This window comes from Aulostomus chinensis, chromosome 14 (assembly GCF_037954235.1).
Source record: "Aulostomus chinensis isolate RoL2024-O1b breed Wild chromosome 14, RoL_Achi_v1.0, whole genome shotgun sequence".
NCBI lineage: Eukaryota > Metazoa > Chordata > Actinopteri > Syngnathiformes > Aulostomidae > Aulostomus > Aulostomus chinensis.
The window spans coordinates 10,536,079-10,608,167 of record NC_141333.1 but is presented as its reverse complement, the minus strand read 5'-3'; the positions used below and the strand labels follow the sequence as shown (position 1 = coordinate 10,608,167).

At 41.2% G+C, this 72,089-nt stretch overlaps 1 long non-coding RNA gene across 3 annotated transcripts; it reads right to left on the bottom strand.

Moving 5' to 3' along the window:
* Positions 1-13,439: 13,439 nt before the first annotated feature.
* Positions 13,440-58,919, bottom strand: LOC147249708 (uncharacterized). Of its 3 annotated transcripts, none has more exons than XR_015119237.1 (8): positions 58,887-58,919; positions 55,341-55,468; positions 31,264-31,378; positions 30,246-30,357; positions 23,652-23,724; positions 22,363-22,462; positions 22,218-22,266; positions 13,440-13,708 (listed from the first exon to the last, which is right to left on the bottom strand). It is a non-coding gene; the product is annotated as an uncharacterized LOC147249708 (long non-coding RNA). The 3 variants fall into 3 exon arrangements; XR_015119239.1 differs by having other exon boundaries at positions 58,749-58,905; XR_015119238.1 differs by lacking the exon at positions 23,652-23,724.
* Between the last annotated feature and the right edge of the window lie 13,170 nt (positions 58,920-72,089).

The window sequence follows — 72,089 nt, the reverse complement described above, 5'->3', positions numbered from 1 at the left end:
ACACTGGAAGCAATGTGAAAGCAGAGAAAGACTAAGAGCAGGAAGATGAGGTCATGGCTCCCCCTATAGGGCAGAAGGTGCAATGCAAACTGTGTAGAACTGGAAGTGCCGACGGGAGCCTCTCTTCTCTCCCTGCACTGCCCCCTCATAGGAACGTCTGAAGTCTTATCTGCCAGTGGTTGGTCCTGACAACATTGAATGAACTTAAATCTTAGCAAGCAAGACATTTTTACACAACTACCTACAGAGAAACCTTAATTTTCTCCACATTTTCAGCCCTAGCAAAGATGCCTACAATGGGAGTAAATGAGGGAAGACTTATCCTAGGGAAGCAAATGTTTGTTTGATCCTCCGTCAGTAGGAATCTGGCTGCTGAGGGGAAAGTTCCAAGGCTGTAGAGCATGTGGGAAGGAGATCAGAGTCTGCTTCAGGCTTCAGATGTTGGCCTAACTAGAAGTAATGATCTCACCCCCACCCTCCCCCACCCCCCCCACCTGCCCCAACTGCCTTAGATTAGTCACTGTGTACGTTCAATTTATAAATGCTGGCTCTAGCTGCCAGACACAAACCACACTGGTAAATAATGTTATGTTTGGGATATTATTTGTGTGATATTATTTATGGACATCAGTGTGAACGATCAAAATGTCTAGACTGTTTAATCACATGAGTGGCCCCTGAGTTAATTGCAATCAATCACTCATTCATCTGATCACAAGCTACTTTAAGGGATATTTATCTTTTGATCACCATTGAAGTAGAAGGATATGCTGGCTTTATGTACATATGTCTACCGAGAAAATAACCAAATATTAAATATTGTCCCACGACCTTAAAATACTGCTCCCTGCAAATAATTGCATTGAAACTCAAACCACATCTGCTAATGCAAAGCAGGATTTCTCAATATTTCCCAACTTGTGTTTATAAAATTTTATATCAAATAATTTTTGGAGCAAAAAAACAAAACAAAAATAAAACTAAGTACAAGTAACACACTCCACTCCCCCTGAATGTGTCTCTGTCAACCACTGATATGATACAGAGCACTTTGAGCGTGAAACAGGGAGTCAAACACACACACAAAAAAGCATCTGATCGATTTTCAAAGTAAAACACCTGACAGACTCTGGATCATATATCACATCACTCCATAAACATGATGGCTGCTGGGAACTGAAGCGCTTGGAGGAGGCTACCCATGGATGAAGAGAGGAAACTGACTCAACACAACAACTGAGTACAAGGGCAAAAACCATCAGATAATCAAAGGATTACGCAGCATTTATATTATGACAGAGGGACAAATATCAAAGGGGAAAGTAACCAAATGAGCAGACAAAACACTGCCTTTGAACCCTCCCAGTGGGATGAAGCCACAAGGAAGACGGAACAAAACCGCGTCACAGCCGGAAAGTGGCCCAGTTCTTCTTTGTGCCTATGACAGGGGCCTTCCCTGAGCTCCTTGTAAAGATGAGAGGAATTTGAACCTCATGTCGGATATCGAAGCTTGGTGCTTTTATCTTAGCCTAAGCCAGGTACCCCTGGTTCCTCCTGTCCAACAAAATAGGGTCAAGAGGTTAGGTAGTTTGCCATCAAGTCTCGCCCCCCTGTCTTTATCCTTTCACCCACTGCCTCCATTTACAATTCAGGAAAAGGGGATCAAGGCATTGTGCCTGCTTCATCACCTCCATGCCTTTAAAACTTTATCATGTCTCAAATAACAGCCCAAGGGGAAAGCATTTTAGTCCCAGTCAGGTGTGTGCTGCCTGTGCAGAATCATAAAAGACTATAGGAAGAGCCGGGGTAGGGTGGGGTGGGGTGTATACCTCCAGCCAGCACCTTATGGAGCTTGGCAGGCTTTAGATTTTGCAGTTATGATAACTCAAGCAAGAAATTATCTCAAGGATCCTGTGTGATAAACTTGTCAAATCCTAGTTTTTAAGAGTGCAACCATTCTTCTCAAATTTTATATTTCTTTCAAATGTTAGCAATAAAAGGATTAAAGACAGTCCAATAAAAAAGAAAGTCTCCAAACCCAAAGCCGATAGAATTAAAAGAAGTGGCAAACTGAGATATTAATCTGAACACAAGAACAATCAAATATCCCAAAATTCAGCTAGACAGCAAAGCTCCTTGGAGGGCTTGACAGGGTTTTACTGAGTGTCTGACTAACAGATAGTGACATTACGGGATGTAAATGAAAACTCTGCAATTTCTGGGACCTATAAGAAGTACAGCGAATTTGTGAAGAAAACAGAAATAGGGACAGACAAGATGCCAAAGTCCGATTAAGATCAACCACTCGCTTGTTCTCCCACCAGAAAGGAACGATTCCAAGGTTGTTTCATCAATACATGAGACAGATAGTGAGGAGCGTTTCCTATGAGGGGAGCAGAATTTACAGTTCTTATGCTTCATCAGTGTGCTGCAGGGGTGGCTGTAAATCTGCAGATTGATCAAACTGTAGAGCCAAAGGGATCCAAACGCCTTATCTCCCAGTAAGGGCTCTGCAAAGTCGAAGACCCGCTGTTGGTATGAGTGATGGCAGCAGCTATCTGGCTTCTGCTCGGAAACCTTCAACTTACAAACACAATTACACACACACAGCGTGGACATATAACATCATCTTTCTTTTTTCCAAACACACACACACAGACACTCGTACACATACCACCCTCAAATACACTTAAGGAAAACAAGATGGAATGTGAGACTGATAAGGCGGTTTGTGCATTTGGAGGAGAGAGGTCTTCCCTCATTCTCTTCTTCCCTGCAGCACACTGCTACTTCATAAACAACCTTTGCAGGTAAACAATAACCTCATTCTGGTCAAATTCACCCCCCCCCCCAACCCCCACCAAGCATGTGTGCCAAAAAAACTAAACCATTCACTCAAGCATGTATGTTGCTAAGGGAGGATTACCTTTATTGGACATGTAGTGCCTGAAGGCTGAAGATACAGGAGACCTGATGTACCTGCTCGAGAGGGCACCTCTCTTGTTAAAGCAGCCTTTGCCTTAAGTTGCATACAAGGATACAAGGTAGTGATCCCACATGGAGGATGTGATGGTGGGAGGGAGGGGGGAGGGGGGGGGGGCACAGGCTCTGAGAAAAGAGAAGCTGCAGTTTGCTAACCCCACGGCTACGCTACATCGCTGCTTCTTTCTCCTCCTCGCTAGTGTGAAGGTGTTGTATTTGAAGTGTGAGGCTGGCTGCTTAGCTGGCAAAGACCCCCAAAAATAGCTCCAAAAAAGAATAGACGTTAGAAACGGATGGCTTCTATTTTTGGATAATGGGGTACGTTTGGAGCATGTGTGCATGGTGTGTGTGTGTGTGTGTGTGTGTGTGTGTGTGTGTGTGTGTGTGTGTGTGCTCGCGATGAGGACAGAGAGAGGGAGAAAGAGAGTGAGAGAGGTGAGAACATACAGGGAAAAGGAGTGTGACCAGCAAATTATTTATACATTTTCTCCTCAAGTCTGCCTTCAGGTTTTTGACAACTTTCTGTAAACTCTTGGAACACTGAGTTTTGTAGTAATTGATTCAGTATTTTCACCCCTTACCACCACCAGTATGACACCAGTGGACATTCTTTGAAGTAATAATCTCCTTCATGATATTGTTTCCTTGAGCACAAGAGGCTCAGATGCTCCTAATCATAGTCGTATAATATCTTCAACAAGCTTTTTCAATTAATGTTAGACTAATCCAGTAATCGTTCCACTTGATCTTAATTAATTTTGTACTATAATTTCCTCTTATCATGCAATGGGGATCTTTTTTATATGGAAAAGAAAAAAGTTTCCTTGTTGTAGATAAGTAGGAAAGGTAGGATGTGATGTAACAGAAGGTACTTCACACTGACACCATGAAAAAGCGTACATGCACCTAAATATTATGCGTTTACAGTAGGAAGCCAATAGCTTTTTACCAAAAGATCTAGTTGCAAACATGCCTTTATTTACAATTTAACTTTGTATCTTTGACCTAAATGTTGCTCATTATTATTGAACTTCCTCCAGAATGGCTCACCCACTGATACTCCAAATAGAATAAAAGCTTCTCCTGGTGATTAAGGTTTTGATTCGAGTTAGAAAGTATGAATATTGTGTTAATGAATATTCAAAGTTGTAAAAACTGTGCATCTTGTCACATTCACTTGCTGTCATAGGAATATTTAACACTTTCTGTCCATGAATAGCATCGTATGGACACCCACTGTGGTCCTCATTCGCAACATTTTCTCCAAATCAGCGTGTTCCGACTGGGCAAGGCACTTCTCCTTTTCTTTTCTTTCCCTTGTGGTCATGAGGTGACCGTAACTCTTTCCAGATGCTTCGCTGTTAAGAAATGGAGCAGTTGAATCGGGCGAGAGAGGAATAGTGAGCGCAGAGAAGGAAAGCAAGAGAAAGAGGATGAGCTCACTTTTCATTTGTGTTGCCTATAAATAAAGAACACATGCTGGCTGTAGCTGTATGATTCTCTTTTCTATATATCTGCATTACTATAAATCAGCCATGCCAACGTCTGCACTGATACATGTACATCCTCAGCACACACAAAGACAGACAGAGAGAGAGAGAGAGAGAGAGAGAGAGAGAGCGCAACAGTAGGAGTGACTGGAAATGGAGAGGAGAAAGCCCAGGCCTGTATTCTGATGGATAAGATACTTCAACATCCATGTTGCTTTACAGTCCCATCTCTCTCAAAGGTTACCTGCCAGGACACTGTCAACTCCCACAATTCATATTCCTCTCCAGACAGATTCTGCTGCCTCTCAAATCTGTTTCCTGGACAATGAGGAGACATGCTGGGCTTTTGTTTTGTTTAAATATGATTGTGATTATAGCTGAGATAAATATGTGTATCACCTACATAAAGGAAAATTTTCTAAGATATGACATATATATTTTTAAACTTTCTCTGGACCCCCCATCCTGAAGTTGTGACGCACAAACGTCTAAAAGTTTGGTCCAACTACTGGGTCAAGGGAGGGAATCGTGTCTGAAAAAAAAAAGTGACATAGTCCAGAAAATATTGAGAGGAGGAGGGAAATGGTTTCAAGTTGGCTCCAGTAAAGATTTGTAGACACATTTACACGCGTGTTTGTTGTAATCTTTGGCTTGATTCAAAATGAATACACAACGCTCGTGTCGTCTCATCTGATCGTCTTGTTTTCAAAAGAATATCATTTGTTACAGCAGAAGCTGTTACCAATAAGTGTTTGTTGGCAGGACATAGAAGGATAAAAAAGACGTGAAATAACAGAAAAATAAATCGAAGGACAAGTAAAGGGTTTGTGTTATGACTGATGGCTTTCTGGGGTGTGTGCCTGCGTCAATTGGCACCATATTACTGTTATGGTTTTTAACATCTTTGGACCTGTTATTTTGTCACACCACACTACTTTAGTTCCTCTATTTTAGTGTCTGTCTCTGTCTGGTTGGTGGGGTTAAACTGTCTTGTTACTGTTCTCAAGAAAAGAAGAAAACACCTTGGATTCATTTACAAGATGTGAGCAGGGAGACAGACGGTTAAATTTTTGAAAAATATTGATACAGATTATGGAAAAATACCACTTTAGGATTGAATTTAACAATGAGCACAGTCTTACTGATTTGCACTGTTAAAAAAGAAAAAGTGCACTCCGTGAGGACAATGGAGGTGTGGAGTGTGTAGACGATATCTCATTCCAAAGCTGGAATTACAGAGCAACTAGTGCCAAGACACGCAGACACGCAATGTTGTTGTCATTGTTCAGCTGTGGGAAAGACTTTTTCATTACCTCTCACACACACTATTTTATACTACTGACAGCTGGTGCACTTGCAGGTAAAAGTTACTTCTATCCAGTAAAGTTAGAAAGTAGTTTCTTGGAAATTAAGCTGTGCTGTACTTTGATGTGGGGTGCTATGACAAAGTAGAAACTAAAAATGATAAATGTTAAGAAAACTGTGTAAAACACTTCTGAAACAGATAACAAGCATGGCTCCAAAAAACACATCTCCTGATGACAAATGAAGAAACGGCTCAACAAATGTGACAGAAGGAGCGCTTAACTTGTGAAATGAGGGGGAGTTTGAAACTATTTGATGAAAAAAGTTGGTCTTAAGACGTCAAAATACAAGTGTTCAGGAGAAGAATAGAGAGATAAAGGTGCTTGATTCAAGGGGTCACTCAGGGATAACCACAGATTTCTTTTTGTAATGTATATTGTTTTATGTACTGTATTTATATTTATATATATATATATATATATATATATATATATATATATATATATTATCAGAGCAATAAAAAAACGGAATGCTGTTTAGTGTATTCTGAAGGTACACTTCAATCGAAGTTACTGCCACAGTCAAAGTATTACGACTGGTGAAAATTGTACGCTACATTGCCAACATGTATATACAGGGTGACATCATGACTGAAATATAAACAAAATTTTAACTTATTCTTGCTGGTGATTATATTTTTAATTAAACAGGTCAAACCACAAAGGAAATATATATGCTAACTTATTCGGAAAAGCAAAATAATTTGATTCCAGTTTGACTTTACCGTGCCACGCTGCCTGAAACAAAATATTAATGATTGCATGCACATTCTACAAATATAAGGAACTATGAGTGCACTCTAAGAAGCAGTTTTTTTTTCCTGCTAACAGACGAACGGCACATAATACATAAAAAGTAAAGGTCTGAATCGTGTGTCCTGAGCTTTTAATATTAAAGTTTGTAATAATCTTAGGTATACGATATGCATGTGTGTTCTTTTCTGCCTTTATCGTCATTGTCGAGCTTTATTCAAAGGCCATTGTGCGCCTCTTGTAGTCCTCTGGCTTCCGTGTGGTCATGTGCAAGATCACAGAGGCTGATGTGTGGGAGTTTTGCCTCTGAAGAGCAAATGAGTTGGATGTGTGAAAGGCGCGGGGGCTTTGATCACAACAGAGGATGAATGTAGCAGAAAAGCTGTCAGACTCTACAGGGGGCGCTGTGGATGTGCTCCCAGTGGCTGCTGAACAGTTAAAGGGCGTTGAATCAAAGGGGATCAGTCTAACACTTGTGCTCCCAGTCATCGCTAATTACTCATCCCAGACTCAGTTAGGCGAACGGTAAATGCTTTTGCAGAGGGAGGCAGAAAGATAAGATCATAAACAACTTCATAAGTACAACTTCAACTCTAGAAGTAGCCAAATATGATTTCAGTTTTTATTTTATTTTCAAGTGACTAAACCAGCCCTGCGATGGCCCTGGCGACCTGTCCAGGGTGTACCCCGCCTCTCGCTTGTAGCCGCTGGGATAGGCTCCAGCCCCCCCGCGACCCTTAATAGGAATAAGCAGAAGAAAATGGATGGATGGACGGATGGATGGGTGACTAAACATTTAAAACAACTTTTTATTCAACTGAAACTGTTGAACGTGGTCATTTAGTGTGTTATTTGAATGATTCAAATATTTTAGTGCACAGTAACTGAATTCTACAAACAATATTGTGACATCAATATGCAGAGCAACTGCCCCCTACTAGTTATAAACCTGCTACTGCAATTGAACTTTACTATTGGCTGATTTTAGAACTCCAAGGGCAGAAATAATCTCACAGCTATGACAGGAACTTTTAGACTTGAAGGGGCAAGCGAAGATGAGAAACTAGGACTGGCAGAACTATGCGGTGTCCTCAGGTAGAAGCTGCTAACCCTCCGCCAAGCAGAATGGCATAGGAGGCGGGCTAAGGACAGAAGAGAAGGAGAAATTTCCAATCTCCACCCTGGAAGGGTTTGAGAGGAGGGTCAGCAGTCATCTTCGATGTTGGTTGGGCTTACCTAGAAGTCTAAGCGCATCACCCTCCACACCAACAAGAACAAGCTGATGCTCCCAATCAACAGCCTTACTGAGGAGGTCATGGTCAACAGAGCAAGGGAAGTGTTCCAGTAGAGGGAAACCAAGGACCAAAAGGTATCTCAAGCTGGCATTGAGGTAGGAACTGACAGAAAGTGGAGGGCACATGTGACTGTGGACCAGGCTGAATCACGGCTGTGTCACAGAACTCATAGGATCTGTCACGACTGGCCGGGCATGACTTGGACTTCCAACAACCCACAACAAAAAGCTTGAGGGCAAGGAAAGGCAAGACTGGGTCCAACACAAAGTGAGGGCTGGGGTTGAAGAGCTGCATGCCAGCAAGTGAGTGGGATTGAGGCAACAGGGCGCATGGACCAGAAAGGAAGAAGCTGTGGACAGAAAGATCTCATGGCCCGAGTTATGGAGGGCTGAACCCAACTGCATCAAATTCCTCCTTCAGTCTGTCTAGGATGTCCTACCCAGTCCATCGAACCTCTTCTGTTGGGGCAAGGTTGAAACTCCAGCATCCTCAGCAGCTGCCCTAAAGCACTTGGTGATGGCCGCTACCACTGGCGCCATGGCCGGGTGCTTGAAGCGGTTGCTGAGGCTATCACCACTGCCATCGACCAGAGCAAGCACTTACAACCACCAAGGCGCGAAATCTCATTCTTACGAGCCAGTAAACCTCCCACCTCCCCCAGTTCCCTCCTGGGAACAGCGAAGGACTGACAGCTAAGGGTGGACCTGGGAAAGCAATTGAAATTCCTTGAAAACGTCGTGTAAACCAGCCTTAGACCAGACATCGTCCTACTCTCAGAGACACCCAAGCAGGCCGTCTTGTTGGAGCTAACAGTGCCCTGAGGAAGAAAGAGAAAAGCACAAAGCTGGCACGCATGAGGAGAGCCATCAGTACAGCTTCTGAGGCTGCAGAGAGAGCCTCATGAAGGCTGTAGATCCAGAGGGACAAGCAATGGGGGAATGCTTTTTGTACACAGGCCAGGAACTGGTCACTCCTTGTCGGGTTCCCTTGGCAAGGGTGTCTGAAGTTGAAAGACCTGAAACCCCCTGTTATCCCAGGTACGATCACTGATGATGTGTCCAAGAAAGTTCATCACAAGATGTATCAAACAACCAGTACACATCCACTGTACACACATCTCCTCAGCTCCTCTCTGTTTGCATTTGGCAAAACTACGTTGGTGTTGGTGGTGTTCCGACATGTGTTCACCAGAGTGTTTTCCTTTTCTTTTTCCTGAGGCAAGTGAAAGTTTTAACCTGCAATGCCACACACAGCAGTGGTGAGAGAGCTGAAAAATGTTCAACTTTGGATAGAACACATCACTTTTTCAACCAAGCAAAGAAATGCTGGGACAAATGCCATAAACCATCGTGTTCTACATCTAAGATGGAGGGGTCACAAAACCAATCTCATGAACCCCTAACAGACCAGTGGGTCCCTCTTCTCTTCCTTCCTCCCTCATCTTCCCTCCGTCTTTATTTTATCCACAGTAAGAAGGAAAGGAAGTGCTCTAACTTGTGCTGAGATTTTTAACTTCTGCGGGTATTCATAGCAACTAAAGTGTCTCAGCTGAACAAACGCTGCGCCTGCAAATCGCTGGCATATGCTGCCAGCTGGGCGCTGTCAGAACGCCTGCCGTTTTCAGCTGACAAAAAAAAAAAAAAAAATCAAAGCTTAGGTGGTCACATGCCCTTAGGCCTGGACTAAAGAGTGTTAGTTACTTTTTAAACTTCTATCTGTAAATGTGTGCTGAGTAAATGTTCTAATACAGTCAGTCCCACTAGCTGCAGGCCTTGATTAACTACTCATTGGAATGGACTGGCAAAATGCCTCCAGAAAGAATCGACCCTGGGGGACATTTTTAATCTAACACGAGCTTTTGGATTAAGCAAATCTATGATAAAGCAAATTTATGGCTGAGCCAAATCTCTGCACTCCTCTCTGACCCTCACCCCTGCGTATGAAACAAAGTGACATTTGAAAGAGAGCAGAGAAGGAGAATGTGCAGATGAAGGGAGGTGCTGGCAGCGAGAGAGCAGGGAGGTAGCCACAGAGCCATCTGGCCGGAGGAGACAGATTTCACTGAATTTTTCTCTCAGGAAATCGCATAAATACCTTCAACGCAGACAAGATGAAAAAGTGAAACCTGCTATGTATTAGTCCCGCATTAAACAAATGTCATCTATTTTTGTCTTTTCTCTCCACTAAAGGAGGTCAGTCCTAGTCTGAAGGGCTACTGAAATTTACCAAGATCTTGACCAAAACTTTCACAAGTATACTTAAGAAATGCATTCGAGTGGTTGGACCCTTTGTCTCTTGTATCTAAAATGGTGCATCAAGGCTTTAGAGGGAGATAAACTGTGAATATTGTGATTTGCGGGAGCATCAGCTGCACACAAAGACACAACAATAAGATGCAAACATGACCTTAGGCTGCTCTGTCACTCACCTTCTACTCTTTTGACATATTCAAATAATCTTTCACTGACATTGATCTCATTTCTAAAATCCCTCAGATGAACCTGACAGGGGCTAGTTAGGATTTTGCGCGAGACTGAAGTCGTTGTTTGGGTTTTGTTTTTTTTTCCATTTCTGTCACTGATCCATAAAAAGTGAAACACTGAAGCAAGCATTGTAAATACTGTCGTCACCATCTAACATATCGATCATACTCTGAAGTTTTATGTTTCATGAGCTTAATCACACATACAAAGTCTATATTCAAAGGAATCCCACCATTTAAGATATTATTGACTTCCTTCTGTAAAGTTCAAGAATAATTACAATGGTGGGTACATGCAGGAGATGTGACCACACTCGCTCCAGCTGTTTTACTGTGAAATTTTGTTTGCCGGTGTTATAAAAGTTTTATCTTAAGTCGGGAATGTTAGATTTCTTGATTTGATAAATGTTTCATGTTTGTACCAAGAAGCTCAAGCTGAATGTCAACATTTCCACATAACAAGCCTTCAAAATGCTCCAGCTGTATGTGCATTACAATTCATTTCTTTCCAAGTGTCCTCGGATATTTTTGTCTCTGAGTCTTATCTTTTTTCTTTTTTTTTTCCATGTTTGCCCTTGTGCCTTGTTGCTTGTGGCTGTTTTCTGAATTAGCATAAACTGCTGAGGTACTCTGCAAATGCCCCAGATTTGTTTGCAGGCTATCCAGAGCCATGATCCGCTTCAGTCTGTGGGACACCATGGAAATGGACCACTCTCGCTGCACCATTTTGTCATCTTTCTAAAAAAGTTGAGAATTCAAATTCAAGCCAAACTTTACTTTACAATGAAAGCGCGTCTATGAGGACACTGTCTAAGGTAATGACTTTTGTCATGGTCGAGACAGGGGGAAAATCAAATGTTTTGTTGAAAGAAACACACAATCCAGGGTTTCGATTGTGTTTTTGACCTTGGAATTAGTGTGTGTGTGTGTGTGTGTGTGTGTGTGTGTGTGTGTGTGTGTGTGTAAGTGTGTATTTACTTAACACTCTTCTTCCATCCCAACAACTTGTTCAAGGCTTATCAGGAGGATAAAAATGGTGTCAGTTTTGTGTTTTCTAGCAAACACAAAAAGCTGTCAAGAGAACAGCAGCTGACTCTTGACCTTGGAATCAGGGTGTATGAAAAAAATACATCTCATTCATCTCAACCTGTTTTTTGTTTTTGTTTTTTTAGAGCTTTTAACTTCATCTCGTGTTTTTTCAAGCAAGTGGAACTGTAAAGTAAGACAAACCTCTATGGAGAAATGTTTACATGTTTACTTTTCAGCTCAATGCAGATATGCAACACTAGTGTATTCCAGCAATGTCAGAGGTAGGCGTGCACTGTTGGCAAACAAACATCCATGAGAGGATAAGCAGTGAACACACATGCACATGCAGGAGGGTAATCTGAGAGTTGACCTGGGTGAGCACTGCTCGCCTAGATAAAGGAGATTATCCACACTGTGGTGAGCTGGAGCCTTGGTTCACTGTGTGTGTGTGTGTGCATATGTGTGTGTGTGTGTGTGTGTGTGTGTGTGTGTGTATCTGAGTATATTCACACACACATGTTCATTCCTGACATATCGCTATGCTCATATGTGCTTTTTTCTGCAGTATGTTGTGTAACGGCATTCAAAGCAACAGATGAGGTATTATCAGGATTTTCCATGTGGGATTTTCAGCTGGGTAGCTGAGAAATAAGTCTCTTTCAACCTTTGACCTCTGGGACCAAAGGCAACTGGTTATGGATACTGGTCCCAGCAGAGGTTTAATGGACAGACCGGTCCTAGCTTGGCATCAATGAACCTGAGATTAAAGTCAAGGGTATCTTTTGGGAACTGCTGAAGCTTTAAAATAAATTACCAGCATCTGCACTGGTGTGTTGATTTAATTTCACGGTGCTTATCGTAATGATATTATCATTAACATCAATGCAAAAATACAAAGAAACCAATAAATCAGGATATTTGTAATTTACATATAATTTCCTCTTTTATGCAAAGCTACAGTAGAGAATTTCTGTGTGTATTGCTCATTAAACTGCCAATCACACTACATGAAGAATTTAGTTATTATTCATGTGTGTAACATGCACAAAAGTATATTAAAAAAAAAGAAATTTAAATGAATTAAGCCTATTAATTAAAACAACTGGACTGTCAGCTCACTCGGTAGAAACCCAGAGTTGTCATAGCAACCAATTAAGCAGAGCTTGCACGATTCATTATATAAACAGCAGCTCGACACATCTGCCCTAATAGGATTACTCGGCCTAATCTACTTGTTGAAATCAGTCATGTTTTGTAAAATAAAATATGTAAAGATATTTTTTTTGGACAATAAATCCTGTAAACAGTTTTAAACAGAATGGTGTGATATAAGAATTCCAATTAACAGCAGCCTCATAAACAAAAGTCTAGTAAGTCTTGACACATCCACTTAAACTCTGAGGTATGCTGAACCAAGAATAAATATTTTTTTTGGGGGGGGGGGTGGTTAAGCAATGGCACACCCTCTGGAGGTCTTCCGGCTACGCCGACGTGTGGAGGGAAGACTCTGCAGCAGAATACGTGGAGCGTAGAGGAGTAACTTAAATGAGTCAAGGGCTTTATTAGGAAGACTCTCAGATTGATTTCCTGTCAGCGAGCATCCATGCTGATAAGATCGATGTAGACAGGATGGGAGGTGGAGATGGAGGAAGCAGAAGAAGGGAGTGAGAGATCTTTCCATCTTTGGAATTGTCTCTCATCGCCTTCAGGCCCAGACAGGCTGATCAGCAAACGGAGCAGAGCTGTCCTCTTCTTAAGTAATTACTGGGAAGTCTCTATCCATATTTGATGAAGACCCAAGCTACAATTAAGATGAGCCTTCTGTGGGGGCTTGTGGAAATGTGATTGATAGTTCCCAACACAGTGAGGCTGATGGGTGGCGGGTCAGTGAACTGGCGGCTTCCTCTGCAGAACACCCTTTAACCCCTGCCTGTGGTTGGTGAGTCCCCGTAGGGAGCTGAATATGGATGGTCTACATCTGCTTGTTAATGAATTAAAAGAGCAATTTAGTTCTCCTTGGTTCCCAGAGGAGTGGATTTCATCTCCTTAACGATTGGCCTCCGTGAACCCGGCTCAGCGTTGCAGCATTTTTATCATAAGTTATACCATCAGGGATGCTTATTAGCAATGACTTGAACTGAAGGTTTGAGCAGGTGCAGAGAGGAAAATGCCTGAGGTTAGAATTTGCCTAATTGTTCATATGAAGCTACCGACTTACTGCGCAAGACTAAATTGGGATGCTATCATTGGCCTCTGCCCCTTGAATTGTTGGTATGTTTTCATTGTCTTTTATCCATGTTGCTTGAAGTTCCCCTGCAGGTAAAAAAAAAAAAAAAGAAGTTTTTTTTCCCTTGTTCCTATGAGATTCACTCTACAGAACCACGTTCATGCAGTTTGACAGCAGAAGCTGTTTTCGCATTTATCGATGAAAGAGTTAGGAAAAAAATTCTGCGCTTATCAAAAATGTGATTTATTTAACAAAGCGGTCTCACTACGAGCATAACTTGTGACATCAAAAAAATATTTTGGAGGCCAATTCTGGTTTAATAGAGGAATGATTTTTCAGGGAAATGCAGTTAAAGTCTTTTTTTTTTAGCCTAAAAAATGTCAGAAACACATTACGAGCATTAAGAGTAAGTTTGAATACTTTATTCGGTATGTGGTGGAGACCTTTGAGTCATTTTGTAAATCACTAAAATGCATCACTTGGTTGCCGCCACGTAACTCCTGGAAGATACAAGTACTCGTGGCCAACAGATCAACTTCCAACAATACTCATATGGTTTTGACATCCAATATAAAATTATAATATAAAAGAATATGTCCGGCCCACATCATATTTAGGGTTTTTTTTTCCCCCTCTTGTATGTTGAAATGCATTTGGGATTTTTTTAATATTTGGGTGTTTTTTGCAGTCAAAGAAAACAGTTTAGATCCACGATTATCAGTTTTCATTTGAATTTTATACTGTTCCAAGTTCAGTGAATAACCTTTAATGCTATTAAGGCAAGAGTTGTAAAAGAGTGCTGTACGGTATACTGCCAAAAGAAAAAGAAAAGTAATGTCAATTACAGATATATAAGAGCCTTTTTCTATGAACACAGGGTTAACAACATCCAGCTTTTTGGCAGCAGTTGAAGTAAATGAAGCCTTGAAAGTTGATCCAAACATTTCCTAGCGGAGTCTCAGCTTTTACTGATGACTTAGAAGCTGTCTGTCTGTGTGTCTGTCTCTGTAAAAGCAGCGTTGGAGCAGACTCTTACTACACCCTCTTAAGCATTATTTTGATAAGACAATTTTCTGACAGCTGCGTGACGACGGCTTCGAGCAGTTTCAGAGTGTCCAAGTCAGCAAGTATCAGTTCTAACTGTAAGACTCGCTGCAGGTTTGACAGGTCGAGTGGCAGCGGGATAAATACATGGCTAAATAAGAGGAGGAGGCTTGTCTGGACCATGAAAATAGATTGAGACATTAAACTATGCAAAATTTCAATAAATTAAAAAAAAAACAGGAAAAATGTGGGTGTTCTTTAACTTTTGAGCAGTATTATACATGCACACGGCTAATCTATTATGCCGTTATAAGCACATCACTGCATATTCTGTGGTTCAGTTTTGGTGTTCCTGATGCACTCATGTCATACCACCATAGCATGAAACTTTCATGTAGTGTTATTGAGACCCACTCCACTGGTGTCAAATCAGAAACCTCATCGCTGCCGAGTATTTCACTGATGAGTCTGTATGCGGAGAAGAGGGCTTCAAATGACATTGCAGGAACTTCAGAATTCATCTTTAATAGAGATGAAAACACAAAGCTTTGGAGCGGGTAATTGGATAAAACTTCGCTGCACGTCAAGCTTCTCAGGCCTCACTTCATTTTATGATAATGATAATTGAAAGATGTGAGGAGGAAGGAGTAAATGACAAAACTGGATTAACCAAATGCCCATGCCGGGTGTTAAATTCACTCTGGTTACACTTGTGCAATAGCTGTTCGTATAGCGCCAGGCCTCTGGTTATAGCACACTGACTCGCTTACCGCCCTCTTAATCAAATTCTTCCCTCTCAATTGCATTTGCAGTGGTTTAAAATGTGTTTCTGGTCTGGCACTATTAAAACGCTCCCCCTCAGGTCAGGATACGCTCCAGCTATAGAACAAAATACCTTTACTGTTTGAGGCCAAAGGAAATTCATAAATATTGTCATGTTTATGAGCTCAAATATGATTATTTTCAATTCTACAAGCATGTTTATTTACTTGCATTATTGGTGTGCAGATCTCCCTGTGACGCTGAAACACACACGAGCGTCAGCAGAGTGACGTGACGCATGTAAACGTCCACTGCTGAACTTGTTTTTTTACTACTAAATGCAGTTTGTGCAGCAAGAGTTTCATCTAATCTTGAATCTTTGGGAAACTGAGCTGAGTAGCATTGAAAAGTTGGAGCCAAAGTTTAATATTTAAAAAAAAAAAGGAAAAACAAATCCAATTTACCACTTCATTTGAGTTGATAATTTTGAATGATTTATTTTCCAGCAAAGTTATTGTTGATGAGTAATTATTATGTTCAGAACAAGTAACATTTCTTGTATTTCTCCATCCATTTATCTCCATATAATTGCTATAACATTGTATCTTTGAAACTTTAGTTTTGGTAAAGTCCTCTAAGCTGGAGTTTGTACTGTGCTTGTCCAGAACGGAGTCATGAGATACTGTACGTCAACACTGTCGTTATTCATTAATGTGCGCTATTAAAACCTGTAATTTTGGACAAGCTGTCAAAATAGAATATGTACCGTGTACAGAAGGCTGTAAAAATATTCTTTTCTTTTTTTAAACCACCATAAAATTACACCAAAAAATATTCCCCCGCCTGTGCAGTACTGTGGTTGCTGTTTTGCAAGAATCACATTTATTAAAAAAAAAAAAAAAGTAGATTTAAATGTAAATGGACGGTACAACAACACACACAAAGCTGCGCAGCGGCGGGTCACATTGGTGGATTAAATAACCCTTGAAGCAACAACACAAGTCAACATGCGTAGTAGAAAGACATCAGATCTGTCCATGCTCTGATCGCCAGCACTGGCTGCTCTCTCCCGTTCATCAGTACAGAGACGGCTGCTGTCTTTATGTCTGGTCTCCTCTGTCTGCCATGTCATGCATGTGATGACATTAAGGGGACCCGCAGAGAGTTGCTCTTGCTAAGTGTTACTGCTTTGTTACAGCACTTGTAGGCTCACTGACCTGAACCAAAGGGTCTCGCTGGTAAGAAACCAACACATGACAGACGCCCATCGGGATTCAACCTGACCCTACCACACCACCTTTAGCACGCCACTCAAAAATCTCAGTAAATCCATTAGCTCCTGAAGTAGGACGTTGAAGATACAAGATCTACTTGAGGTTATATACCGGTGCAATGGACGTGCTCATGTTCACCGCCAGACAAACTAGCTAAGACAAGTGGGCTTGTTTACTCCAAACGGCCTGATCATCAGACTGCTTGTGTTTCTTTATGTGATCCCAGATTGAAGATTTCATTCATCACTAACGGAGCAGAAAAGAACTGTCAAGTTAGAACAGTCAAGCATATGGCAAGAGATTTTTGATCCCCTTACAGCAGCACCTGGGTGGGTGTCAACAAGACTGACGAACCCTTAATATGGATTTTTCTCACATGAGAAAAAAAAATTGCATTATGTGCACGCATGCATGTCTGAATGTGAACGTGTACATTTTGCAGTTGTCTTTTGTAAGAAACAGTCAAGGAAAACAGTCTTGAGCATCTGCACAGAGGCTCTTTGCTAAATCAATAACGAGTCCTAGTCTAGACAGTGTGTGTGTGTGTGTGTGCGTGTGTGTGTGTGCGTGTGTGTGCGTGCGTGTGTGCGTGTATGTGTGTTTTGATGCTGTGAGAGAAGCTGGTTGATTTGTCAACAGCTAATGTCCAGGACTCCACCAGGAACAAGCTGACAGATCGTGCTCTTTCTATCTGACAAAGTTTCAAAGAGACTAAGCGAGGATGTGAGGAGGAAGTAGAGCCAGGAAGGATTGGGCGGCTATAAGGGTTGAGAGCCAGAAGATTTAGAGCTCTTATATCAGCCATTATTGCTACTCCTATTCTTGAGTTCCCTAATTTCCCCCTAATGGAATCCTCACCCATCACTGAGCATACGGATCGCCTGTTAAACAGAGCCTCTCTCAACCAATCATCACAAGGCTCATAGCTGTCAACCGCCTATCAGATGTGAGGAAAATGAGAATTTCTGAGCATGATGAATCTAAAAGAGGTGTTTGGAAGAAGTTCACAAGTTAAAAAAAAAAAGTCCTCAGAGGCAACAGGGATTAAGCAAAGCATAGAAAATTAGGCTGGTTGAGATATTATCTTTAAACGGGACAAAATTAGATTGCTGTGATACCTTTGCTGCATATTAAAAAGTAATAGTGCTATTCATATCTCAGGAGCCTCGTTTTATTTAACAAATGAAGATCATGAGCTGCCAGTTAATAGGTGCAACCACAGAAGTTATAACCAGTACAAATCTGAAAACCACCGTACTGTTAAAAATTCGATTCATATGTTTCTGTTTTAGTAAAGCCATAATCCAAATCGCCCTCATCCTCTGCCTGGTTCCCAGCAGAATGAAGTAAACCTGAAATACGTATATCACCATCTTCAATATTCCTTCATTGGCAGAACCGTGACAACACGGCGAGGCCTCGCACTGAAAAAGAGGAGCAACGAACGCAAGGTGCTTGTTTACACAAAGGCCACGCCTCCTTCCTCGCTGTTTTGAAGCGTCCCAGCAGGCTCTTAACACGATTATGAATCCATAGTTAATGAGCGCGTAAAAACACGGCAGGGATTATCAACGTGTAGCAGAGGCTTCCATTGTTGGCTGCGCAGGAACACAGAGTCACTTGTTTCTGAGTAGGTTGAGACTCTTTGGGCTGTGGCCACCTCACTTTCTGTCTCTCTTCTTTTTTTCTTTTTTTTTTTTTGCTTTCCACCCTCAGTTTAGAGGCAGGAGGCCAGAGAGCTCCTGCAGTGTAACGTAATGTTAAATTAATCTGCCATGCTGTAAATCTGTTATGAAGTTTAAAAAAGCCCATACGGGACCAGTGGGGTGAAAAAGAGAGCGAGAAAGCAAAGCATCAAAGGAGAGGGAGCTGCCAGTGATAGTGGAAAAAGTCCCTTCCTCTCTCACAGATTCCGAAGTCCGGGCAATTTAGACGAGCGGTTTAATTGCTGTCAACTTCACCTGGCATGAGTCAGCTACCGTGACTCCAGACGGAGGGAAGAGAAGAAGAGAAATTACAGGGAGTGCAAAAGTGGATTCATGTGGTTGAGGGGGGAAGAAAGGAGAGAACATGGCTGGACTTTGTTGGAGAGCAGAAGACAACAGTCAGGCATTGTAGTAGTCAAAACTTTTTCAGCTAAGGACCCCCAAAATAAAGGTGCCAGGAAATTGTGCCCTCCAAAAGATGCACATATTAAACTCTGTCCACAAACAGCCACATTAATATTGATTCAAATGCTTTTTTTTTTTTTGGAGAGATACTTTTAAGAAACAAACTAGATCTATTTATTTATTTTCATTTCTGGAAATCATCTCTTAACCCACCAGGAGGCCCCTATGATCCGCAATGACTGAATGGACTCGTTCCAGTCTGAATCATGGTGGTCTTTCACAGCCACTTTGTTCAGGTGTTTACATTTAGGTGAGGATGAAGAGAAACCCTGGCAGTTTCAAAAGTTCCCAGCAAAAGGCCAAAGAATCTGCTGTTGCTCAAACATGTGGTTTAATCCCAAATCTAAATTATGAGTGTGTGTGTGTGTGTGTGTGTGTGTGTGTGTGTGTGTGTGTGTGTGTGTGTGTGTGTGTGTGTGTGTGTGTGTGTGTGTGTGTGTGTGTTCTTTGGTCGGTAATGAACCAACCAGAGAAAGCAGTTTCCGAAACCCTTTAATCGCCTCTTACAAACTAAGTGTGGCAACATGTTTTTTGTTTCTGTTGCATTCTGCAAGTATTTGGACCCTTCCCCCAGCAACTTTATCTTCACTTCTTAATTGAGCAGTTGTTTGCCAGAGACTAATCTCCAAGGCTTGTGTATACAACAGTTGTGAAAGATGCTGCAAATTAAAGACTTATCTTAATCCTCCTCGCTCTCCCTCTCCCAAAAACATTAGCCTTTCAGATCAGGACAATTCAAACTGAATGTTCTGTGTCTGTGTGAAGGGAGAGTAAAACTCCTGCATCAAACCAGAATTAGCTGCTGTTAAATACGCGTGTAAGACAATACCAGCTCCACGTCAATGTCAGGATACGTGTTCATACGCGCGTGAGCACGGTTAAGCCAAATTTGACCGCCTCCAAGTGCGCGTATGAGTGAAAACACAATAGTATCTAATGTAGCAATTTTATGCTACGCTGCAAGACCCATCAGTACCAGTGTCTCAGGTGTACTGTGGTCTCCTGACAAGCTATGAACACCTGTCTCCCCAATCCTCCCAATTAACCTGCAGACTAGCGTCCAGCTTGAGTTACATCCAACAAGGCTGGCCCATCCTTTATCCTGGCGCGTCAGCCTGTGCAATCTTTGAATCAGGGTAACCCGATCCCTGGCTGAGGGTCTGGGTAGGAGACAGGTCCGGCCAGCACTTGCCTTTTGTCTGAAGCTACTGTCTCTCCGCTTCCACCTCCATATATTTCTATCTCTTGTGATGCAGTGCACATTCTGGTTTTATCCCTTACTCAAGCTTGTATTCCAGTCACAGATGTAGTGAAGGGACAGGTATTAAGCTGTGATTTATTTATTTGAAATTGAAACCAGACCACTGCCTGGAGCCTGTCATGTGACTTGACTGCGCATAGCTCAACTCAAAGTCTTACACGTTTGCTCCAAATACGGCCGCGTCCCCGATGACCACGCTCGTTCGTATCGATCTCTCCGATATCAATTTTAAAAGACACCCTGAGGTTTATATCAAGCAACTCCCTGGAGACGAACAGCAGAAACATATGAGAACAATATATGTACATACAAGGCCAGTGGCTAGCGGCCAGATAAAGTGTCAGTCTATTTCTATCCCTGTGCCTTTAGGCAGCAACGATTTGCCACAGAACCTTAGCTGCTCTTTGCTTGATTCCACTGATCCTATAAAGCAACAATGGAATAAGAAGAAAAAAAGCCTAAAGACAATGGAGAAGAAGAAGGAGGCAGCAGGTGAAAAGGTCTTGAGGGAATGACTATTACAGCATGTGGAGAGCGGCTTCACTCCACTGGCTACTACTGGTGAGGATTTCTTGATTCATCTTTCTATTTTCTTATTTCCTTCAATTCAGTAGTCAAGTGTCAGTTCACAAAAATTAAACTGGCGAAACTGTACATGCATCTTGTCCACCACAAAAGCATCTTCTTCCTGAGACGGGTCTGCTTATAGACGCTCAGAACCCAGGAGGAGGGGAAGTTTCCTGTTTTTATGCGTGCAATGTTGTTTTTAAAAGCTGTAACAGCCGCAACCAATATTGTCCAAAAAAATCCACGCATACTTTATCATTCCAAGAAGATGATGAAAAACGTATGAAGAGCATCCAGAGGGTTACAGGTCCCGTGAGTACTGTTGAAGGAGGCTAAGGGGAGGATGATGAGGGGTACAGGAATTCTGGAAGAGGCGTAAGATGAGCCGAACAGTCGGAGGTCTGCATCAGAGAGATCGTTTGATAAAGAAGGGGTTAGGGTGTCCTGTGTAAATGTTTAATCACTGTCTGGGCTTGTGGTTGTTAACCTTCTTGACAGTGGACTAGTGATGGGAGAACCAATGGTACCTTTGTCTAAACATTTGGGCAAATACCTTATCACATCTTAAAGCCTGGAGGCTAACCCTCCTCCAAGAGCCTTAATGGGCATTGAACATAGCACTCTTGTGACAAATACAACAGCTGTTAGCGTCAGTGACACACTTCAGCTCCCATCACTCAGCAGTACATAGTTTCAAATAACGTGCATATGATTTAGCCATATATGCATTTCCAAGTCAGTGCAGTGGCTTGAAGAAAACACTCATAAGATAGGGTTTCTTATGAACAAACATCTATTTCTCACCTTTTAACTTTTACTGACAAAGTGCAACTATAGTGCCCATTCTGTCTATTTGATGACACTGATAATACTGACGCCTGGGAGATTTAAACCAGATCTCTGAGTCTGGTATCAGTTTTAGTCGAGTCAAAGCTACTGCATCCCTCGGGAGTCAAATTTTATTTTTTTTTTTTGGAATGAACATAACACATTGTAAACCCATGAGCACAAGCAGGCATGTGGCTCTTCTAGCACAGATGGACACTCCTTTCCTTCTCAGTAGAAATTGCTGTATTTTCCGGATAGTTTTGACAACGCTGTAGTTAAGGTCTGGTTAGGTTTATGCGCAAAACCTGCTTGGTTAAGTTTAGGGAAGATCGTGGTTTGGGTTAGACTAAAAATAAATGACGAAAATGCTCTGATGTCTTGCCCCTGGGTCATAATTATGAGCATTATCTGCTAATTGTACTGTTTTCATAGGTATAAGTAAGAATAGTGAATGATAACAAGCTGTCGGAGGTGACAGCGATCGCTTAGCCACCAGCAGAGCTTAGCGGGACCCAGATAAACGTATAGAATTGTCCGAGAGGTAAAAGGTAGAGTCTTGATCAGACACTTGATGAATGGCCATGTGACTCATGGAAATGACCTTAAACAAGTCGAAAGAATGGTCGGACCTGGCTTGTCCGTACCACCGCAAATATTTAAACACACAAACATTCGAGGCATGACTCACCTCCTTTCCCACCATGCAGCTGTTCCATTATGGCAATCTACTCTTGAATCTACAACAAAAAAATAAAAGGTCTCAATGCGCTCATAGAAAACATTGTGAGACCACAAAAAAAAACAACAAAAAAAAAAAACGCCCAACCACCCACCTTCAGGATCAGTGGGGAGTTTGGAGTGGTGTCGAGAGTTTTCTGGATGGTCCAATATTTTTACATTTGGGTTTTTGTCACAGCCTTGTTGTTAATGTAGCTGTTGGACAAGAGTGAGAAACTCACAGATGTAAGTACAGATGACAAAGTATCTACATTTAACAAAAAAAAACATTAACTATCAACTAATCAAACCCAACTCATAGACATACATGAAAGACAACCAAAACCTTCTGAATTCTGAGTTACACGGTGATACAATACTGGTTGAAATGACATGCAAACTCAAACACTTTCAATAGAACTTAAATTGGAATCCATTCGATTTGGATCCAAAAACCCCAGGACACAAACAGGAGTTAAACTCCCATCTCCCAGACTTGAGTACAAAAAAAACACTTAAGGTTAAGTTTTTTGGGGGGAAAAAGAACATCTGGAAGGTTAAAGTGACATGTGGTGTTATATACGTGACTTAAATAGTGCCTCAACATCTGTCTCCTGCTGCAAAATCCAGTGATTGTTGCTACCAACCGCTACACCAACCAGCTCCCTAATGTGGCCTTTCTTGTGTTTTACCAACAGTAACCACCGACTGTTGCATGACGTTGTTGAATCAGGGGAATTTGTTGAAAAAGGATCCTAATTGATTTACATTGGCATTGTTTCCATGGAACACATTATGTGGCGGCACCATGCAATCCGGTGTTTAGAGGTCGTGGTCACTTCACATAATTTTTGTGAGATCGCCCTGAACAAATATTTAAAGTTAGTAGTTTGTTTTTTTGGTGAGGGTGAATGAGTGAAATTGTTTTACATGAGGGCTGCGTTGTAAAAACAAAGAGAGGGAGGAAGGAATAACCGGGCAAAGAGACAAGTCGTTACACTATGAATATAAATTCATAAAATATTGAAATATTGTATAAAATCTTAAAAACAAAACAAAGGAATCTGTTCCAGATATTATTCCATATTGAATGAATATTGTCAGCACAGATCTGGGATCATACACATGCTACCTTGTGGGACTTGAGTGAGCATGCTCTCCCTTAAGTCCTCACCACATTGTTGCTCGTGCAAGCATCAGTGTCAGATTAGCTTCTTTCGTCTATGACGCCATATGCAAACTATGCCCCTCCTCCCCCCACCACACGGACACTTTGCATGGCATGCATACAATTTCCATGTTATTAAATATCATTACTGCATGACAGCTTACAGTGGCTGTCTGAAGACAAAGTTTATTTTCTTGGAGAATGGGAGACAGTTTAAAAAAAAAAAATTTCCCCCACCTCTCCCATGGGTGATGTTTTCCAAAGTGGACTCGCTAAGGCGTAGCAAACAAGAGTGAATGCCCAGGCTGGACTGTGAAGAAAGGCAGATCAATGAGACAGCTCAGCAGCTCATGCATAGCAGCTTTGTGGAGTCTTCTGTGGACAGTTCTGCTTTAGAGACCTGAAATCAGTTTTTGGTGTGTTTTTGTGTGTGTGTGTGTGTGTGTGTGTTGGAGGGGGGGGGCGTCTTATCAGCTGTGGATCCCCTTGCGCATGAAGCATGTCACATAGTGAGATGGTGGTTCAGTGAGTGAGGTGTGTGTGTGTTTGTGTGTATGAGTGACAGAAAAAGACAAACACGGAGGGATTACAGTAAAACCACTTCAGTCTCACATAGGTCGGTAGTAGCTGGAGTTTGGAGAGCAGGAGAAATAAAACAAACCTGGTTCATGTAAACCCACAACAATCACTACTGCGACATTTTTGAGAGAAATAACGTTTCAACAATTTTCCTGACTGGGAGGAAATAATACCTTCTGTACACAATTCCTTCAGATCTGCTTTGCATATTTTTCTGCACATCAGCCATCGCATTTGAGGTCATACTCCAGGGCTGACGATTAACTTCACATTTGTTAACATCACATGTTTCGTGGAACATTACGTCAAATGTGGATATCACATCCAGAATTCTGCTGTGGCTTAACTAAGTGAGAGCAGATGGGGACACAGGTACATTGCCAAAGAAACAGAAGATCCTCTGGAAACATTTAAGACTCCTTTTCATCACAATAAAGTTTCACAAGACAGGAGAAGGGTTATTACTATTGTAAATAGGTGTAGGTATCAAATGCACCGTAATAGTTTGCAATGAATCTTCACGGAGAAAACAATGTTTTTCCTGCTCCATTGAAATTGAGACGACTTATAAACACAGAGGATAAAGTGTCAAATATGCATTTTTAACAGGTTGTATGACCCTTTTTTGCCATGCATATGGGGCATTAAATTCAAATTATGCTAAATGAAAAAAAAATCTGAATACCCTAAAAAGAGAAGTCAATCAGAAAAGTTCTACTCACAAAAGATAACAATTACCTGGGTCCATTTACATATAGACAAGCATTTTGCAGCAATTTTCACCCATGTCCGCAGGTGCCAGACAGCTTGATGGAGTCTCGCAGTTAGCAATAATGGTAATATACCATGAGTGGGGGCTTGAAAATGTAAAATTAAAGTGAAAAAAACCTGCCATTGGCACCTAATCAGCAGTTGAGAAATGTCAATCAGGCTGGCACAAAGCATTTTGGAGACCCAGTAAGTGTCTCCAAAAGTGTCTGTTTTACTCCTTTTGTCTTGTGCAAAGTCACCACTTCAGTTCACTTCAACTTTAATTTGCTTCTAGTCACCAACAACGAACTTTTATTGTCCTGAATTATTGACAAATACTGACTCGGAGCCCAGGAGAGTGAAAAAATGGACATGGCTTCTCTATCTTTAGGTTGAAGAATTCCGGTGTTACAGGGATTGCCATTAATCTGTAGGGTTTCCAAAACTCTCTTGGTAAAGCAGATCAGGAAACTATTTGTGTATATTGATCATTTTTGAGAATCAGGAAACTAGTTAAATAATTAGTTCATGAGGTGCATGAGTGGACGGCAACACAAACTTTGGGTCACCGCTTCTCTTCTGCTCAGGTCCCAATTAAAGCCGCAAGCAGTGGTGAGCGGGGCCTCGCAGCCACCACCAACTTTATTTGGTGTTACTGCTCCGTAGAGTCAGAGGGATGTGAAACCTAATAATATTTGAATTTTGCATGGAGTGGATTAATGCGTTCTTTGTGATCAAAATGTTACTCCCTGCATCCACTAGGTGGTGCTACAGAAGATGTAATTGGTTTAAATCGAGACATAATATTCAAATGACATGTTTCGCTATTATTTGATTTAAGCACGTAAGATATCTACAGGCCAAGGGTCCCATTAAAGGTGTGAAAAAATGCGACCAAGTTGCAACAGGTTCCATGACAAAATATCGAAATTGGCTCTATTTTTCAAGTGTTTGTGGAATTTCACGGCGTGGAGACGCACTTACTCGCCTCTGGAAAAAGATATTTAAATTTTTTTTAAAAACGTGTCAGGAAAAGAAAGGAGAACAAGTCGCTTTCAGGTATAAAATAGCTGTTCTTTATCCACAAGTGGCACATTCTTCACCTCAGTGAATATTTCTCTGATGAAGATATGACATTCATGGGGAAGTGCTGCTGCAAGTTGAGGGACCTGTAAGTCATTCCAGGTAGTGAAAGATTTACTTTGCAGCTACAGCACCTGCATCTCTTCTCATTTGTCTCCTCGGACATATTTGTGGTCGTGCGAGATCAGCGGCAGAAGTCTGGATGTTTCTCTGAAGAAAAGGGATTTAGCTCCTTGATCAAACTGAGCTTCCCTCTATTGTTTACAGTGCATCCCTTTATAGAGGAAATAAGAATAAGATCCACGATATTTGACTGCGGCTATCACAGCCTTACTCTTTTCTTATAGAATGCTTTATGTTCACAAGTGAGATAGTATGCAGTGGATTACACACACACACACACACACACACACACACACGTGCGCGCTATCTCATGCTGTTCCTTTATCTCCACAGCCCAATGATGAAACAAACAGGCTTGCACTCAGCAAGATGCATGACTTCTCTACTTATCTCGGTGCATTACAAAGAATCATGTTGAACTTTTTATTCCAAGCAATGTTGTGACATGAGTCCACTTTGCAAAAAGAAACCCATGACAACTGTTTGTATGTAGAAGACAGTGAGTGATGATCTACAGTACAAGATATCTTTTGGTTTTGTGTGCAGCAGTCAGACTGTAACAACTTGTCTCGTGCATGACACTCAACAGGAGTCCTTAAATATAGGGGTGATTCTATGATCCCATTTCAGGCCAGAAGTCTTTTATTGACCAAATAGCATCCAAACAAGTTATATGCTGTCCTGTCAGAGCTAAGGACGTGTTCTGTGTGTGTGTGTGTGTGTGTGTGTGTGTGTGTGTGTGTGCGTGCGTGCGCGCGCGCACGCGTGCCTCTCGTCTACTGGTGGGGAATAAAAATGCGCAAGTATAAATTTGCCTCATGTAAAAGATGGCAGAGGAATCCTGAGTGAAATATATGATTTTCAATGAAACAAGCACAAAAAAAGTTTTCCACTGCCTCATCCTGCATGATGTCAACCACTAAGAGCACACATTCAGGTGGTAAAAGGTGCTGTGTTAAAGCTGGCTGTTCTATTCTGAACATTTATCGATGCTTCTTTTGCAGACAGATTCAGGGCTTCCTCTGACTCAACTTTTCTCCTGAATGTTGGGAGCAACTACGTCTGTTAGATTTGAGTGACATCCTGGTGCATTGCATTGGTTTGGCATTTGTTTTAGCCTGTTGCTATTGCCTTTGTGAACAGATGCAGAAATCCCACAACAGGTGTAATGAACACAGACATGAGTGACGGCGAGAACAGCTGAAGAGCCGGGGGTCCTGGTCTGAACGCTCCATGTCATAACCTGAAACTCTCTGAGGAGATGGGTCATGCTCTCCAGTCAGGTGACCACCCATCTTTTACCCCCAGAGCTCTGCTCTTGAGCTGACTGGTAGACCCCTTTGTTTCTACACACCAGACATTCAACCTGTCACCCTCTGGCTCCACCACTGATTTGGCTCTGCTCCCTAAGACTGGATTACTGCCCATGATGTCCATATTTCTGCTGCCTGTTCCTCCCCCAGGAGGTCTGGATCCCCCCGCTCAGCCCCTGAGTACTCCCTGGGTCCCTGCCTGCTGCCATCACCTTGGCTTGCACCTCATTTGCTGCCATCCAGGTCCAGCCCCTAAGGTGATCAGGTTTGTGGCGCCCACCTTCACTTCGTATTTTTAAAGTATCTGGCGCTCTGCTACATTCTTCTACAATCAGGTGCCTGCGTGAAGGACGTAACATAACAGCAGCCAAAACACGAGTTTCAATACCTCCATCTTTTCCTAGGAAAATCTCACATCATTCATCTACTGACTTCTCTCCCTCCTGTAGGTTTTGACCTCTTGACCTCTAGTCAATCCATCTGCCTGGCCTCTGCTGTATCAGGATTATACCAAGATGTTATAGCCACTACCCCACTTCTGTTTTCATCTGCTACAGATCAGATGAAGTGATTACAGTCTGCTGTCGTAATTCCAGTTCAGCTCACTCTGTGTCTAATAAATCTCTCATTCTCTGCAATCTAATTACACTCCGTACCCTTGACTTCTATTCCGTACTGAAACTTACTCAAAATTGCTGCAGTTTTCTTTCAAGAATCCTCTCTCTTCTACTTAGTTTTGGTTGTTTTATTTTGAAATCGCATCTTTCTTTTTCTTTTCTTTTCTTTTTTTTTAATTGTGCGTAATAATCCTGTTTGCTACAATTGTTTACTCTGGATAATTGAAATGTGGATTATCACAGGGAATTTTCTTCGTAACTATCCGCTTTTGTGCCATTGCACATGATAGTTTGAAACTTAATGGTAATCCTTTTAACTCATTTTCCACAGATTTTTTTTGAAGCGTCTCTCAATGTTTGAACCTTGTGGAGTCAGTCTGTGGCCCCACACACCACTGTGGGCGCACGCACACACAGACACACACACAGACACACACACACACACACACTGTTCTCTGTATATATCTTTTAAACCATTGCATAACATTGATTTTTATCTCTGGAGATAAATGTATTACTTTTTATGCACCCTTACAATTTACTTTAAAAAAGTATTATCCATGCCGGCATATTAAATAAGCAGCCAAGTTTTTCAAATTCTCTTCAAGTCTGGCCAATTGTTCCACTTTGAAAAGTTTGGAGATGTATTAATGTAGGTTGAGGTCATTGTTTTGTACTGCAATAATAAAAAATAAAAAATCACGCCAGCATCGCTGAAAAGAATCGATCAGATCTACAGCATCAACTCTGCCGGAATCAGACAATTTGGAAAACTCGGACTGGTTCTTTATTCCCAATCTGGATCTACATTTTCTTTCCATCAATAGGAAAAGGCAATGAATTAATGATTTTTAATTTCAAGTTGCATGTGCTTGATGAACCAAAGAGTAACATTTCCCTGCTCCTCCTCTCTGTCGCTGTCCTGCAGCTTACAGCATCTCAAATTGATATTTCATGAATATCAAGATGGAGTTGATTCTCCTTTGGGAGATGTTAGCAAAGAAGAACATCTTCCGGTTCTGCATGAACGGCTCTGCTGCTGTGGACTGATTCATAGCGGAGGGATGACCCCTCCACCATCATGTTCCTCACCCCCCAGCTACGATCCTTTCTCTGAAATCATTCCCACCCCCACCCCACTGTCCTTTTGGTACCACAAACAAAATTCTTCTTCTGTTCTCTCATCCTCCTCCTTCTACTGACCACGATGGGATTAAATGATAATTCACCCTTTATTCCCTTTGGAACGGTTAAGGGTCCAATTCCACTCTTGCATGTCTGATCCTCTTATATCAGTGAATTCACTGACATGTTTTCAAAATTCCTTCCCTTTATTTCCCTGTGCTGCTGTGCTTCTAAAGCCAAACATAGCTTTCAGGGTGCCAACAAGTTGTGAACATGGTAATAAGAATGGTGGAAACCTCAGATGGAGGAGGAAATCTGTATATCGTTGGTTTTCAAACATCAGATGCTGCGGCATGGCAATAAGAAATAAAATGATAAAGCAGTAATTATGCTCGATGCAGACAGATTGTTTCATTTGAGGCAAACTTCTAAATTCTCAGAGAGGGAGGAGGTGTCTTGTCTCACATCTAATAGCTGCGGCTGCTTGTTGAGTGATAGTCTAAATGTATTTACTCCACCCAGCGAGCAGGAACAGTGTGTTGCACTGAACAACTAATAAAGCCGCTCACTTAGCTGGTCTTCCATCAACAGCCTACCAACTCAGCTGAGTTGAGTCACGTTCAGACTCACTTATATTATCAACATGCTTTGCAAAGTTTTAGATGAATTCATTTGTTTGATTTTTGATTTACTTCATTTCTTCTCACTCCACGTAGACTAATCCTTTCTTTCCATATTAGGGCACCAGGAAGATAAAACTTTGGAAAAGTTTTATTACAACAATGAAATGTTCCTCACATGTTCGTGTCGATCGGATAAATATAAACAGAGTTCTTGTGGGATGAACCCTTTTACGTTCGAGTGCATCTAGCTATCAGGTACATATAAAGATTGTCTCTAGTTAAGACTTTCTCTTCTTTTATATGTTTTTACAGCTCTTTTCTACTGTAAGTTTATGCTTCTTGTCACTTCTAAAGCCATACAGCCCTGGGACAACAGGAAGCTTATAGAAATCTGCCTTGCCTCTCTGTGACCTGGGCATCAGGTTCTGTTGTTGGTGGAGGAGGAGGAGGAGGACAGTAGGCAATGTTACAAATCATGCAAGCACATGGAGCAGCGATCAATAGGGACAGCTGTAGTCAATCTTGTTTATTACTCCTTTTGCAATTTCAGAATTCAGATTTTGTGGCAAGGATGAGAGATGAATGAGTGGGTGCAGCAGAGCGAATGCCACAGATTACCCAAACGGCGAGGGAAGAGCATGGAGAGGGAGGTGGAGGAGGCAGTTGCTATGGAGATGATGATAATCCTGGACATGCTCAGATGGTGTTTTGTTCTCCCCCAGCATACAGGCTGTGGAGAGACATACACAGACACAAACAGAACAATATGTGGTTAATCTTCACTGTATGCCTCGCTGACTCCAGACAAGTGTGTAGACACGGCGGCTTAAAGATCAAATAGAGGCTGGGTATGTTTGTCTCAAGAAAAAAAAAACAATGCGTGGTGCAAGAAACTTCAAAATCGCCATTGTTAGAGACGAGTAAAAGCAACTCAACATGACTTGGTCACACTTGGGGTTTATCAGGTATCAAACCAGACCAATTAAAAAAAAAGAGAGAGAAAAAAAAGAATCACCGAAAAACACAGCAAATTTATACACCGAGTCACAGACAAAAGCATGCAAGCATGGCATGTGCGCAGCGGTGAATTTAACTCAATTTAATCCCACTTTATTCTTTGGCTATATAGCTGGGTGTCTATAGCTTGCAGTAAGCGTTCAGTGAAACATGCAATCAAAAGACAGGAGCGAGTGATACTGAGCTTCAAGGGCAAGACAAGAAAACAGCCAGCAAGCCAGTGACAGTGTGACAGAGAACCAGAGGGCAATTTCAGGGCATCACCAGCCACTGAGTGATAAAAGCTGCAGCTCTTGTGTGTTATTGATTCGGTATTTGGCCCTCTTGCATATGCACACTTTACAAATAAACATACTTTCTTTTTCCTTTGGTTTAAAAAATCTAAGAATTCCATGTTGCCCCCCCCAAAAAAAAAGTGAAAACAACAATGAACGCTACAAACAGCTTGTCGTTGATTCAAAGTGAGAGTGGCTGTTAACTATTTGTTTTACTTGACAAGGAATCGTATAATTTAGTGTTAATGTGTAAAACTCTTGATGGATTTTAAAAGACAAGTACTTTAAATACTTATTCAATTAGAACGTGGCTAAAGTAATGAAGTCTTAACATGGTGGATTACCTGGTCTCCTGTTGTCCGGGTTTTTACCAGGATCCTCAGAGTTGTTGATATTCCCGGTGGGAGGGGCTGAGATCTTGTAGCTGTATGTTGGTTATCAAGTGCAGGAAGTTGCATCCTAAATAAGAAAAAGATTTCAGCGATTGTGACAGCCCTCATGCTTATGCAGGGCCTGATGTTGTTGTTCGTGGTTTTCCTGTTTAGTATCTCCGCTGTCTTGCAGGTTACTGGGGGAAGGCGGGGTTAATTATTCATACTGGGAGCACCTGGCCAGTCTCCCAGGAGGTATTAAAGCTGTGGCTGTCAGTCCTCGTCCCCCTCTCTCACTATCACGTGTGTGGACCACGGCTTGGCTTGGTTGGCTCATAGCGATAAGATCCACCACCATGCTTCCGTCATCTTTATGTTCATGAATGAAAACCTTTCTAGCGCAGTGTCCTCTGATTTTGGTCATAACTCAGTGGAATAGGATGCAATTAGTTGCCAAACCCTATCGATTTGTGTCTTTCTCTCTCAAGGTGATGATGATGGTACTGAGATGTATTTTCTCTTCTGAAAATAACGAAGGTAAAACAAAACCCTCCAAAAATGACATTAATTCATTACTTTATTAAATCTGCAATTTCATTGGCTATGTTATGGCCTTAACCTGGAGTAGTGGGATTCACCTCAGCAGACCAAAGCCTTTTCCTGGTTTCACAACAACTTTAAGTTATTTTTACTGCAGTATCTTAAGACATTGTCCTCCATGCGGTGGATGGTGTATTTCCTAATGTCCTCCTGATATGCTCCTATTTTTCTGTTGTAACATAATATTGGAATGGAATTTCAGCAAGACCTTTTCATTTATTTATTTAGAAATTGTAATTTGGCTGTGTCCTTATCTATGTACTTCATGCACCTGTAACCTTGTGGTACTTCAGTGTTGTGGAATGTGAAGCTGAGACTTCTCCTTGATCGACTGTGTTCTTTTGGGTTATTCATCATTTCTATGTCATTTTGGACAAAAGCATCTGGCGAATGAATACATTAAAAACGCCAATGGTGAATTAAACTGTGGAACAGTATTGAAATTCTGGGATTGTTTAAAATTGAATCAAATGCAAATGCATATTTATGTATGCATTGCACAGACAAGTCCATATGTACTCTGCGAGTGCGTTTGTGTGTTTCCATGTATGTGCCCTGCCTTCGCAAACATTTTTGGCCCCTTTTGCCTTTTATCAGAATGTCTGTTTCAGGCCGAGCAGAAAAAGACTCACAGGGAAAAAGCAAGAAGGAGAGAAAAAGGAGAGAGCCTTCTGCATCCCAATCAGCCTGGCTCACTCAGGCAGAACTGTGCCTAAAATACTGAGACTGAGGTGGTCTCAGCTCCGCCGTCCCATTTCCAATTCACAGCCACCACAGTCCAATGCAATTCAAATAATAACAAATGGGGGAAAAACTGGATAGATACGTGCCACATGCTGAGCTTTCTCACTGACATGAGTCTTGCACATTAGAGCAATAAAGCCAGCGTACGTCAACACAGTCTCACGCCAAACTTATCACATACAGGAGAAATGCATGGTCAGTGGTCCTACAGGTCCAACTACAATAGCTTCAGGCACCTCTTAATTGTTACCAATGTGCATGCTGACTTCAAATAGGAATAGGAGATAATAGTGAGACCACAGTTCAGAAGAAAAGCCTCGTTTTTGGTTAAAACACATCAAATGTAAAACTTCTTGCTGTAAACAGGTTTCAAACCGCCATGCATCTGTCCACACAAGTCTCACTTACTTGACATATATTAAATTTCATTGTATTCTGTCTTTCTAAATAGCCCTGCACACCCAGACAGGAGAAGAGCCACCGGCCAAGCATCAATATTTGACGAGATAGGAGTGAGAACCAGTTGCAAATGGACAGGGAATTGAGTCCTCATCAGGTTTTGCTGCCTGTCTGTAAGACTAAATTCAGGGTTAAGGTCTTTTTGAGTGTAAAAACAAATTCGTGCATAAATGCATTTCATGAATTAGACCCAACAAATGCATTTTTTTAAATTGTTGCAATTTTAGTATGGCCCTGTGACGGACTGGAAACCCGTCCAGGGTGTACCCCGCCTCTCACCCAATGTGGATAGAATTTTAGTATGACTGAGGCAAAGTTAAAGCCACATTGTGTTAAATTTTCAAATATTTGACATCGGCGCCCCCTGTGGCAGTTTGTCGATAGACATAGTCACAGAAAGCAATGAAAAGACCATACCATTTTCCATTAGAATGGTTCCATTTTGTTTTAACTGCATAACATTTTAACACTATTTGGCTTCAGTGTGAGGGAAAGATTCTGGGCTTGGTTTGAAAAAAATTTAAGGTCTGAGATGTAGACTGCAGTTTCCTGTATGAAAGTCAGCCAATCTTTCCACTTCACTTCATAAAGCACACACTACTCTATATTGGCACTGAATGTGACCGCTGCATGTGCTGCTGATTTACTCACCCACTGGTCTATGTCTATAATTTCTTGGGGGACTATTCGAATAACGTATCCCAGATAGGCTAGATCGTTATTGTGCGCTATTTATTTCGTTGCAGAAAGAAGTGACAGTAAAGAAGCGCTGCTGCAGTGACTTGTTCTTACTCTGTGCACAATCGATTCAGGCTAGACTTTTGTAGCTGAAAAGGTTCAGAGTTACAGCTGCATCTTGTGAAACTCCTTTAGCATTGCTCACACAGTTGGAGTCTGCTAACGTGCTCAGGTGGGTGCAGCCCAGCAAGTCTCAGTGTTTCATGTCGGGTTCTCAAGTGAATACAGTTGATTTAGTGTCACTAGCGACACAATTATCTCAGGCAAACTGGTTAATCCTGGGAAATTGTAGAGTGCACAGCACGCTACATATTTGCTCTCCACACCAGTCATCTGTGTCTCACCCAGACACACACACACACACACACACACAGAAACAGGCTTGTCCAAATGCAATTCAAGCAGTTGGCAAATTGAAAACAAATTTCGGTCCAATTTTCACACAATGAAACGGTGGCAGTGGTAATCTGGCCTAACGGCAGCCCACAAAGCCAGGATCAATCTACTCTCTAATCCTATTGTGTTTCGTGTACCTGCTTACAGTGGCTCAGGCTTGTATCTCCATTTCCATTGCATTCCCCCTCCATTATTAAGCACCTGTTAGAACAAGCACATTCAGCTGAAAGGAAAAGCACTCCAGGCTATTAGACCATCGCCTACAGGAAAAGTCGGGTTCATGAAATGTCTTTATTGAAGTGCTAAAGCTTGGATTTGGTTTCCAAAATCCTCTCACTACAGTTCCAGTGACTCTCTATTGTGGGTGTTTGTAGGATAGTGTTCCTACTCTTTCTCTATATTTGTTACTATTCTAAAATGTTCTTGCTGTGTTTTACAGTCACAAGAGGCAGATCTGTTTCATAGATTCTAAAAATAGATACTTTAAATGGGAATCTGAGCTCCCTGTGTATCCCACTTGCATCTTTCTTTTTGTTTGTTGTTTCTTTTTTTCCGTGTAGCGCTAACCTAGGGGGAATAAATGGTGTAACCATCTGGAGCACAAGAATGAACTGGAGTATTGCAGCTTGCTTTTCACTCTAAAAACTACATTTTACAAAGTTGTTTCTCTCGCCCTCTCTCTCTCTTCACATTCTACTAGAAAGCTACTTTGATAAAGATGGAAAGTAGATGAGGACCATTAATTTTATACGAGATGGTTGAAACCCAAAGTTTTTTGATCATTTTTTTTATTTCAAGATTTTTCACAAACCCATTAGAATTTCTTTGCATCTTCTGCAGTCTTTTTCAATGATTTTTCTTTCCATTTTTTTGCCTGTAAAAGGTGAACATGAACCTAAACAGATAATGCGATCTTTTCTGCCTAATCACTTCACTAATCAGTACTTATCATTTCTCCATGCGTGCCACTCTGAGGATTTCTTGTTGAAATCTTTTATACTTCTTAATGAGAAGTACGTTGATGTATGTAATTACCTTTTTAAATAATAGCTTTCTGATTGTGTTCTATTTATTATCTTGTGTGCAAAAGCATCAGAAATCTGACTTCATTCAGGCGGAGCGGGTAAATTAAATTGGGGCATGTCTAGCGAACTGCTGCAGCAGCAACTACTCATCATCGATCTGTCTGGCAGGCTTTTTGCCAATGACACGCACGGCGCTTTCACAGAAGTCATAAACAAACAAGTATTCACCACCCCCCGTAGCTCGACAGTAAGTAACACCCCTGTAAACCTTCACCTTGCTATTTATCTCTTCTTCTTTTTTTTTTTTGCCAGTGCTATCAAACCTATTTCTCAGTGTGCAGCTCTGTTCCTCCAAGTGGTTCAGGAGCATCACCAGGTGCTGGAGCTCTACCTGGCAGAGGTAAAAGCCGGAGCTGGCTGGGAACGGTGCAGGTGTAGTACCCAACCAATGTGTCGGTCCTGATAATACTGCGTTAGGCAGAGCTAAGCCATGCTCAGCGAGGCTGCCAGTGCCCTAACCGGCTGGCTTGTTCAGCTTGTTGTTGTGTCCTCTGTGCTTCAGAGATTTCTTCTGGACGACGGGGGGAAAGAGGGTTCAGATTTGTACTAAAAACAAGTTAGATCTCCTTCATATAGGTTGCATGTCAAAAAAAAAAAAAAAAAAAAAAGGGACCTGAAGATGGAAGTGTGAAGATGGGACGTTCGTAGCATCGTTTCCATGAAAATATTTGTCTTTCGGTTCAAAACGCTCGAAGAAGAATGAAATTAATATCTCAGAGGACTTGTTCTTTCTGTGCATGTTAGTGGTTGCACAGCTAAATAATCCACATCCTAATAATCCAGACGACGTAAACATACATGCTGTTTTTCGATTAATTCTTTCTGCTTCAGAGCTTTTAGACATGTGTCCCAATTTCAAGACTTCCTTCTTGAACATCGCAGTATTTCACCGTCGACAGGATTGACGAGGATGTCCCATTCTTATTGGCACTCTAAATAAGTGCAAAGATGAACACTGACGTTAACTAGAGCCATGGGAAATAAAATACACCGCAAAATTTAAATTCGGAGCGACACCAGGGATAGATTCGTTCCGAGGGCACTGACAATCATTGATTTTATGCAGTTATCGTCACCTTAAATTAAAGAAATTAATAAAATAAGACAAATAAGTGAGTGAAGCATCAGGTTTGGTCAGTGTTAAGTGAGGTGCGTCAGCTTGTGTCGTAGTAAGTAGTAGTAAATCTTAGTTTGTTTCAGTTGCACGATCAGCAGCTACACTATCTCCTCTTTCTTCACAGTTTTTAAAGATACTCATGTGGTGACACTAAAGCAAAAGTGTCAAGTTCCAAAATATCCAGTATTTTCTTCACAAGAGAAATACACACCATCATCATCATCATCTGATTTCATATCTATTCAACATCGAAGCATCGTTAGCCTGAAAACCCAGGAGAACGTCCAGCAGCCATGAGCCCAAAACAAATGTTACTGTGACTTAGACGAGGAAGACACATGAAACACGTCAGTACAGCCTGATGTCCCGCACACGCGTGCTTACATGCCCTCAGGGGTAAACGAGGCTACAAGCTAGGCGGCCATAGTAAGCTGCAACGTTCTCATTGGCTGTGTGATGCCAGTTAATTGCGGGCTAACACTCCAGTATTTGTGTGGTGATTGGAGCTGTTTAGCTTGCTAATGGTCAGTTAAATTATCGTTCATTAAATCACAAGCATGAACTGATTTACAGCAGCATGGCTTCTTCTTTCAGGCTTTATTTAAGTCTCAAGCTGCACTCAAGTTGGGGGGGGGGGGGGGGTCACCACTCTTAACCACAGGATTAGTTTGGAATGAAACTCAATAAAAAAAGAGACACATGATAAATAATAGAGAAATACTGCGTATGTATGTATGTATATATATATATATATATATATATATATAATATACATACACACACACACACACACACACACACACACACATAGAGCTAGCTTGGATTATTTTCAACCTTCTCAATGCTTAGGTTTCCAGTTTATATATCCGTAGATTCATATTTTCTTCTGTTTGCTATTTCAGTTGTGTTCATTTCAATTATTTCAACTTTTAATTGAATTTGTCGGCATGCGTAAGCGTTGCTGCTTCACTTTGCTGTCGGCGATGACATTTATACTTTATTTGAAAATGTCATTTGAACATTTGAGTGGCTGCGTCTCATCACTTTGTAACATTTTATAAATGTTAGTGAGGTAGTCAAGCGACATCACGTGCTTCTTAATCCTCTCTCGCAGAAATGCTGGACTCCTCCCTACTTGGAAGACATTCATTTAACAGGATTGATTTTATAATGATTTTACACTTTACAGAGACATGATACAGTCTAATGTGTGTGTTGCTGTGTGTGGAATCATTTCACACACAGCATTAGTGTGGACACTATCGTTTGTAGCCTTTCGAACAATCGCCACTCGAGGTAATGTCAAGAATGGCCGGCACCATGAATCACAGTGTGCCAAAGTTTGAGAGACAGACTGTGGCTCTGGTTGGACTAAATGCACCTGGGTTACCCGTCTTCTGCCTCATCCTTTATTCTGTGATTGAATCAATAAAAGCTTCTGAAAGTGCCAAACGCTGCCTGCCATCATTTATGTCCAACACTTTGGCTAATTGAGTCCCCTCAGCTTGAGGTTGAAGGAAATCCGCCGCAGCAACCTATACATGGATAAACTGTCAGATATTTGCTGGCCTAAAATCATTATTACAGGACCTATAACTGCGGCCTGATTTCTATTTAATTCACCCAGGATAGTGCAGACAGTGTTTTGATGTAGGTGGCGGGTGCCTGTGTGCTGCCGGTCACCCTGGGTAAAACAATTTACTGATGTAATGGCTGTAACAGCACTGTACCGGGCAGTGAACCTTCCTCTCGCCGCACATCTGATTGCTCTGCAGAATGAGATTAATACTGTGTGCATCAATGTGTTTTACTTTTGCCGTTATCAGTTTTATTTCTGGGTCTGAACTGTTCACCATCACCAGATCTGTAGAAGCACCTGCAGCACTGAACTTTTCCACCTTTGCAAAGAAAAAATACAAATACTGTATATCAACCAATATTTTTACAGTTAAGATGACAATTCACATTCAACCGAGAGTTATTATTATTCTAGAGACAACAGGTCATTATTTCTTAACACTTGTCCCGACATACAGAACATTATTGTGAATATATCTGAAAAATCTGAACTACTGGTCAAATTTTGCCTGTAGAAACGATCCTGTTGCTTAGAAACCACAAGTATGTCGCATGGAAATGATTGTCTTAGTTTGCCTTAACCTGTAGCCTGTTTCACTGCACAGTGCGCTCTCAGACAGTTTTACAGGTCTGTAATCTGGTCTACTTTTTTGCTATTTTACAACTTAAAACATATAGCATTCATTTTTATATCCTGCATGATCAGTGTAGCCTGACTCACACTATTAGTAGCTTATGTACCTCTGATGAACTGTGTTATTTGCATCTTTTAACTCATCTGATCACTTCTGGTGGACCTCTTATTTTCTCTGTCTGATCAGCGTTTCGCTTTCTACTAGACAAACCTTTTGTCTCGACTAGGTAGACACAGTTGCTATGTGCATCCCTGTCAATCAATCCAGTTTCAAAGTGTGGCTTGTGCAAATGGGAGCTGTGGAGTATGTGAGCGTCATGGCTGATTAGTGCATTCTGAGGGGTTCCTGGTTGCTGCTGGTCCAGTTGACTGGTCACGACAGGCCAGGAGATCCCTCAGGCCACCAGCTCCTGACGGGCTGTCCGTGAGCGAGGAGAAACACATTTCACACTTTTCCACAGATGTGTGATGGCTTCGCTTCCATTTTTCCTTTTCCAGTTACAATCATGAATTTGAAAGACATGACATCTGAAAGGCAGAAGCATGTTGCGGGAGCAAGAAGACTGGATTTGAGGTTGGAAATGTGACCTAACCCCCCCCCCCCCCCAAAAAAAAACAACAAGTTGCTGAGTGTTATTTTCCATGGGATTTCACTGAATTTCACTTTGTCTTTAAAAATCAGTAGTGGCATCTTTAATGTGACCTCATTAAGAGGTGCAAAAATGGAGCAGGTGCTGAGTAGAACAGAAGAGAAGACAGTGGCCATAACTGGGAGTTGCACGTTAAATGATGAAACCATCAGCAGTCACCTCTCAGGAAGAGGACCAGACTTCTTTTAAAAGTTGACAGCTTTTCTTGGATCTGATGTTCAACTCAGCTGAGCTCCCGGTTATTCTGGTTTAGCCTCCATGACTCAGTTGGTTGAACACAAAACAGCAAATGGGACATTATTCATTTCACTACGACTACCAGTTTGAATATATTTGGTGATGTTAAAGGTCACTGACTGGCTATAATTGTTTAATCTGTGAAAGGGCAAGAAAACCCCTGAGAGGTGGTCTAACAAGAGGACTAAGTGCCGCACGTCATTGCCCTTCAAGTCGGCTGAACTGAAAATGTGTACATCAATCAGTCCATTCAATTACCACTTAAAATCAAGCTTTTAAAAAAAAATGCGCTGATGCAAACTCTGCATAAACAGGGTTTTTTTTTTTCTCCCTAAAACACAAGACACAAGTGACATTTTAAGTAGATTCCACTCAAGTGGCAGCGACCGCTAAATAAAAAGAAGAAGAAGACAAGGATGTGACACACTAGCTTCCCTCTCAGCATGAAGAAAGCCAGGTAGTTCTGGCAAGGTCAAAAGGAGACGAGAATAAAACAAGCTCTTTGATTGGATGAGATCAGATGATGTCATCCTATATAGTCCAGGTCCCGGAACAGTCCTGAATTAGACAGTTTAGGGGGGGTAGTTTATGACCTGTGTTATCAGTCATTGGCTTTCGTTACTGCCTGGTCTTAAAAGATGAGAGGCAATGGAGTTATAAAGAAGAAAGAAAGAAATGACATGTTTAGCATCAAAATAATGATAGTAGGTTGATGAGTTGTAAACAGGCCTGATTCTTGTCATTAGGCAACACTTTAATCAACCTTACAAGTAAGTCAGCAGATTTTTAATTAGCACTCTAGAAATGTCACTCATTTTATTATTTTTGTACGTTACAAGTGTAAGAGCGGCAACAAAGAGAGATCATCATCAGGAGCACCTTAATTCTAACTGTTGAGAGTCATTTAACATGATGAAGGTTAGAGAGATTGTTAGCAGAGTGAATTCAAGTAACGGGAAGCGTGTGTAGGACTATAAAAAAATAAACTCTTAATTTCAAGCAGCAGAAATCAGGACAACACACAGCCTGCACATTTGTGACACAATTCTCAGTCTTATCCTGAGCAGCTCATGCACTTTTTTGTTCGTTCACAAATGTTTGCCAGCCTTCTTTTTCTCCCACCTCACAAAAACGAGCCTATCGACTCGACACCGCGCTGGGTTATGATTTACATCACGCAGCTCTGTTTAAAAATGAGTCAAACCCCCACCCCACCCCACCCCGCACCCCCACTGCAGAGCTTGATATAAATCAGCGGTTGTAGATTGAGATATACCCAGCTGATTATTAGCACAGGGAGTGGGAGCCGTGATGAATGTTGCCATAATCTGCTGATGCATGAAGAGGGAAGTACATCATCACTTCCTCCATATCAAGCCATGACAATCCCTCTCCGTTTTACTCACAGTTCAAATGGCACTCTGGGAAGTTGGCTATATCGTAAAAAGTGAGGTGGGTGCAGTGGTTTGAACCGTCCAATACAGTTAATATGTCAGTCAAAATAGGCTGATATGTGGTTCTGCTAGGATGTAAAACACTTCCTATCCCATGGCTTTTAAGAAAGAAAAAAAGAACCTCTCAGTGCTGAAACCTCCTTAAACTTTTGAGCTCTTAATTTCACGAGTTGTGATGTGACACTGAAACGTCATTCTCAATGAAACGGTCATCTTGACACTTGGATTTTCCATAAATATGTCATTTATTTCCAAGGGTTTATAAATCGTTGAGATTTTTAAAGGTCCGAAAAGATAATTCAGAATTAGTTACTATCGTTATTACCACCTTGAACCGAACCAGCCCATTATTTTAATGCTGGTACCCAGACCAATGCAGAACCAGGAACCAGGATGATTGCTTTGAACCTCTTGACTTCTCATAGAAAAATCGTGAAATGATTCAAGCCTCTTGACCTCACATTAACAGCATCTGTTCTAATTATGTGCCATCACTATGGAAACAATGTTAACAGAAAGTCAACCAGGTCCCCCCACCCCTTTTTTTTTTTTTAATGTTGAGCACGAAACCTACCTTGTACAGTACCATTGGTGTTTTCATTTCTAAGTTTAGAAAAGTTTCTTCAATGTCTGGAAATGAAATTCCCTGTGTGAAAAGGTTTTATGATTTTTCAACACAGATAAGTTCTGGTTAGTTTAAAGTTACTAATTGTTCATTGGTTGCTGCACCACATGGCATTAGCATTGCTAATTTGCTATCAGCTGTACTCTGAGGCAACATCTGCTCTCTGGACCTTCCTGAGCAACAGCACGTGCGCACACACAGTCTGATTTTTCTTAAATCCTCTGGAGGTATTTCGCATAATGGTAAACAGACATGCAGTAATAAGAGCAGTACACAACCCCTCCCATGGGCTCATGAGGACTCATACTTTAAGTTACAGGTGGGCCAAAAACAGTTAGCCTGGTAAAGTTTGTTAATCGAAAAAGTCTTTTTATCCAAATTGTAGTTTTTAAGTCTAGTTCTTTGCCAATACTCCTCTTTTCAGAGACTGTGTTTTTGTGGAAAAAAAAAATCAGCTTCTTGTCTGTAACATGAATGTCTGATGGTTTTCTTCCCCTTTTTAGGTTCTGTGCAGTATCAGTGAATGTTCTGCTATAGCATCAACATACAGTTTATATATTGCATGCATAAAGTATTAGAGGAGAAACAGTCTTTGCAGTGCTAAAATCCTAAACAAGTGGGCTGCCAGGACTTGGAACTGGTCTCTCTTTGCTGATGTTTTCTCCCATCTGTGGAACAGAAGTGAAAGCAAGATGGAGTGCCTGCTTCACCCAGAGGAGAGCGAGAAAAGGGGAGGGAACGGGGTCAATTACCTGAACACAATTACTGCGTCTAACAACCGCCATCCATCACTTGCATCCTCCCTCAGCACCACGGCAACGATCCCATCCCCACATTTGGGTTGGCTTTCCTGCCAGACCAGCCAGACACTCTGTCATCCCAAAGAGGCCCCTCCTCGCACCAATTGAAAACCTGAGTGGCATTCTTAAACAACCTTCACTCTGCTCCTCCTCATCCTCCTTGTCTTCCTTTCTCTCCTTCATGTCTCTCTCCTCAGCCACCTCTGGCTACAAGTAAGCTGCCCTTGACAGTCAAGCCTCAGGAGGGGTGAAAAGGCCAGACCTGCCAGGCAGAGCGCTATCTAAATAGCAGTGAATGGGGGCTCGTTCAGCAACTCACTGCCAACATATCAGGTCTGGAATCACGCCAAGGCATATATTGGCCAATGGGACGACAGACCCGATACCTCACAATGATAAAATAACCACTTGAAGATTGTAGTTGGATGCTTGCCCAACCTAGGATATAATACTTAAATGTTACCTGCTTTCATGCATTTTACTGCACACCTGCATTCATTCTGAATGATTTTAAGGCACCCTAATCAACATTCCCTCCAATTTGTGTTGCCTTAGGACCTTTGTGGCGTGCGGAATAACCTACCCCGAGAGGCAAACATCCAAGGACAGGTTCTTACGAGAGAAAGGGGACCCAGATTGCTCGATCTGTAATAAAACAATGAGTTTCCTCTGAGCCATATGGGCACTGTAGCAATGCAAGATCATGTAGGCGAGTGGCCACCTCGGCAATATTAGATGGAGATTAGATTGGAGGCAAAAACTCCCCTTTTAAATGAGCCCAGAGGAAAGCTGTAAACACACTTATTTTCTCCCTCTCTCGCTCTCTCCTTCTCTCTTCATATCTCTCAAGCACACATATATTCACACACATTCTCACGAACACACACTACAGGCGCTTGTGAAAGGAATTGGGAGAGAGGGAGAGAGAGAGAGAGTGAGAGACATGATCAGAATAGCGATGGAGACCCAGAGGGGTGGAACAGGTGCTGCTGGAAGACAGGTGAGTAGGATGAGAGCGGGAGAATGGCAGAAGTGCAAGGTTGTGTGGCTGCATGCCTAATGTGGAGCTCTGTAACTGCAGCCTTAAGGTTACTGAGGTTAGACCCTGGATGCTGCGATTAATCATCGCATCCGTCTATGTGTTTGCGGGTGTGGTTCTCATATTTATTTTAGCAGTTATTCAGCTCTTGAGAATAGGTCTGTCTAAAATACTGATGACATACACTGAAAGTATAGTCGCCTTTCAAACTCTGAAAATCTTCCTGACTAAATGCACTTTCTCACACACAACGAGGTGTTCACAAATATAAACAAACAAACGTAGGCAAGACACGCTCTGTGGTCGTACCTGACGTTCGGTGAGACAGAGATCAACCTATCAGGGGAAAAAAAAACGCCCGGTGTTTCTCCCTTGTCATTTGCCTACCTATGTCTTCTGACAACCTGCATCTTTTCTCCTTTTTCTTTACCTTTGTCTGTAGCCCCAGAGCCCAATTACCCACCGAGAACACAGAGATCCTATCACAAAGCCAGGTCACGGTCCACTGTTCACCATGTCCACATAGGCCTGAAAAATTCTCAACATTCCTGCTACAGCCTCGGGCGTGGAGTCGACCAAGCAGTGGCCAACCCACCTTTGATCTGGAATCAAGTCCAAATTCAACCACCGTTTGGATTTCAGAGACATTCACTTGAAGGGTATTTTGCTGATGGTTTCTCATATCTCTACTACTAAAGCCTGGCAGCTTTTTTTTTTTTTTTGCTTGTTAACTAAATTTCACTCACCACTGGAACAGATGGGAGTGTGTTATCTGTGGACCGTGAAGAAATTTCAGTGCAAACATTTACTCAGTCACCTTTATTCCAATATGGTAGCCTAAGGGACCAGTTCTCTTACTCACTGACCTGGGGCAGACGACATCATGACAAAGTTATGCCAGGTAGGGTTAATGATCACTCAAGTGCCCTTTAGTGCTCCACTGCAAATGGCTCAATAATGGGAGAGCACTCGTTTTTGAAACAGCTGCACCCCACGTTCCTCCTAGGGACCTAAACACGCCAAATCCATTAGGATTCTTTGTGAGGCCAAATATCTTCATTTGGATGATTTGGCTGTAAAGGTCAGCACTGAAGACCTCTAATGTCACCGGAGCCCGGGGTGTCTGCCAGACGATGTCACAATCAACACACCGAGGAGTGTGTTGAACACTGACGAGGGGCCACTAAAACGTAACTGGACTTGACAGTTGACTGCCTACCAGAAAGGTCAAGCCCCCAAGGCTATTCACCATTTACCCGGAAGACACCCAGAAAGCCAATTCTGGAGTTGAATCGTAGTTCAGTGTTCAAAATGTGAAGTATAATGAAAGAAACAGGGAGAAGGCATGAAGAGATAGCATAAATCAGAGGGCCCTAAAGCAGCAGATTGCTCTTACAGTTGGAAGCTGCTCACTCACAGCTCAATGTATATAGGTCGACTACATCTGATGCGGGTCAGCGCACGACAGTAAGTTTAACCGAGCAAAAATTCAATGTGCAGCCAGTGGCGGGGGGTTATCCTGCCTACATCTGCAGTTGTTTGGGACGGATGAAAGACTGAAAAAAGAAGCATTTTGTACACGAGGTTGTAGGACAGAAAAAAAGAGGATGTCCATGCAAGATCAAAAAAGACAAGTTGAAGGAATGAGGAGAAAAGTTTGGATAGATTTTTCTGTTTTACCTAAAATGTCTACAGCTGTTTGTTTCAGTTACACTTTGGGGACAGGCGTCTTAAACTCTCCTCTCATCTGGGAGCTGATGGGTTAATGGAAAGACCAAACACACGTGTTTACCCCGTAACTTTAACCTCCGCTGTATTCTTTCCATCTCCGACTGCTTAAGTGATGAAATCACACGAGCAACGCAACGCTGAAAAGATCAGTAGTTTGTAGTTCAAGACATAAACCCTGAGTGCAGCAGGGCGGCCATGAATTTACCGCTGATGCTGAAGTCACGTGGAAATCTTGCATCAAACTGTATGCTGCATGGGGATGGAATGCAGCTGTGGAATTCATATAGATCCCAGATAAGATTATTAGACCCTCATCCCCCTGCATCCCCCCAAAACACTTCCACAAGGATAAAGAATTCATCAGGACTAATAAAAAAGTCTAAATGAATTGTGATGTTGTCAAGAAGGAATAATTGCACTATCAAGTACATTACCCAGGAGCTATTAAAATGGCAGAGAAGTAATTAAGTGTTGTGCTATTGGGATAGGAACAGGAGGGGGTGTGATTGGTACCACATGAACATTGCTGCCAAAAGGAACTGTTTGAACTAGAACGTGCAGAACGTGATCTATTTGAAATGTGATATTTAGGGGGAAATTAACCCCTCTAGATTCCACAAGCCAAATTCTGGACACCCTTCACTCTCAGTGAAATATACAAGTATTTTAAGACGGTATTGAAAATGCTACGGGTAGGTTCGGCACAAACATCCTTAGGTTAGTGTCAAGGGAAAATGATGGTTTGGGGAAAAACAAAAAGATACATAAAAACCAGTGAAATCACCCCAATGCCATACCAAAAAACAAAAAAAACAAACACCTTTGTCAGTAAAATGACTGAAAATATCTCGCTTCAAACACCTGCTTTTGTCTCCAGATCAACAGCTGCAGACACCCTGATGTCTCGCTATTGGCTCCTCCTGGCTCAGGGGCCGGCAACCTTCCACACTCAACGAGCCATTTAGACCCGATTACCATTGAAAAGACAACACTGGGAGGCAAAAAACCCTTTGGACATCTAAAATGAAGATAACACTGTATATATCTTTTTTTTTTTTCACCGTAATGAAATAAATGAACTGCTATGGAGAAAATTAAATTTTAATTCTATACGCAACAAAAACCTTTTTACTGAAATATTTCTTTACTTGGATTTATCCATAGTTTGGCTACCGGGGATCAAAAGGTTGAAAAAAATTGCGTGGAGGGAGGTATTGCACATCCACATTTGTAACCTGTATTCTGCGCGACAAGAATTTGAACGCGTTTTATTTTGATGCCGCAACATGACCATAATGTCCATTTAAGATGATATAAAAAAAAAACTGACAAATTAAAATAAAATAAATTTACTTCAAATACTCATTATCTACTTTCCGAAGCCACAGGGAGGGATGGCCGACCCATGTCCTAGCTCGTGATTTTGCGGGTTTGACACTAAATACAGAACTTCACTTTTCAAAGAACGACAAAGAACAACCTGTTCCTTTAAACATATAAGTCCGTGCTATGGTCATACTCTTAGAGGTCATTTACTTGGATTGAAATCACTACACAAACCACTTGCATCCATATTTTCAGGCAGAATCCCATCCTCTGTTGGGCAGACAGAGGAGATTCATCATTATTACTGCAGCGACAGGTCTATTACCTCCAGAGACTAAGAAAACAAGAGAATAAACTTTCAAAGCAGCCATTGTGGAAAACTCATTTAGGGACAATGCTCAACTTTTCACTTGCTTTGCTTGTTGCTGCGATGTAATTAAAGTAATGCATTGCTTAAACTGTCAAACCTTCTTATGAGAGCTGTAGTGTTGACGTTTTTAAAAAGTTTTCTTCTAATGCTCCATGCACGAAAGCGTCAGAGTAACCAGTTGCAGAAGAAAGGTTTTTCAATTTGAAACCGCATAACCACTATAAACTGTTGGTCTGGGAATGAGAATGAGTGAGTCATGTTTTCTTTTCCCTGTACAAATAATTGAGATGCCCTTGAGCAAGTCATTTACCTCCAAATTGCTCCACTGGAAATGTTCAGTGTAAAGAAATGTGGCTTTTCTGGGAAGATCATGGAATGTGAATCTTCACTGCGCACATTGCGGGAAAAAAAACTCATGAGACAACATAGATTAACATACATGATAAAAAACAGCAGGACTATTAAAACAGCTGTTGTCTCATTACAAAGATCTCGCTCGAAGAAACCTATGGAGGAATATGTCAAGAGAAGATATTTGTATTTTCTGTAGCACGCTCCCCCTCCCTTTTCCAATTTCCTTTTTTCTATCCTTTGTTACCCTGTGAGTGTCATCCCTTTCTTATCTTCCCAAGTGTGTGTGTGTGTGTGTGTGTGTTGGGTTGGGGGGGTGTCATACCATGTACCACCCTGATATATTCCTCTCCAACCTTGGAGGGCCACTATCAGATAGAGCATGCTACTGCAAAGAGCTGCTTTCCAGATCATAATTTAACTGTGCTGTTTTCATCATATTTGGCTTTCAAGTTGCTTTGAGGTACGCCTGTGATGTTGTTGTTTTATTATTATCATTATTATTATTATTAACAGTAGTGTTAGTAGTAGTAGTCCCAGTAATAGTAGTATTTCATGGAGTAATTGAGGTGTTTTTGAAATTAGTATTGATGGGCAATGAGTGATTGTATTCTTGGTAAAAAAAAAACCCAAAAACGAGACAGTAAACTTCTCGTGAAACTTCCTTTCTAGGTTTCTAGATCGGTTTAGAGGAGCATTACGTAGACCTCTATTGTTGTCTTGCACACTTTGATCTCTTCTTTTGTCATTTCTTTCAATCGACATGCAGACCAGTTTGGCACGCGACCACAACAGCACTTGCTGCCATATCAGCTCAAGTCTTAACGGAAAAGTTCTAAGTGACAAACCAGTACACAAACAAACCTGTGTAAACACCCAGCTGGGATATAGGATGGATCCAGTATGGTGACCAAACATGGGACATTGAGTGAACAGGACTATCTCGGTGTGTAGTGGCCTATCTTTGACAGGGCTGGGGATGCGTGACGTACACTGCCGCACGAGATAGCTGCTGGAGATGGGAGAGAAGTGTGACTGTAGATAAGCTGAGGCAGAGACACTGAGTGAAGGGCGTAGAGCAGGGAAGAAGTAGGGTGGGTGGCGAAATGATAGACGAGACTTTACGAGAGTTTAGAGTCACCGGGGCAGATGTGCTAACGTGAGAAACGGGTGCACGCGGAAAAATATCATGTTGAATTGTGAGTATAAAACTGCAGGGGAACACGTACACACACATCTGCAGACTGTAGATTAATTACATATTGGCTGCATGATTAATAATAGCAATTTGCATATAAACAATATTTAAAGTAAAGAGTCACTTCCCTACATGTACTGTAATACACTGACAGATTCAACATAGGGTTGACCAATCACCTTTGAGCAGGCTTTAAGGCTTTTTTTTTTTTTTTAAATGATCTGCATTCATATTTAATGCATGAATCAATCCAGTAGAGATCTCTCAATTCCAGCTCTCAAACAAGATGGTAAGTGGTAAAGCGAGTCTTTCCCTGATGCCCTGTCGGTCATGCAAGCCAAAATTTTGGCCCCGGATGCATTTTCCCAAAGCCAAATTGACTCCTCTGTCCAAACCTTAGTCCAACACAGTAAATGTAATATGAAGTGTGTGTTGCCCTCTCGTGCATTTGTTGTACGGTCCCTGTGGTATTTCTGTGGGCAAGATGTCCTAACAGCTCACTGCCTATTTTAGGAGTAATTCCTTTGCAATGAGCACCGAACACCGTGGTGTGCTATGTACAAACACACCATGTAATGTGTTCCGCCTGAAGCAGGAGCACAGAAGAGCAAGTTACTCTCTTCCCACTCACGGTCAAGGAAGAAAAGTGGAAGTTTTAACGGAGAAAGATGCACAAGCAGAGACACGATCCCAAATTCACGTCTGTTTTGCAGGGACAATTCTCCGACTCCTGAAAGCAGGTGTAGATTGTGGTTTAGATACATCGACAAAAGTAACTCCCAAACATGTTGAGCACCAGTTTTGATCAATTAAAACATGTTAAAAGTAACCTTCACTTTAATTGCCTTCACATAATTTCTTTCACTACATCGGATTAAAAATATCAGGACATCTTGTAATGTCCATGCTGGAATAAAACAGAATTTATAAATTTGCACCAACCAGCAGGTTCCGCTGGGCCCAGGTCGGGTTTGCACCGTAGTCCCCGTCTAATTGTTACAGATGAACAGATCCATCTTGTTTGTTTGTATTTCTTTCTTTTTTTTCTTTCTTTGGCGGTGTAGAGTTAAAGCCTTCTGTTATCAGTGTTTCTTACAGGAGCTGCACGTGAAAATGACAGCGATGTTCTGATCTTCACATAAGAAGAAACCTAAAAGAAGAGACGCTGCATTTGCTTTCTGCACACTGACCAAACCGCTGCTGGCTCTCTCTGATACGACTCACGCACGTAAATAATTATTGGCATGTGTGTCTATTTCTTGATTGCTAAAGTTTTGTTGGATGTCAAACAGCGGCGTCACAGTTCCGTTCAACTGCACCTGCGTGTTAACCAATTATTACGCTGATTATGCTATCAGCTGTGGTTTTAATGACGTCAGCGTAAGTCAAAGTGTGTACTTTCTGCCGACTTCTGCGATGTGGAAACATCACTGCGCTACATCTTCCGTCCGTCCATCGCTGGCATCAACAGTCTACTCCAGTTTGAAAATGTAAACCTTGAGTCTGACATTAATTCATCTTTTAGCTCTGACCGACTTGACTATGAGCCTTTGCATTGTACACGTCTGTATAGCCTCTACATCTGTGCCCTGGAGGAAAAAAAAAAATCTTCAGGGTCAATAAACGTATCTAACCGATAATTAAGTGTGGGATCATTTCTTCAACTGATCACACAGATGAAGCGGGACCGTAATTCTGCTATGAAGTCATTCTACTCATTGGATACTTTATCAGTTTCAGCCAAATTGGAAAAGGCTGGTTTTCTTGGATCCAGATCTACGGTACCTTAAGGCCTTGATCTGAGAGCCATCTGTGCTTACTTCACTCATGAAGCAGTTGTGTGTTTCATAAGCTTTCCACAACCTAATAGCTTTATTTATGTGTCCCAGTGCATGCTGAAAACAACGCACGCCAGCTGAACGTAGTTACTGTACACTGCAGGCCAGAGAACCAGACAAAAGGCAATGAAATACGTCAGAAAGAATGTTTTCTGTGGATCATCTGACGACGAGTTCCCCCATCAGGACTGTTGATGAGGTTTTTAGACTTGATAAGAATACCTTCAGTCCAGTTGATGAGCAGTAATTTTCCCAAAGAATGGCTGCCATCTGATATGAGGGAATTTGCAGTAGTTACTGGGCTTTAATAAGGCAGCTGATAAGTGTGCGCAAGAGAGGTCCTCTCAGACAAATAGAATTTGACATGCGGCAATTTGACGAATTTACTCCTTGTGGTTCTTGTCAAAGCCTTGTCAACAGAACGTTCACAATGGCAAATAGGTGATGACTATGGATCCGTCAGGGTTATTTCCGCCGGCTCACAAACTGATTCACTTTTACTGCTCATTTGTCATCTCTTCAGTTTTTGTTTATTGTCGGTGATTGTATAAATGCTGTCGAGGAAGAACTTCGCATCTAGGTTTAGTTAATGGTGATACCCGACCCGTGGGGGGGGGCAGGAGTAGTGGGGGTGCAGAAATGTCATTATCTATATTTGTGTTGGGATAGCAGGATGACAAATCTTAAATCAAATTAGACGGAGCCGATGAGATATGAATCGAGGTTCTGTTTCCGTGTTAATCGCCTCAAATGTTTCCAGTGTTTCAGTGTACCGATTAGTTGTAAAATTAGAAAGTTTGTCGCCATGTCGAAATGTCCTCGACAGATTTGATGCGTCTCCTCCCCGGCTGTGAGTGGTTCATTCCTGGTAGTGATAGTAATAATAATACTGATTCCTATAGCGCCTTTCAAAAGGATCAAGGAGGCTTTCCTAGAAAAACAAGATTTGCCACACCATGCTGATTAAATCCCTGAGTGTCAATGTAAATGTAAATAAATATTAAGAAAATATGAGTATAAGCACTAAGAAATTACGTACTCCTCGAGCCGTTCCGTTGTGTGCGGCATTTCCCGTTTAATATCAACATCTTATCTTCGATATCACAAACTAAATCACATCCGCATCATTAACTCTTCTTGTGAAGTGCAGAGCAAAGACGTGGGGGGGGGGGGGGGGAACATATGGGGAACAGAGATTCAGGGATCCACGGGAACGAGACGATAAATCTTTCTCTGCTTTCAATTAACGGTTTTGAAATTCACTCGTGCCGTTGAACAGGTCAGCGCGCTGATGAAACAGGGACACTCTTAAGTGAGCGCAGATTATGGAGTTTATTTTAACATCTTAGTTCTAAAACTAAGTTTGTTCGAATCAAAACAATTACAGATTATTCTCACTAATGTTTTAATTACGATCCAGTCTTAATTCTTCCTCCTGATTAAGATCTTGTTTTTAAAGCCAGCTATGAGCACTGATTTATTTTCAACAATATTGGCAAAATAAAGTTGATATTTGACCTAAACCGTAGCATCTGTTATTTATGGCCACTCTCAGTGGAGGAAGTTGGATGGATATCTTTTTTTCTTTTTTTTTTTTTGTAAGACTTTAAGACTTTATTTGAAGGTTATTTTGGACAGGGAACAACTCCCAGATCCCTCCTACACATAATACCATATATTTCAGGCTTCTGCTGTCCGATGAACTGTTTATACCTTGAAAAAGAAAAATATGAAACTTAAATTTATCTTTGATTAAATATTGATGAAGCAGATTGGTCTCATCCCTGAAGCCTTTTTTCGGCCAATTGAAGCGGTGCAGCAATAAATGGTGAGTTTCTTCTACGCTTTCACTTATAATTTCAGCTTTTGGGATTTAGAGTTTGGTACATTCAGGACCGTGGTGTGTGTGTGTGTGTGTGTGTGTGTGTGTGTGTGTGTGTGTGTGTGTGTGTGTGTGTGTGTGTGTGTGTGAACGCATGCTGCATGTACAGGCGCAACCACCATGTGTCTAATCTGATTGTTACAATGTGAAATGTCAGCAGTGAGGGTTAAGCGTCTGAGTATTTTTATCTCCTCATCCTCTTCCTGCATGTGGGAGGTGACAGTCATAGTGGTGGTCTGTCATAGGCTTTTACCTCGCTGTAGCTTTAATCAATGCTGAGTGCTGCTCGCCATCGTGGCAATGAAGGCAAACGTCTGGAGGGACAGCTTTACCCAACATCCAGACGGAAACTAATGTAGTGAACCGAAAACATCCTGGCATGTGGGTGGAATGAAAGACCAGCCGAGCAGGGCCACACAGGAGCAGAGTGCATGTGAATCCGAATGCTTTTATATACTTTTTTGAAAGAATGAAATAGTAATATGTCACTAAATATTATAGAACATGTACGTCAGGTGATTTATATACACATTACTGTAATCCTGTTCATGCGAATGTGACAGTGAATCAATATGGAAAGTAAGTGGCAATGTTCTTTTATTGAAGCAGGGAAAGAAAGAACAGATATATTGCAGCATGAAAGAAATTCATATCTCTTTATTTATGCATCTTTTGTTTATTTTTTCTAATTTGTTCATGGGAAAGAGCTGCTTGAAGACTGGAATTGCAATTGGGATTAATAAAGGTTCTCTATCTGTCCATTGGCAGATTTTTAAAGAACCACAAGTGGTTTAGGAATTATAGGCTGAATCATTTATTATTCCAGACTTGTTCAAATAGACAATTTTGGCCCGGAATATTACATTAGTTCACATAATTCAAAAGTTTAGCTTCACTTTGCACTCTTGGAATAGAAACAAGGACAACATGCGATATCCAAGACAGGGGAGGAAGCGAGTGCTGAAGTGATAAATTGGGGTACCTGAGTGTATCTGTTCCCTATTTCTCCAACAACTGCCGCCAGTCATGTGTGACACAAATTACTTTCTGCAACAAATTAGTTCTGTTTGCACGTCACGCCCCGGAGTTCTGTCCACGTCTTGTACTTCTGTTTTTTTTTGTTTTTTTTCTTCTTGTTTTGCTCCATTTCTCTGTCACCTGTTGCAGCCAATTATCGATATTGGCCGTGTTGTTGTCTGTATCCCTGCCAGGGACATGTTGTTGCAGTGGCACGACAAGAGAGGTCATTAATCAGCGTACGACGGAAAAGGAGGTGCGAGCGCTGATGAGCCGCTCTCCTGTAATGGTCTGGGTTTTTCGCTGACTCACAGTGAGAGAGATAAAGATTGAATCCCCTCATCCGTCATACACATGTGAAAGGAAGAGATGACATGCGAGGTTGTAAATTTTAAATTGAAAAATTTGCAGCAAAATGATTGCAGTTGCATATTCATGTGCCACACAGCAGTGAATGTGCCAGTGGCCTAAAACAATCCATTTATCTACTTGGTTACAGATGTCAACTTGTTTATTTCAAGTTTATTTTCCCCATTTGTTCTTGTCTGTTTATATCTTGCATGTTATTCCTCTGTGCTTTTCTGTTTAAGAGATGATAATGATGTCAAGATTGTTCTGCCGATGGTACTGATGAAAATATTGCTGATTGAACTGGAAAGAAATGCCAAAAAAATTGCAATTGAAAAGACAACAGATCAAAAGATCCAGAGCTCCAATTCCAGCAGATGGCAAAAAAAAAAAGCATCAGCGAGACGACAAAGATACAAAGTGAAGTAGAAAGGAAAAACATTAAAAACATCCAGGGTCACTGGGAAGAGAGATTGAAAACAGAAAAGGAAAATTGCAATGCAGAAATGGAGAAAAGAATGAGTCAAAGCAAGTTGGAGAGATAGAATCGGACTGAGAAGAAGACTGCTACAGTGTTACAGCCGTGTCAAAAATCTGCTTTGCACCATTCAACCATTTAAGTATTTTTTTTAGTTTTAAATATAAATGTAAAAAGCAATAACCAGCCATTATTTTGCTAATCCGATCCCTGAGCTGCATGGTCGTTCCCCTGCGTGCACCCTGTGATGCAGGTGTGTCTGTGCCGGGGGGTGGGAGGGCGTCTTGGTGTGTGACCTTGCATATGTTAGGCTGCGTTATGTGAGCCATGAACCCTTTTCTGATCAAGAGAACAATTCGGGTAGAAAATGAAAAATCCAGAACCACATTCTTTCTCCAATGGTGCTGAAGAACAGTGTTCGCATAGGAAAGACGAATCAGAGAGGGAAACTAGAGCTGCAAGGTGACAGAGCGCAGTCGCCATTGGGTTAGCGTATCTCTCTCTGATTTAAAGGTCCCGTGAAATTAGGAATAAATTTTTCCAGTTTTACTCCCAGGTCCATTTTAATAATGCCTTAGTCCTGTAAGCCGAGGCGTAACGTCTTAGGGTTGTCCGTACAACCCACTTTTAACGCAATATCTCAGAAACACCACGAGGGAATTTCTTTAAATTTTGCTCAAACGGCAGACCTCAAAATCCTTTGGTGGTCAAGGTCAGCAAAATCAACTAAATCCGTGTCTTTTTTCCTCCTGTAAAAACAATTCAAATGTCTAACGACCATTCTTACACATGGCGGCATGCAGTAATTTTGCACCCTAAAGAAAAATGATTTCATGTCACAATGTTGCGTTATGATTAGCGCGATTAAACACTTGTCAGCAGAGAGCTGCAGTAGCTAGTTCAGCCAGTGCAGGTTACCTTGCACTGCACACATTGATTCACACAAGGAAAAAGTATAGTTACTGAATATAGAAAGAATAAAATGGAAAACAAAAGGAAGAGACAAGCCTGTAGTCAGTAAAAAAGTAAGTGCATATGTGACAAGTTACAAATTCGACAACACAAGACAACAGAGGAAGAAGCAGATGCCGGATGATGCCGGACAAAAAAGCAGACAGAAAAAGGAGAGAAAAATAGAAATAGCAGAGGGATGAAAATGACAGATTATAAGAAGGAACAAGAAAGAGACTAAAGAAGGAGAAGGATGGAGGGGGTTTGTTCTGTTAGTCCTGACTCTGAGCTGCCTGCTAAGCAGATGATGATTAATGAGGTGGTGGGAAGGCCGGCATCCCGCTCTGTTCGCCGGATGGAGAGCTGTGCACAAGTCCTTTTCTCTCTAATTACCTCTCACTTACCATTAATGCTGCCACAGCCACTCAGTTCCACCATCAGTTCCAGGCCCGGCCCAGCCCGACGTCTCCCATTGGTCCCCAAGATCAGAGCATCTTCTCAGCTGACTGGTTGTCTCTCACACGTTTGATGTCTGTGTAGACACAGAGGGATGACCACTCATGACATCTCACATCAAAATAAAATGACTGATTAACACTTTTGTACTGATGTAACTGCCCCTCAACTGCTGCGAGGTTGGGGTTGGGGGTTTTTTTTGGAACATTTTATAAATTTAACCGTGTCCTTGCTTGCCACCCTGATCTAATGAATCGTGATGGTTACTTAAGTGCTGATTCATGAATCCGGTGTCAAATGTCATTTGTGTCTTGTGTTTACAGATGAGAGAGGGCCTTTTGCTTTTAAATACCTGTCAAGTCAATTAGAACTCGCACTTTATGTATGATAAACTGAGACCTCACAGACTGCAGTTAGTTAGGAGGACGCCATCCATACATCTTTTCACTTAACAGCTGACATTCGCTCACCTTGCAACGGAATCTATTAGAGGTAAATGGCATCATACTGTATTTTCATTGAGTCTGGATGAAAAACATAAACATACAACAATAAAGTTGAATGTTCATCTTTAAGTTATGCGCAGTGAATGTGTAAATAGATTAGCTTCACTTGCCTCCTGAGCCACATGCATCAAGCTCATTATCATGAAATGGTCCACCTGTAAACAACCTGAATGTCTGCATCTTTTAACCAAAAAATGATGTGGAAAACACTCCCTTCAATTATTACAGTATTTGCGTATAAAAACAGTTTGCACCTACTGGTCAGACTGTCTGTGCTCAAAAGTTGACCCCTGCAGCTGTAGCACACGCACATCTGGATCACCTCCTATAAAAACACTGTGAGACTCTACATCCTTTAAATAAACTGCTTCAATACTCAGGGAATCATCTCGTCCCTGCGCATGAGCGAATCACATGGTAGTTCTTGGTTCATTGTCCTCCTGTTTGTCATTAATTGCTCTTATTCAGTGTATTTTCTTCCATAGTTGCACTTAAAACTGCGTGTATTGTACTAATGGTCACATGACCACCTGTTGCTCTGAAAGGAGCCTCTCTATGTCTCTGTGAACCAATCAGGAGACAGCGTTCTGTTGGGGGGCAGAGGATCTTTAGGGATAGTTTGTCATTTCACTGACAGACTTTAAATAATTTAGAATAATTTGATAATGTCAGACTGAAACTTTCAACTGAGGAGAGCTCAACAATATGAGAGTGTGGATGATACAGGATGTCAATGACATTGCACAAATCATCCCCAATGACCAATTAGCTACCTGCTAACTCTTCTTGTCCAATGACTTGAAACATAGCCTTCCAAATCAAGTGCCCTGTGGACATTTTCTCCCCAATCTTCTCTCCATCTCAATATGCTAGTTATTGATCGAGCCACAGGAGTCTGGACAGTCAGTAATTAAACGAAACGACTTGAGGGTGTAAAATTAGCCTTTGTGTCATTAGACTATAACGACGGAGTGGGTAAAAGAACAAGTGCGGCGGTGATGACGGACGACTGAAGACCAATTAAAAAGCAGAGCATGGAATGGGATGAGGGGATCAGTTGAAGATCTATCAGAGAAACATATGGATTTGTCTTGGATAATGAACTCTTCAACTGTCATCGATCTGCTGGTAAAGAGATGGTGGATTAAAGATCCACTTTGAAGAAACTCAGGAGAATCGGAAGCTAGTTTGCTTTAGTTCTCCACATGAGTTTGTTAAACCTAAATTGGTTTCCTTTGAACACTGCTAAATTGTTTGTTTGTTGTCATGATAACACAAGCTTTTTTTCAGTGACTGCAATAGATATTTCTTAATGTTTAAGCTGAAGATGTTTGAACTAGGGCTGTAGCGATACACTAATCTCACGATACGATATATATCACGATATTCAGCTCATGATATAATTTGATACACTTACATCCTTTTATGAAAGATTTAAAAGGGACAAAGTGATTTTGGTGACATCTTGTGAGTGTTCCACTGACTTGGATTAAATTAATTGAACTGAAAGCATCAATTACACAATACATGGCTCTGAGTGGCAGCTTGCAAATGCTGGACAAAATGAATCAAAGATGTGGAGAGAAAATTTGTTTCATTTATTGAAACTGAGTGAAAATTGTCGCTTGCAAGCTTTTGAAAATTAAGTGAACAATGTAGAGTTTAAGTGCAGCAAGTGGCCTTTTTGGCCGCTTTTTTAGCTTGATACTGAACATATGAGGTGGCTACTAGCCAGTCCAACCACCAGGTTAACTAAAAATAAACCATGGCAGCCAATAATTCAATTTGCGGGTGACAAAAGCATGGCAGGGCTCCATCGCGTTGACAGTGCTTGCGTATGTACCCTGCCCATACGCGCCGTGGCAACGTGCAGGTTAGCTAGCTAACAACAGTGCTGCAGAGATAAGAGATGGCGAAGGTAGCTCAGAGGTTGAGTTGTAAACCCATCAAAATATTAAAAGTAAACTGATAGAAACTACGCTAATATATGTATATAAATAGACATCTATAAATAGGCATATAGTAGACATATATATATATATATATATATATATACATATATATAAAAACAGACATATATCTATAAATAGACATCTATAAATAGACATATATTAGCGGTTATTTAAATGTCTATGTTGAGGTAGGACATGTTACGTGTATGACTGCGTTTCTGTACTGTGATTTTCAGTTTGTTGTAGTTACCACTGGGAGCCCACCAGAGGTCTCTGTCGAGTTTATCTTTTGCCCTGACGAGCGAAGAATAAAAGACGGATGTTGTTGTCCAGAGAGCTCGAGTGGGAGTGATTAGTACGACTCTGGTCAAACGAGAGTTATCCATCTCCGCTGCAGGAGAATAGATACTGCCAACAGGTTATGGGCCCAGGCTACCACGGAAAAGAGAGTTTGCAAGGAGTACATGTGTAATGCAAGCGGGAGCTGCGGCAGTTACCACGACGAGCTAAAGTAGCACTCCAGAGAGCTCGAGTGGGAGTGATAAGAACGTCAACCTTCCCCCTAAACTGCGCGCTTGCGCAATCGCGCACCGCTCACACATTCTCAGCGCACAAAAAAATCTATGCAGCGCATAGCCTCGGTGAGTGACAGGTGTCCAGACAATGATACCATACGGTTCACTTAGGCTATGCAGCCAATAATAGCATTGACAGTGCTAGCGTATGTGCCCTGCCCACATGCGCGGCGGCATCGTGCAGGTTAGCTAGCTAACAACAGTGCGGCAGAGATAAGAGACAGCGACGGTAGCTCAGAGGTTGAGTTGTATACCCCGAAAATATTAAAAGTAAACTAATAGAAATTGCTGCTGTAATTTGATTCTTTTAATAAGTCATGTACCTTGCTATGCCCCCAGGTGCTGAACAGGTGTGTGGCCACAGCGTGCACAACTGATGTTGCTCACATTGATCCTCAGTGTGTTCAGGGAGCTTGTGTGCCTTCCCAGTCACATGAAAAATTAGAGGGAACAATGCTCACCGCCATTCTCCTGAATCTCTCAGCGTTGACCGGATGAGAAAGGCATCGGCGTCTGGATAACTAGAAATGCTCTATAGCGACACTATCGGCCGGCAGACTTAATTGCTCTTCCTGTAAAGTGCGGGACACGGGATTTGAATGGGGCTGAATGTATTGATACTCGCGGCTGAAAAATCGATACTCTCTGGGGAAACCAAATATTGATTTATATCGTAGAAAAGATAAAATTGCTCAGCCCTAGTTTGAACTTCAATTTTTTTTAGATGAACTGTAGCTTACATTCAGCTGATATTTTGTGGACATCTATGGCCAGTCCTTACTGTTTTAAGGCTCCGCACTTGGTTTTAAATTCAAGGATATAATTAGGTTTAAGTTAGGATTAGCGAAAGGGTAGGCACTTGGTCAGGGTTATGGACTAAGAAATTATTTCCTCGCAACTAAAAAAGTGTGTGTGTGTGTGTGTGTGTGAGAGAGTGAGAGAGAGAGGGAGTTTGTATGATAAATTGACATTTAACACCATTTCACTCGAGATTCATATTGAAATGTCCCATTATTAAAAGTCTCCAAGGTTTTCAAAAGGTCAATACTGGACTGAGAAAAAGCAACCGATATCCTTTTTCCTTTAATCTTAATTAACCCAGACAATGTGTCCAGTCTAAACTATGTATGAAGATTGGAAATTCCTCACCTATTGTCCGTGTAGGTGTTTGTGGACATCTATTGAGTCGTAGCCTCACTGTGCTTGGCTCAGCAAAATGTTAAGGAAAATTTAAAATTCCACTGTGGACACTAATGAGTTAACATATTTGAGACTCCAATTTTACGACTTTGATTTGAGTAAATTCTGGGATGATGAGTACTTAATTCTTTCATTTTAGTCACTTTGACAAGGAACTATATTTTCAGACACCCATTACTCTGGTTGAGGGGCGAGGCAGGCTGATATACTAAGTGGTGGCCAAATAATTTATGATTTTGAGATTCTGTGCTGTTACATGCTTTTGGCTCGCAGCAATATTTGCAACCTGTAGCTAACAGCTATTAGATTAAGCTATTAATGCCATAAATTTCTTGCTGGTGGGCTGCCTTGCCATTTTTTATTGGTTTATTGCCATTTTCATATGAGAAAGCCTTTCAAGGAATTTCTTTCAGGAATAAATAACAGAAATTTCTTCAAAGCCGGGATTTGGGTCTGCTTTTCTGACATTACAGAGATCATTCCAGATAGATAGGGTCTGAAAAGCTGCTGGGTTCAGGTTTTGCTCTCAGACCACTGTAAAATTTCTAAAAGCGTCATGACAGAGACCAATCATCAGTGGAGGCAACAGCTTGAATCCTTCACTTAAAATTTGACTTTCGTCTGTCAGGCACTCACAAATTGTCGTCCTCAGCTCACAAAGACATGTTCCCCTCCTACATCACATTTTCGGTGTTTGGGAATGCAAAAAGTGTGAGCCATGTGCATTTCACTTGATGTAAAGGAGATTGATGGCTACTGAAACAAAACAACACCAAAACTGCCCAAAAAACATCAGTTAACAAACTTCTCAAGCATCATCTGGTGTAATTCATGTTGTCTTTATATGTGCTCAGTGATCAGCAAACACTTTGATTTTTAGCCTCCTAATACTGCAATAGGCTGCTGTGAACAAGTGCTGGACCTCAGTAGTCATGGTTTGTATTTTTGCAGTCATAAGAAGAGATGCTGGAGGGAAAATAGTGTATTTCTTTGTGTGTTTAATAGAACTATTTCTGAGTACTTGAAAGGCCAAATACACTCACTGAAGGAGGTATCGCTTGAAAGCAGCTCTATACAATCAACAGTTTTTGAGAGATTGTGAAGATTCCAACTGTTTGAATTCTACATTGTGCTCAGCAGGTCACTTTCCAGTTGCCAGTAACAACAAGAGCGGAGGGGTTTTTTTTTTCCATAAGCAGGATGAAACCAATGCTGGATCAGTTTTGACCTCCAACATTTAAAAGCGAACTGCTTCAACCGCTTTTCAGCTAAAGCAGTAGAGAGCATTGGCTGATTGAGAAACCACAGAAGATGATGCATATAAGGTTAGGCTTTCATTTAAAGAAAAAGGAAGACATGATGAAAGATGAGAGTCCCTCATAGGTTTGGAGAGGTATCAAATATTCAAGAACTCTTGACATGCTGTTGAGTTGCACAGCACCAGTAATTGAAGTGTATCAGTCAAAAAGCAGCTCCAGCTCAAAGGAAATGCGTAAATATACTCTCCATATTACCTTAAGGTAGGTTTAGAGAAATTTGTCGACATCTAGTTTGCACCTTGATTGCAGAGGGATGGTTTGACATTCCTCTAACAGTGAAAATATCCACGAACGTATACATCCATCAAATACGTTTCCTAAAAGTAACAAGTTTACGTGACTTACAACAGGAAAAAAAACATCTCACAGGTACGCTTGCATTAACATGTACTACCTCGATGATAAACACGATGTAAGCTATTCAGGATCCCATAGAAACACTCAACCTGAGTGCCACACATTGATATTTTAGATTCCAAACACTAACATGCAATGAACTATCCTTTTTATGCAAATAAGAGACATTTACAACAATAGTTTATGTATCCACACCACAGAAGCCCAGACCAGAAAATTCACATCTGAACGTACTCTGCCGTCCTCACAGCGACAGTCTGACGATGTTATCTTTCTAGTTTAGCGCGCTAACAGCTGCTAGTAAGCTTTAAACCCAAAGTATTGAGTCTAGCTGACACTAAACTGCAATGCTGACTTGAAAAGTTGAAAGGCGAATAATATATTAAGGTCTGGAGTATATAAAGGTTTGTTGACTGACTACACCTGCACTGGAACTGTATATCAGCCAAAACTCTTGAAATGTGTATAATCCACGTGAATGGAAACAGGATGTCGAAAGCCTTTGCCTGTAAATGTCAATCAGGTAGGTGATAAAAACCACGCCCACAAGAGAGTCAGCAAAATCACCTGTTTGTGATTAAATTAAGCTGAAGGTTGCCATAGTAACACATACTCTCTGCAGTCAGTGTGCAGCTCTCTGTCAGATAGAGATCCAACCTGAAGGAAACCCCTCAAACAGTGGCTAACTACCCAAAGACTTTGACTGCTATCGGCTGCATTTCTACTTTATTTGAAAGAGGTGAACCTCGATCCTAAACACCATTTGGACTACATTTGATCGTGGGGTGATAACTGAGAACAACAGTGTGAGTTGGAAAAGAGGACAGTTTTTGTTCCCCTGAAAATTCTCTCTTAATTTAACATGGGAGTCAATGGGGCTGTTGGAGGGTCAGGGGGCAAAATTTGACACTCTCAGGTAAGAAAGCTAGATTTTAGGAAAAAAGACAGTTTTACTGAAGAGCATGAAAAATGTTTAGGGTGATGATAATGAATTAGTAGTAGCACTTATAAAATACAGTCAATAGAGGGACAAATGCCCATATCAAAGCCTAATCACAAGAATAAACTCAAACTATTTTCTTCAATTAACTGATCTTCCTTATCTTGATATTTCACCATAGAAGACAAAACTTGTTACTGGACTCCACATGGAAAAACCTTTTCAAGTTTCACACATTCACTAAAAGTTCTCAGGAGAAGCTGAACTGGTCAGTGCCACCTAGCAGTAACAGGAAGTAAGGCGTATGTGACAAACTTAATTTAGTTTACATTCAAATAACATTGTTGTCTTCATTTGATATACATCACCAAAGTACATATTTTATGGTGACACCTAGTGTACACGAGAAGTGATATTTGCACCACAGTGCACACATTAGTCTGTTCCTTCATGCAAAATCCAAATATTATCAGGATTCACCTCTCTCTCGTTCTCAGGAACATCCGTGTTCTCTGACGTCCTCACAGGAATGAGGGCTCACTCATCACTGCTTGCGGCTTTAATTAAGGCCTGGCCGGGGGCCAAAAGTTTGCCTTGGCAGATGTGTGCGCTCTCACACTGCTTTCTAGTCATCTCAAGCTATTATCTCATGCTACATTTCAAGCTATGTGCCCTTTGTCTATTTATTTCTCAAGAGTTTCCTCAAGATAAGCTGAACTATAATTCAAAAAATACTGGGTCATTGAACTGACTAACTTCCACACATCAGTTGCATCAACTTCAATTTGATGCTCTTTTCCACACTCCAAAATGTCTCGGGGCTCTCTGAGTCCCTTATCTAATACAATTTACCAGCAGTGCACCACATGTGGCTGAGAAATTACAAGCGGAGAAGCAAGAAAATGTTTCTGATCAGACCTTTCAACTTGACTGACATTCCTCACAACGACAGTTTTGTGTGCCTCTCCAACTGTGCCTGTCCTTCATCACAAAAGATGCTCAGACAGTAGCAAAGGGTTTGGTGGAGAAATGTGTAAACTGTGTCCCTACATATTGTGAAATGCCTTTTGGTTCAGTCCACAAGTACTGACAGAAAGCACTTTAAATGTTGCCACAGTACAAGAACAAGATGTTTTCAGTAAAATAAATGTTTTCATTTTTTGAAAAAAGGGGATGAGTGGCTATGAAAGAGCAAGCAGGTAGATGATCTTTTGCCCCAAGACTATCAGTAGTTAGGGGATCAAACCCATGACATTTTGCTTACATCATTGAAAATACGTCCACACAAGCTTACAGAGAGATCCTGTCACCTCCATTGTCCTCTTAATCTGAATCCTTAAATAAACCCAGTGCCTGAGGCTCTGAGGCTTATTAATATTGCAGTACCGTTGGTATTCATTATGGATGAGAACAAGTGTGAAGACTCAGAACGGGCTGCAAAACAGTACGAGGCTGTGGCTGTAACAATGCAGGTCACACAGATAATCAGCATGCCCTGCCAACCTCATCTTAACTGACAGACTCACACTTAGAAAAACCTTCACAAGCTTCTTAATCATGTGTCTGTAAAATACCTGTTAGCATAGCAGGTAGGAGCCGGGAGAATATTGTTTTAGTATATATAAATCTTTGCAATGTTTGGAATTTTTTAAATGGTATTGAAACTTTAATAATATTATGGACTGCGACAATTTTGGCAGTTTCGGTGGTTAATGAGAAACATTCGTTTCGGAGCTTAAAAATGGGTTGAAATGTGTATTTTCATCAACCTCCTACTCAATCTCAGAACCCATCAACCATGAAATGGCCAAAATTACAAGGCCTCCAGTGTATCCAGCAGACAGGTAGGTTAAAAGTACCTCTTACATTTGCAGTTTATAGTTACAGTCCAATTAGGAACTTGAGCCGGTTGTTCCCTCCCTGTGAAAAGTAATGCAGTGATTTACATTTAACACTCAATCATGAACCAGGAGCAACATGTCAAGACACAAGTTGTATCTCACGGTCATGAATTCATCAAAGTGTGGGAACAACTTCTCCATTGACCACAAAATATGTTTGTTTTTTTCCTTGGGATATTTTCAATTGTTAATTGATAAATTTATTTGTACTTTTGTCCAAACCATAATCTTTCACTGACCCTTATCAAGTCTATTTTGTGTCTGATCCCAAAGTGCAATATTGCGCAGGAGGGAATGTGCAGCATGTTGCTAGGGGTTCTCACTGCAGGAGTTTGTGCAGGCACAGGGGTGGCACATGTTGCTGGACATTTGTAGGATTATGCACAAACATTTAATAATGATGAAAGAGTTGGAGTTGAGAGAGAAACTGGAAAGCTATATTGCCTGCTCAACAGTAACTGATCAGTACCACTCACTGCTAAATGCTTGTGCTCCCAAAACCTTCCTCCATGCTTGCAGATTCTGAAGTCCCATGTTGTCTCTGGAGATTGCCTTCTCTTTAACTCTGCCACTGTTTTGTACTGTCACTATATTCACATTTTTAGAGCTAACTGCCGGGACCTCTTACAGCTAGTGGAATATCTTTTTTATAAATGATTTACCTTTTTCCATTAAAGTGTCCTGTGACATCTGTGACGCCTGACCTAGCAATGGTGGCTGGTGGCAGAGGAGTGCCACCAGGTGCTGAACCAGATCCTCTTGCACTTGCCCCACGTTTATGTCAGCTGTGAGTTGGACAACTTCATGTAAGTGCTTCCTGATTTAGATCTGCCAGAAGAGGGTGGGGGTGGATGGGAAACCAAAAAACTGCAGTGAGTTCTGAAAGAAGAAATGCGCCAAAATAAAGGAATAGCGAATCATTGTGGGAATGAAATTCCTTCAGTTCTTTGCCTTAAGTTATATTGAATGATTAAAACAATTCTGTGCATGAGGATGGGGCTTGAGCCAGGAGTTCAGCTGAGCATTACAGCTGGTTCATACACAAGCCAAAAACTGAAGAAAAAAAAAATTCTGCTTTTACACAAATAAACACTATACATCTCTTGTGTATGGATTAAAGGAATGAGAGCCATTTCTGCTCTTACAGATTCAACGCATAGAAACGGTATTGATCCTCTGGTATAATTCAATGAAAGAAATCCATTTGACATATTTCCCCAAAGTGGCCACACACTCAACAGCAATATTTCAACAAAATCATATATTCTATCACTCTGTCATATCTTGCAGAAACTGTTTCAACAACAAATATCCTGTTAAAGATGAAGATTCCCTCAAAATCCACACATTCACAGCACTGATATGGTCAAAGCAAAGGGACTTATCACTGTTTCTCCTTTATTGTCACCCGCTACTTTTTTTTCTCCTTTTATAAAAGCACATCCAAGCTTATCTCACATTCGGACAAACAGAGGCACAAACACATGCACGGATGCACACATAAATACACATTTCTCTACTTGTTTGCCTTTTCCCTCACCTCTTTGCTACACTGACACATACAAAAATTCTCGGTTGCCATCTGTCCCTTCAGCACACATACTCTCATCTCCTGTTCTCGGGTGTAGAAGCGACTGTATCAGTGCTGCCAGGTGTGCTCTCAGCAGTGGCTGTGACCCCAGACGGAGATCTGCTCTCTGCTGCGCCACAGGGGATACAAGCAGGAAACTGCTCCAGACATTCATTTTCTCATCTGTCCTCTCTACTGCAACTATTATCACTTTTGTACAACTTTTATAGATAGGGAGGCTGTCCATATCTTTTAAAAATACTTCTGTTATTTATGTCAGTAAATTCACTCACCTTTTTTGCGACCTCACTACTTAATACGACTTAAACAGCTTTACAATTAATACTGTGTGAAGAAGGTAAATTCAGTACTTGCTAAATGTTAATTTGAAGTTACAAAGGGCATACTGTGTATTTACAAGCATGTGGATTAGATTTAATAAGGGGAACAATATTTTTCAGTCACAGGGATCAAGGTGATTTTGTTTGTATCGCTTAAAGTCAGTGTGCAGTTTATGGGTACTGATGCAAATATACTGAGCTGTATAACATTGTTTTAAATGAACCCAAAGAACTGCCTGCTCCATAATTTTGTTTCAATAATGTGGATGATAGCAGTATGAGATCAAAAATTCAGTCAGTTGCAAATGTATCTCTGCATCAAACTGCACAGCTCAACTTGCAGTGAATTCCAGTCAGTGGCGAAAGGAGATGTGTGTGTATGTGTGACTTATGAAGCTCCAGCCCAAAATGTTTTACCACATGATTTTAAATAACTTCATAGACTGAAACAGTCAGTCTCTGAACACATGTACAGCATGTCGCTTGGTCAAATAGGCTCTACACTCTGTCTTCTTACCAAAGCCTGCAGCAAGCATAGCGCAAATCGCATGGTTGTCCAGTTTCAGTGGGACTGTTAATTCAGGGATCACTGCAGAGCGAGCAAGCTGATGACTTGGTTCTACAGAAGGAGAGAATGAGGAGGAGAACAGAAAACCTGTATAGAACCAGTGGAAGAAAGACAAGAGATGAGGACAGTGACAAAGGGGTGAAAAGCAGAGGTTAAGAAAAAGAAAAGAGAAGAAAAATGTTTGATGATGATGAGTAAGAGGAGACAAGAGGAGAAAAGATGAAGGAGACAAGAGAAGATGAGATTTGTTTCCCTCTGGGCAGCTATTATGAGTTTCCCAAATGATGGAAAGATTTATAGGCATTCTATCATTCTGAATGGCTTGAAAGATAGTTCCTATAACTGGAAAAAACTTCTTCAGGGAGAACATGCTCCTGGACCCCCCATAGGCATCATCTGGATCTGCCCGTGATGGTAAAGTCAAGATGCTATAAATCAAGTTGATTTACTCGACACATAAGTCAGGATAAAGCTGATTATGCTGTGAATAAAGATGTACAGTACATTTTTAAAAAATGTATATACAGCCAATGAAAATTAAGCCTTTATTTTAAAAAGTGAAGCATTATTATTTGAGAGACGCATCGAGGGATTTGTTTCCTCCGAGCAGAAGTGTTCTGTGATATTCATGCAGGGATCTGGCACATCAATAAACTGCGGCACTCGTCGAGAAGATCTTTTTCTATACAACAGGTGTCTTTTACTACCAATTTGCCAAATGAATTATTCAAGAGGCTCTTCCACCTTTAAAAGACGCCCTATCCAATTCATTATTTATGTGCCTTTTCACTCTGGTGGGAGAAGCCTTCAATTATTCAGCAACAATATAGAGCATAGCAAGGGGTTAATAGGGCTTTTGGTGGTAGTGAGCAGTAGGGGAGGTAAAATGGGCGGTGAAGGTGGTGTTGTGGGTGGGTGGGACTGAGTGGAACAGATTTCTGATACAGGTCTTGTGACCAGGTGAGAGATTCTGGCACAGGAAAACAGAGCTGTGAAATAGAAAACAGTAACAATGGCAAAACAGCAGGACTCCAACAGATGGGAACATCCACGCCTTTGTAGAGGAAATAATTTAATTATATCTCGTACTTGTACGTGAAGTTGAATGTGGGAAATATTGTGTGTTTTACTATGCTGCATTCGTGGAGGATCTCTTGACTTCTCGACTTTAAGACTTCGAAGAAGGTCAACAACGTTAATTTACTTCCACATTTTATGATTCATTGTTATATTAAAAAAAAAAAGAGTAAGAAAATCTGTTCAACTAATACACTATATGACCGAGCCTCAAACAGGCCACCTTGCACTCAGGTAGACAAGTTATCCATGAAATAAAAGCAAACCACTTTACATGAAAATAGAAATTGTAGTATCCATAAATATGCAAATATCTCAAATGATTAGATCTAGTGATAAATTTTGCCAAATGTGACATCACAAACATGTGGTTGCTAAATCATGAGCTGTAGAACCAAACATGTCAGTTAAAATCTGCCTGTCAGACATACAAGTGGAGAGTTGTTAAAAATGGCCGCGTTGCTGCCCGTTAATGTTGGAGTGGCAAATGACTTCAGAACAGACTTAATCACTTTGGTACTTCTCCTCAATCACCACTCAAGTGATTTTAATCATATCAAGTATTTCTCACAAGATGAATGAGACTTGAGTAAAGCTGACACTAGGGCCTGGAAAAATTAGCCTTCCAATCAAGAAAAAGTTGTCAAGTAGCTGGAAATACAGATAATTAATGCTTAAATAATATTCCCTGCTATATTTAAAAGACAACAGTACACACAGCAAAAATATCTTTAAAGAAACCAAGAAGAAATTTGTATGTTAAGAGACTGGGTGGAGTGTTTTATTATTAATCAAGGCCGTGCAAGAGTTTCTCTTCTCTACAAATCTTTCCTTAGTTCAAGAAGTTCTCTCAAGATGGTTTAAAAGAACTTGGCTTGTGATAAGATGTTGTTTCCGATGAATCTCCGTCATGCCCTTCAGCTCTGGTTTACTCTGTTGTCTTTGTTATCTCCTCATTTGTGTCACTCTTCACCTACTTCTTTACTGCACAGCCAGGAAAGGGAGGAAGGGGTACTTGCCGAGGGCTCATGCTCTACATTTACATGATAATATCGACAGATGTACTTCAGTCAGTGGACCTAACACTAAATGTTGAATCCTGGGCTTTGGTTCAAGTCGGTATGAGTCTTTAAACCTTTGAAATATTGAACAAACATTAAAATTCAGATTGTTTTGAAATGAATAAATGTAACATTTTCATGATGAGAGGTGGAGAGGCTTTGTATATTCATTGTGCAGAGGCAGCTGCTGACAAACAGTCCTTTAAAAGGGAAATAATTAAAGCTTGTGAATAACATTTTCACATAAATGAAAGTTCAAGCCCCCTCCAAATGAGTTCTCATGACGCTCGTTAAGCTCATCTCCACCAGGTAAATCTCGCTGCGTCGAACCAAGCTGAAATTCCTGTGCTGCTGGTAGGAGGCGTAAATCATGACTTCCATTTAGCTCTCTGCTAACTTGAATAATGGATAAATATTTCGTGGAACTCTTCTAAACTCTCCTAATGTTCTCGCATAACACTCAACAAATCGCAACAGTGGAACGAGTCATTTCACCGTCGCGGGACGCTCAGAACTATTGCTTGCGGTATAAGCATGTGTCGACGGTTGTTTTTAACGCTCCCTTCCAGAAGATGGAGACAAAAGTGATGTGCTAGAGCTTTAAGGGCAGAATACTAAGAGCTATCAAACCTTATTTGTGCAGTACTTTGTATATGGGTTAATGCAATTCAAGTCTTTACAGGGAGAAAATAATGGAGCAGTGAGACAGACAATAAGATTATTAAAAGCAAGACTATACAGAGAAGAGGGCATGACTGAAATGCAAATAAGAATTTTATAGAAGGCTTCATATCATTTATTCAGATGTTTATGTGATCACAATGAGCAGATGACACAGGGGAAGTTTTATTATTCAAGGACATCTTGACAGGTCACAAGACACATTTTTTTTATTACTCCTAATATTAAACTTGTGACCTTTCCGTTTTTTCGACCCACTTTAACACACGTTACATCACATTGTCCCTCTTGGTTCGCTACAATTCAACTTGGAAAACATCCACCAAGTCCAGCCTCTCTAACTTATAATTCATGGCATTAATCCGGACAGTTTACTCTGTAATCGATCAAAAGCTATCATTCTGCAATGTTATCGTTATCATCACTAATTTATTTGATGATCCATGCCCATCCTTTTAATAATGAAATAGAGAGGAGATTAAGAATTTAACTGTCCGTAGCCATTAATATGATCAAGACGTAATAAAAGAATGAGCTACATTTCATTTAATTTAATCAAACTCAATTTTTATGCAGTCCACTTTAGGATCATATATTATGCCAGAGATTAAATGCATGAAGCTGAATTATGTGGAAAAGTTTTTAAATATCTTTTTTTTTTGGGGGGATACTTTGGGCTATGATGATTACAGAATTACCTTATTGATCCACACATACTTATTTTAATACGATGCTATGGTTTTATTACACACTAAAGCTAAGGGAGTGATCACATACTAGAATTTTATTTGAAAATCATTTATGGTAAAAGCCTCTTATCAAGTATACAGATATAGAAACTTGCTGAATGGGGCCAGACCAATCAAATTGTCTCCCTGTCTGTCTCCTGTTAGAAATGCTGCAGCTCCCCCTATTGGTTTGGATCAGGTGAGGGACAGTTGGAGATCAAACAGAGCTTTATAAAACACAGCTCTGTAGTGTAATGGATACCACAACCAGGAAACCACTCCTGAGGAGCATTTGACATGTTGGAAGTGCTCATCTGTATCTGACCACTCTGGTTTGCCTAAATAGCACAGACAGCTGAGTCGTTCTGGACATGTCTTTGAAGCATTTATCAATGTAATTAATCTCAAATGTCATCAGTAATTACCTCAATGTAAAGTACTTGTTCTTTTTTTTTCAATAGAAGAAAATTATATCAATTCGCCCAGATTAAACAGCAGCGGAAATCCTTCAGCCTGGAGTATAATTAGTGGTTTATTGAGACAAAAACACCCTTTCTTTCTAAACAGTTGAATCTCAAGTGCTCCACTTGTAAGCTCCCTTTGTCTGATGATTCCTGTGACACACATTCAAGATGTTCTGCACATTTCTTTCTTGTGAAAATTGAGAGGTTGATGCTTCTCTCGCTTGACAGCTGGAGAGCAATAGACAGCGTGCGAGTGGCTCTCCGTCTTTTGAACCTCCCTCCTGATTTTGGAAAGCCCAGATGAGTAGTACACTTCATCTACAGCTATATTCAAAGTGAAACTCCAAATGTCCCAATTTTTCACTCAAATGCGATTAAAGTATGAGGTTTCCTTATCAGTATGAACAGGATAAAGAGCAAAGAGTCCCATTTTTCTATCCATTTTTGACTGGGTTTAAAGTGGTCGTTGTGTGATTTGTCGGCGCAGCTGTAAAGACAAACATTGTTAAATCCTATTTTTGAAAAATAAATCAGGCACAATGTAGCTGAGTGAACGTTAGAAGAAAGGACAGCAGAGGAGAGCGACAGCACCGCCAACTTTGATTGGTATCTCGGGAGATGCCTCAGTTCTGGCCAAATTTCGAGACGTACCATAAATGAAATGTGTTGGAAACATGCTGAAGTCGTAAAGCAGATGTTTTGTTTTTTTTTAATGATTGCTTTTCCGTGTCTATGTGTTGATTCAGCATATATTCATATTTGCATTTAATAAATGGGAATAAAAGAGAGCAGCATTTTTGGATTTGAGGATGACAGCCTGCAGTGTGTGTGAAAGCAGCTTAAAACAATCAAAACTCAGAATTGATTCCTTCACACACACACACACACACACACACACACACACACACACACACACACACACACACACACAAACACCCTGTATCTGCTGAAAAGGCAGATTGAAATCCCTGATATCACAATACGGCTGTCTGTCTGAATGTATACGTGTCAGCGGAGAGTGAAGGACAAATGGAGATGTGAGGTGGGGGTGTGCCAGTACATGAAGTTTGCCCCAGGTGATAGTTTGAACAAACTCCCATGAAGGGTTCTCCTGAGAGAGTTACATGCTGGGCCGCACAGAAACAATGGACTAATTAAGGAGAGTCTCTCCATGCAGGGTTCATTGCAAGTCCTTGGATCTCGGCTGGACGGTGGAATGAGCGAGGCGGGAGGGAGGGTGTGTTTTTTTTTGTTTTTTTTTTCCTCTCCTGATTAAATTCAGATCAAGGGAGCTGACACAATCTGGCTTTGGTTCGAGTTTAATGAATGGCTCCAATTATTTTAGCTGCAGGTTGCTTCGCATGCAGTATACACACGCAATCATACTTCTCACTACTCACTTCAACGGTACCTGTCTTTAACAGGGTGCTTGTGCCAGACTTTATTGCTGACAGGAC